Source organism: Rosa chinensis, chromosome 1 (assembly GCF_002994745.2).
Source record: "Rosa chinensis cultivar Old Blush chromosome 1, RchiOBHm-V2, whole genome shotgun sequence".
Taxonomy (NCBI): domain Eukaryota; kingdom Viridiplantae; phylum Streptophyta; class Magnoliopsida; order Rosales; family Rosaceae; genus Rosa; species Rosa chinensis.
In genome coordinates this window covers 6,941,922-7,012,660 of record NC_037088.1, presented here as the reverse complement: position 1 = coordinate 7,012,660, position 70,739 = coordinate 6,941,922, and the positions used below count along the sequence as shown (strand labels likewise).

Below are 70,739 nucleotides of genomic sequence, written 5' to 3'. Positions count from 1 at the left end.
CCAACAAAAACTATTCAATTCAGCAGGATAGTTAGTTAATGAAGCTATAGATTATTACATATAATTAGATAACCTGTCAAACTGAAGAACTTACTGAAACAATATGAGGTTTGAATTTTAGTGAACTTTATGATGAAAATTTAAAATTTTGAATCAAATCAAAGACTGCAGACATAAAACTTTAGATTAGAGGTCACAAATAGATTATAGATAATTTGAAAACAAAACAAAACAAATACATGCAGCAAGTAAAAAAAAATGAACAAAAAGATTAAACTCAAAAAACAAATTGTATCCAAAGAAGTCAAATAAGTACAGCAGCCAAAACACAAATTAAGCATATGCATAACAATCCTCTAAAACATTATCTCAGTTTTTGATAAATTTTGTTAGGTACCCAACTACAGGTTTTACTAAAATGATTTTGTCACCTTCTTTCTACCAGACAATAACAGCAAAAATTGGCTCAAACCTAGCCTCAAACATCTGAATTATCAAAGGGCAAAATTCAATAAAGACAACTGAAACAATTTCGTTATGAAACCCAAAGCATTATATCATATAGTTAAAAATTCTAACTTGAACTGAAAAACTGACAGAAAGCTAAATATCAATTTGTGCTAACAGATTTTGAAGACCTTGCAAATCATGCTCCTACATAATGCTATCAATCAATCAAAAGAAATTAAAAAAATTAGAAAAACATCAAAATCGCATCCAAAATTAGTTAACCATTAATTCAATTGAAAACTACAAACCAAAATTGATCTAGAAAAATCACAAATCGAGCAATGTTCTTACCTGTTTTCAAATTATAATTTGCTTAGACCAAACCTGCTTTCACTAAAACCAAACAGTCCAAGACACAGAACAGATCCTGCATTAGAAAAAAAAATCATCCCTTGCTAAATGATAACAAACATAAATTAGATTAAAAACCAGATCTTTTTTTTATTTCCTTTAGTTCGCTTTTTGTATCCAAGAGTACCAAAAGAGTTTGGCTGTTCAAACTATTCAAAAAGTAGACGAAAGGCTACAAAATCAGAGTAAATTTCAATATAAACAATTGAATAATATGATAATTGACTCCCCTCCTGTATTTGATTCGATTTTGTCCTTACCCTAAACGTTTAATTAAGAAAAGAAAGAGACAACATAAGCTTTTGTTTTTAGACATAGTAAAAGCTCAGAAATTAAGTTCTATCAAGGCAAAGACATTCAATTTGTTGTAATCAATGTTATCAATCAAAATCGTAATATCTACCTTTTCCAAAACAAACAAAGATTGATTTGTCCTGTTGTCTTCTGTATCTTAGTGCTTGGACTTTTACAAACCCTGGAAAATGAAGAAAACGAATTTGGGATCAATCGCTGTCAAGAAGATAATAATATAGCTAAAGTTAAACGAAATCCCTTTGGGTATATGAGCAACAGATGGATAACAATGATATTGACGTTAATCTTACTTAGTTGAAAGCTCACCAAGTTTTCACTGATGCAAGAACCATAGCTGCAGTCCAAGATCAAACGAAAGAATGAGAAATCAAGAGCAACTAATCTTAATATATTAAGATATACCAAGAAGCATGAGCTGGGTGGGAAACTAAAATAAATTTAGTCGTTATAGCAAGTTTTTTCTTACTCTCCTGATATTCTTTGTTGTGTTTCGCCTGCTCTAAACACTTAAATACGCCATTTTCCTTTCTTTTCAAGAAAGTGCAATCAATACACTCTGAATCAAAACCAGAATTTCAATATTTCAATCAAAATCGAAATCACCTGAACTTACCCCCAAAAACTAAGTATCGATCACAACCCTATACCCAAATCCATCATCTTTTCCTTGGCTCAAAACGCAGAGTTATCCAAAACGCAGGTCCTCTTCCTCCTCACAGCAAAACTGAACAATACCCCTACAAAATCGAAACCCAATTCAATTCAAAACCAACCACAGCAAAAACCCCAATCAAAACTGTAAACCAAAAACACAAATCAAACCCAATACATATCCCACATCAGAATAAGACAATCAAGGCAAAAAAAAAAAAAAACTAACGATTAGAAATTTGGGGCTGTAGTCAAAACCCAGATCCCTCTCCCACTTCTTTCTCTGTTTGCCTCTCCGATCAGTCGCGGGATGAAGAGCAACTAACATCGTGCTGAGATGAATTCTTTATCTTTCCTGAATTTCACCTCTCTCTCACTCTATCTCTCTCCCACTAATTCTCTCCATGGCTCTCTGGATCGTTCTTGAACTCTCAGGATTGTGCTACAGAAGACGTACAGCTGTTGGGGTAGAGAGTGAGAGACAGAAAATATCTAGAGCTGTAGCAAAATTGAAAAAAAAAAAAAAAAAAAAAAAAAAAGACAGATTGGAATTTTTGTTAAAACTTGGGGGCAAAACCGTCATTCCACTGTTACATAAACAGTGATGAACAGTGCATCCATCTTTATAAACAGTGATGAACAGGGATGAACAGTGCATCCATCTTTAATATTATGTATAATAATATGTATCTATTCCAAACAAGAGTCCTATTAAGTACAAACATGTTCACCAAATTTTTCATGTCTCTGTTCTCTGCTTTTTTGGGTCTGAATCCCCCCTCAACCAAAATTACTTCTCTCTCTCCTTGAGATATGGTAAAACCGCAAAACTGAAGGTATGAATAGCAATTAATTAGAAAAGTAGAGATTGTTTGCGCCTACAAACAGAGGCTTGTAGGTGTATCTCAGGTTTTCAAAGTCAATATGTTTTGATAGGATAGTAAACTGAAAGGAAAGAAAAAGCAACAATAACAATAGTTTGAAGAAAAAGTATTCGAAATACACGACTTCACCTTTCGTCCTACTAATGTTTGCACAGAAACTATTAAATCTTGTTCTCAATCTACCCAAGGATCAAAAAGCCTAGCTTATATGTGTGCTCAATATCTACGACATATTTTCTTGCTTAAAGAAATTGATCCTAGGAACTCCAAACAGCCATTCTGCAGGTAATGAAGATCGAGGAGCTGATATTAACAGTTTAAAGACTACCCTAGCTCTAGGAATCTCTCATACACAATAGTGTATAGCAGTTTCAGATTATTCACCGGCTGCAGTGTTCATTAGCAAATATATCAAAGTAGACTTGGACGTCTGAGGTTCCTTTTCCAGAACAGCAATCACATCCTTGACAGATGTACTACGAGTACTAGCCACCTTTGTTTGAGGCATCATCATAACTTGGCAATTCCTCCCAAACTTTCCAACAGCACTCCCAGCTGCAGACACCATAGCTTCTACACCGCCCCTTTTCTCCGCTTCTATTGTTCTTCCAACAGTTGATGTAGCCTTGGGGTTTACATCTTTACCTCGACGCTTCTCTCGGGATAGCTGATCCGCCTTAAGTTTCCATTTCGCCAATATGTCATGTCCTCCAAGAGCAGCAAGGGCAGCAACATTTGCTGCTGCTGTACTTCTCCTCATTTTGTCTTCTCCATCGTCATGTTTATCCTTAACACCGTCAAATCCGTTACTGCTAACCTTAGCTTCATTAAGCTTCTGAGCCTTTTCCAGCAACTCTTCCCTAGCTTTCTTGTTGAGAATCATAATTTCTTGCTTCACATCAGATGTAGAAACAGTGTAGTGTCTCGATTTTTCGCAATCAACCCGCTGATTCGACTGTCTAATCAAATTGCATATGATCCCCCTCATTCTCTCCACCACACACATTGACAAGCATCTCTCCACATCTTTGTCTACACCAATTCTCAAACCACACCTCCCCATGATTCCCTCCAACTTTTTCTGCAAGGGAATCTTCTGCAAAACCAGCCCTTCTTGGTTTTCTTGAAGCACAAGTTTTCGAGATGCTTGCCGTTTCTTGGGCACCGAAAGCAACAGCATGCGCTCTTGCTCTTCCACAAGATCGACTCCACTGACCGAAACGACGTCGCGGAGTTGCTCAATGCCTTCTTGATCTGTGTCGATCTCATCATCAGCTACCTTTTGCTTCTTACTTGGTGGTGGAGAAGCACTACGCTTGTTAGGGTTTTTGACAGGAGGAAACAGAGGGTTTGGGAAGAATGGTGAAAACCCCATTGATGAAGATTGCCCAAGATTTCTATAGGAAATTTGGTTTCTTGAGACTCGTTAAATGGAATGTAATAGAGCTGATCTTGCGAATATATAATTCGAACGAGAAAAGTTTGATGAGCACAAGCAGAAAACTCACCCAAAGCACAGAGGCAAAGCCAAAAACAAGTCTCAAGTCCGAATAGAACTAGAGAAAGGTTTTATTTACAGGTTGAAAAGGCTGGAGGTCTATTTATTTTCAAGGAAAGAACAAAAAATGTCAGAATAGAGTAGGTAATGATAAAAAACTCCACCATATTTTCATATTTCCACTTTTGCCTTTTTACCCGTATTTATTCTTTTAACTTTGATATTTTTACTTTTACCACCTTATTTTTACCGTTACTGTAAATATCTACACTATTAGAAAAGTTTTAAATACACATCCCTAATTACTTAATATACACTCCATACTTAATACACCACCCATTTAATTTCTTATTCTAATAATTTACTAAATACACAACCTACATAACCTTAATCTCAAAAATCATGAAATATCCTACTTTTTGACTATATTAAGGTTACTATTTAATATGATTAGTATATTCTAATATATTGACATTTATTACTTGTGTTAGTTATTGAGAAATTCATAAAAGATTTATTATTGTTCCCTTTAAATATATAGATGCATATAAATAGGCTTTGTGTTATTTGAGCTCTCATCCACCAAACACCATATTAATCAAGTATAAAATTATGAGTTGCACATTCAACCAAAACTATACCCGTAGTTTTTCTATTGCGGCGGAATTAAATAGTTGTCATTAGAGGGCCCAAACAAATTAACAATTACAAAGTTTTTTCATCTGTGATATTTTACATTAGAAAATAAATTGATTAATCATAACTCTTAGAACAAAAAAGGAAATTAACTAAAAAATGGGAGTTAGTTACAATTGTAATCATAACTCTATTTTTCCTTAAATAATTTCCTGTCTGATTAAGGATATCTCTATTTGTGTTTGGCCCAAACTCTAGGTTACTTGACCTAGTGGTAATAGGGTTTAATTAGAAGAATCTAGAGATTATCTTTCCTTGTATGATTCTAACTCTATGCATTGTAATCCTCTATATAAAGAGGCCCCTATTATCAATGAGAATACACAGCGATTATCTCTCAATTTCTGATTTCCTAAAACACGTTATCAGCACAAAGCCCTAACCCTGAAACAAATAGCCAAACCTTGAAGCTTTTTCTGTCTCCACATCACACCTTGAAGTACTCAATCCCAGGAGCCTAGAACCGCTGCCGGCGTCACCAGAACAGGCCGGAACAGTGCCGAACCGGCCTCCAGAAGATAAAAACAACCTCTGCTCAGTTCGCATTCTTCCACACCACCTTCCACTGTTATATTTGGTCAGAACCGGCTCCCTGACTCCAAAATCCTCCACCAGAAACGCAACTTCCAGAACCGGCCGGAAAGTGGCCGGACCGGCATGCAGAAGTGCCGGACCTCCTTGAACCGCCACTGTCCTTTGTTCCAGCCTGCGCAGCTTCAGTCCAGCCCAAACCTCGTCCAGACGAGCCCAACTCCAGAAACGACGCGGCCTAGAGAAGAAAAGAAAAAGGTGGCGAGCCCAGAAGGTAGAGAAGAAAAGAAAGAAAGAAGGAGGCGGGCCCAGGAGGAGAAAGAAGAAAGAGAAAGAAAAGAAAAGGAAGTGGGCCTGCAGCCCAGCCGGAGGAGAAAGAAAGAAAGAAACAAAAGAAGAGGGCCTGCAGCCCAGCCGAAGAAGAAGAAAAAAAAAAAGGGGGAAAGAAAAAAAAGAGGAAGCCTACATTCAAGGTATTTTCTTTTATTTAATTCCTTTTGCTTCCGTAATTTCAATTTCTTTTCTTTTTCTCGAGGACTTGCAACCTCCCTTCTTCTACCCCCCTTTCTTCATTATAAGGGAGACCAAATTAAGCCGAACTGCGGGGGTTCGTGCTCACTCCAAGCTTAGAGCTTGTTGAGATCTCCAAACTTAGAGTTTGTAGAGAATTTATGATCGACCACTTACATCATTGTTTCGATCTAATCCAATATCTCTTGGAATCGAATTTCTTGGAAGCGACTACGCTCGGAAATTCCTAATTTCTTGGAAGCGATTACGCTCAGAAATTTCATATGTTTTCGTGGTAGCCTATTTCGCTCCGAAACTAACCCTAATTTCTTGTTCTCTTTCAGGATGAGTAACCTGAACAGATTGGACTTTGCTCCATTGGGAATAACTGGCTCTGGATATCACAGGTGGGTTCGTGATATCCACCAGCATCTCAAGGCTGTAGGAATCTTAGATATGATTTTTGAGCCTAGCCAGGACGTGATAACTGTTGAGCAAGCTCAAGCTTTGGAAGCAAATAGAGCAGCCTTAGAGGAAAATAAGGCGAAAGCCATCATCCTAATGACTCATCATATGGATGATTCGCTCCAGTACGAGTATATGAATGAAGAAGACCCCAGAGGGCTGTGGGTCTCACTCGAAGAAAGATTTGGCAAAGTCTGTGACTCCTTGCTTCCTGACCTAGAAGTGAGATGGCATAGCCTCCGCTTCTGTGATTTCAAGTCAGTTCTTGACTATAACTCGGAAGCACTTCGCATTAAATCCTTAATGGAATTCTGTGGTAAAGAGATCACAGATGCTATGTTGATTGAGAAGACTCTCTCTACCTTCCCCGTCTCTGCATTGATGGTTGCTAAGAACTATCGAATCAATGTTAATGCAAGACGGATCACAAGGTTTCATGAGCTCATTGGAGCTATGAATGTCGCTGAAAAGCATGACAATATCCTTGTGAAGAACTATAATTCGAGATCCGTGGAAACAGAGCATATTCCGGAATCCAATTATAGTCTCACCTCTAAGAGAGGGCGCCAAGAGCGAAACCCTAATTTTAGGGATACTTCTGGACATTCTGGTCCATATAATCGCTCTACTTGGGAAGGTAACTGCCAAAAGAGGCGAACATGGAACCGAAGAGGTAAACGTGGAAAGAGAGAGGGAGGCAACGCCTCTGGCCATGTTGGTGGCGCTACCAACACTAAGAGCTATCTAAATGACGCTTTCAAAGCGCCTCAATCAATGGAGTTCGAGCAAAGAGATGTATGTTCTCGATGTGGAGTGTCTGAGCCTTGGGCACACATTTGTAGAGCTCGTGAAGAATTTGTCACCGCCTACAAAGCATATTGTGAAGCAAGAGAAGCTCACTATGTGTAACAAGAAGATCAAGAAGATGATCTAGAGTAAAGGGTTGAAGACTACAAATCTGGCTGGGATCAATAGATCGCCAATTCTGTTTAAGTCTTTATTTTTCCAAGAGATGTAATAGGCAATTGCCATGTACTTTGTAGTAAATGCCAATGGTTTAGTCTTTCTTCAAAGTAGGCTCACCCAAAGTAAGTGTGATGTCTAGGAAGGTTCTGAGATTAGTGGTACTTAAGCGAGCCTTGCTCCACCGACATCTCTCTACTCACCTGGTCACATTTATTTTGGAATTACCGAAAGAAGTTAGACGACTACCATTATTTTGCATTAGCTAGCATTTGGATTAGATTCTCCTAATGGTTAAGAGACAATGATGTACTTTGTTGGCTTATGAATAAAATTTCGAGTTCTTTTCATTATGACTCAATTTTGATTATGAGCATATGACTTTGTGACTACGATGGCTGGGTCATCAGTATTAATTCAAGGACATGGAATAGCCCAAGTTCCACTTGCCAAATGGCACCTTGATTACAGCTGTCACAGAAACTCTCTACGCTCTTAGGGCAAATCGTACCCTATGAATAGCCAACGAATTCCATGCGAAAATGCATGTAGAGAACGGAAATGAGTTCCTTTACAATACCTTTAATGATTGAGAACAAAGACGCATCTTAGAGAAGTTTATGTGTCTCTCTAGTGGACTCTATGTCACTATTCGAGCTATTAATCCAATAAAAGTTATGAGAGAAGATCTCTTGGATTTAGACACATATTGGCTTTGTCATGACAGGATAGATCATCCTAGTCATGATTTGATGATCCATCTACAAAGACTTCACATGGACATCCTTTCTCTCGAGCGAAATGTAGCATGAATCAAAAGTTGATTCCTGGACTAAGTGTGACCGACGCTGCTGCCTAGGGCACTACCTCCGTCCACCACCAGCCTAGGGCTGGCGCAGTCCCTATCCATGACGCCATGGATGGCGTTCATCATGGTGATGGCGCCCCAGGTGATGCTGCAATCACCAACTTACTTCAAATAGTGTTTTAGAGGCTCAGGCCTAACTAAAATACTCAATGGTTGCTTCTAAGGCCTCTCGCTCGTTTTACAAAGCCCGTTCCTTAGGGAAATTAGGACTGAGACCGTCCTATGCAAAGGATATGACAATACTCATTCTGTTCTTACAAATAATCCGTAGGGATTTTGTGGATTGATTCAACCAACTTGCGAACGCTTAAATATTTCATGATATTGGTTGACACGCAAACAGTTGGTCACGTGTTTTGCCATTGTCCACCTATAAATGCTACTTACGCTACACTCCTAGCACATATCATATGACAACAGGCTCACTCCCCAGATCATCCTATTCAGTCAATTGGATTTGACTATGCTAGAGAGTTTACATCGAAAGATTTTTGATGGATATTGCAATGGGACTGATGTTGGACATCACATTCCCATGTACACCCAAATGGTCTTGCGGAAATGACTACGATGGTAGTCCAGACATTAGTAATGCGCACCAATCTCCTTATATCCGCTTGTGGTGATGCAATATCGCATGCAGCTATGTTACTTCGTCTATGACCCACCGCCACTCAATGTACCTCTGCGTTACAGCTAGTGACTGGGTACAAATATCGTACTTACTTATATTTGAGTGTGCCATTTATGTGCCAATTGCGCCGCCACAGCGCTCTATGATGGGTCCTTACAGACGAATGGGCAACTACGTTGGATTTGAGACTCCAACAATCGTCCGCCACTTAATGCCCTTGCACGTCGATCTCATTACCGCTAGCTTTGCGGGTTGTCACTTTGATGAGATACTCTTCCCGTCGTTCGGGGGAGATAAGAACACAGATGTTCAACAGGAACGACAGGAATTGTCGTAGTCTGTCCCCACTATGTCTCTTCTTGATCCCTATTAAAGTGATGAGATCACACAAATATGCTGCAAACAAACCTGCAAGGAAGGTCGTCCATACGAGAGGATGTAGCGCCACCCCACACGGAGGTGGGTATGGCGCCAACGCCAAAGAGAGTGGCACTCTGGCGTTATAGGATGCGTGGAAAGCCCGTGGGTTCGAAGGATACTTTGGCACATTCCAATCCTTTGATCATCAAGACTCAAAATCCATCTCATGAGTATCTTCCGGGTTATGGTTATCGTTGGGGGACGCCTCAACGTCAAAACCTATTCCTGAGAATATAGAGCTCTATGAAAATTACACTAGTGTACATGAGACGTGGGATAGAAACTCTATCATAATTGATGATGTAGTTGCGTATTTCATTGCGCAGGAGTTTGTTGAGTCAGATGATATCGAACCACGCTCCGTTGATGAATGAATACCAACGTAGAGAGATTTGGCCTAAATGGAAAAATGCGATCCAGGTTAAGATGGATTCTCTAACGAAGAGGAAGGTTTTCGAGCTAGAGATGCCAACACCTCCTAACATAAAACCTGTTGACTAATGAGGTCTTCGTTAGAAAGCGTAGTGAGAAAAAGAGATGGTAATCTCGCCTTATGGCGCAAGGCTTCTCACAAAACGCCTTGGATTCGACTATGATGAGACATTATCTCGTAATGGATGTCATTGCACTCCACTACCCTGTCAGTTTGGTAGTTTCCGAATAACTGAACATACAGCTTACAAATGTGGTCACTACGTATCTCTATAGGGATCTAGATATGGAATATACATGAAGGTTCATGGTGAACTTCATTTACCCAAGTCAAGTGGCTCTAGACCATGGAGCGCGTTTACAAAGAGGTTGAAACGCTCACTAAAGTGACTACTTGATTGGGAAGGGATATGCCCACGCGTTTCTATGACAAGTTTCGGATTCTATCGCGGTTCATATTGGACATGATCTTCATTAGAAGCCCTTAAAGAGTTAAGGGAAACTGCTGAACACTTGAAATCCGTAGTTTGAGATGAAGGATTTTGGGAGAACACGATTATGTCTCGGTTTAGAGCTTGAGCATCGTGTCGATAGATGCTTAGGCATTTTGACAAGGTCAAGCCTTCAAGCACCCCTATGATCGTCCATAGTCTTGATCCTGAAAAGGATCCTCTTCGTTGAAAGGATGATGACGAAGATGTGCTAAAGGCAGAAGTGCCTTACTTAGTACAATAGGCGCATTATTGTACTTATCCCAATGCACAAGACCGGACATCTCATATGTTGTGAACTTGTTAACTAGATATAGCTCTGCGCCAACGCGACGCCATTGGATTGGTGTAAAAGATATCTTTCGATATTTGAGATGTACGATTGATACGAGCTTGTTTTATCCCTACAAAGAGATAATGGATTCAGACCCATCACACACCAGGTACGCCGCCAACACTGGCCTGCGTCCACTATCCCCATCCCAAGACGACATGTGTTTTGGAAGGTTTTGCTGATGTTGGGTATCTCTCTGACCCACACAAAGGTCACTCCCAAACTGGTTAAGTGTTCACAATGGGAAAAGACCATGATATCTTGAAGGTCTACAGAATAGACCGTCACTATATCTTCGAACAATGCAGAGATCATTGCTCTTCATGAAGTGGTTCGTGAGTGAATATGGATTGGATTCATAATTATGCATGTTCGAACAATTGTGGCTTGAAGTCTACCACAGATGAGCCTACGAGCATTTAGGATAATGATGCTTGTTTTGAACAAATGAGGCAAGGCTACATCAAAAGCGATAACACCAAGCATAATCAGCAACAACAGACTCTCCTCGAGATCAAAGTGAATTAGGTTCAATCTGAGGACAGTGAGGCAGACTTGTTTACTAAGTCATTGCCCAAATCCGCGTTGAAGAAACATGTGGCAAGAACTGACTTGCTGAAATTATCTGAACTCCCATGATCGTAGTCATCAGGGGGAGGCGCAGACATCAGGGGGAGATGTCTACATGTTCACCTCGAAACGTGAAGGGTGTGTTGTGCTCTTTTTCCCCTTCGACCGAGGTTATTTTTGTCCCACTGGGTTTTTGTTACTCGGCAAGGTTTTTAACGAGGCAACAAGAGAAGCACCGCGTTTGGACAACACAAGGGGGAGTGTTTAAGGATATCTCTATTTGTGTTTGGCCCAAACTCTAGGTTACTTGACCTAGTGGTAATAGGGTTTAATTAGAAGAATCTAGAGATTATCTTTCCTTGTATGATTCTAACTCTATGCATTGTAATCCTTTATATAAAGAGGGCCCCTATTATCAATGAGAATACACAGCGATTATCTCTCAATTTCTGATTTCCTAAAACACTGTCATGATTAATCACAATTTTTCCTTAAATTGATTAATCATAACTCTAACCTCATCTAATTACAATTTATTTAAGGAAAAATTAAATTAGATAGTTTCTAACTTTATTCTTGTATTAAATTGGGAGGCCATGTATAGAAATTTGTTGTATTTATCTAACTATTTATACATAAATAGAATAATAATATAAGGAAAATATGACTATTTTTTTCTTATTCTAATGAATAAATGTCTGTTTTGGTCATTTAACCTACCTACAAAATCTAATTTGAAATATAAAATAATAGGGATGTGTATTAAGTGATTAGGGGTGTGTATTTAAAATTTCTCATACTATTATTAAGAGAAGAGAGTTTGTCAGCCAAAACAGAAATTTTTCACCAAAATATTCCTTAAATATTAACAAAACATTTGAACTGAAATATTTGAGAAAGACAAAATGGTCAATCCACAAATAAAATAAAAACAAAAGAAATTTAACAAAAAAAATTAAAAACAAAATATGTGCATCAATTTTCTCCACATTCTATGGAATAACTTCCCACGTAATTATCCACACTCATAGGGTGTGTTTGGAGTCTAGTATGTATGTATGTATAGAGGCCCGATCACGGACGGATGTCCGACGTCGACGCAGTAGCAGCTTTCAGGCCACGATGGCGGGGCAGGGCTTGTCGGACGGAGGTCGGAGGCATCCCAGACGGCTTCTGGGCAGCGATCGAGGTCGGAGGAGGTCGGGATTGCAGGTTTCTGGGCAGCGCTGCAAACAGGTCGCCAGCGACTCCACCCGACGGCAGACTGACTTCGCAGACCCCTGGCCTTCGTTCGGCAAGCTGAGCCACGCCGTCAACGCTTGATCGAGGCCGGAGGAGCGACGTCTGCACTTTTTCTGGGTTGCGGATATATATATATATATATATGTATATATATATATATGTATATATATATATACAGATCCTATTTAGGGTGATGCCTCACTCTGAAATTTAAAAGCGAGGTTAGGGTTTAGGATCACTTTTCGGTCGCATATCCACATCTCAACCGTTAAGTTTTTATGTACTAATGTATAGATCATCTCTGCAAAATTTCAGTCAAATTGATGGTCGTTAAGGTATTGATGACTACCTTAAAAATAGTACGGTTATATACACACACACACACACATATATATATATATATATGTATATATATACACACACACACACATATATATACATACATATATATATATACACATACATATATATATATATATATGCATATACAGATCCTATCCAGAGCAATGCCTCACTCTGAAATTTCCAAGCGAGGTTAGGGTTTAAGGTCACTTTTCGGTCGCATATCCGCATCTCGACCGTTCAGTTTTTATGTACTAATGTATAGATCATCTCTGCAAAATTTCAATCAAATTGATGGACGAACTGAATCTGTCCAACATGAATCATACTAGCTTTAAGGCAGTTATCAATATCTTAAGATCATCAATTTGGCTGAAAATTTGTATAGATGATCTATACATTAGTACCTAAAAACTGAACGGTTGAGATGTGGATATGCGACCGAAAAGTGACCGTACTAGCTTAAATCAATGGACGAACTGAATATGTCCAACATGAACCGTACTAGCTTTAAGGCAGTTATCAATATCTTAAGATCATCAATTTGGCTGAAAATTTGTATAGATGATCTATACATTAGTACCTAAAAATTGAACGGTTGAGATGTGGATATGCAACCGAAAAGTGACCGTACTAGCTTAAATCAATGGACGAACTGAATCTGTCCAACATGAACTGTACTAGCTTTAAGACAGTTATCAATATCTTAAGATCATCAATTTGGTTGAAAATTTTTATAGATGATCTATACATTAGTACCTAAAAACTGAACGATCGAGATGTGGATATGCGACCGAAAAGTGACCATAAACTCTAACTTCGCACTTTAATTTCGAAGCGGAGCTCCACTTTGGACAGGATCTGTATATATGTGTGTGTAGGCCGGATCAGAGATGAATGTCCGCACAAACGCAAAAGTGTGGAAGTCCCTCATCTGGCCTCGATCAAGCGGCGATGGTGGACCTGCGTTTGCCGGACGAATGCCAGGGGCATCCTGGACCAGTTTGTAGTCGAGAAGACTCGCCAGCTTCCACTTTGCAGTTGACCTTGATCGAGCTACCACTTTGCAATCGACCACGCTGCCCAGACCTTTGACCTCGATCTCCTTGGCCTTTTTCATCATTGCAAACTGGTCTGGGATGCCCCTGGTCCAGCATACCTAACTCATGTTTGAAATGGTTGAGAAAAGTTCAGAGAGATAGAGGGGGCTTTAGTAAGGAAAGAGACTTTGAGTCTCATGTAGAATAAGTAAGGTATCTATAAATAACCTTTGAAATTTAAAACGGAAAGCAAATCAAACGAAATTTAGAAGTCACACACAAAATAAGTAACTCTTGGACTTACATTTTGATCACATGCAAGTAGTACCTAAACTTTTTATTTCATCCTAAATAGTAACAATGACAAACCTCCATCTATTTGCTCATTTTGTTGCCAAAAGTTGGGATAATCTGTTTCTCTAGAGTCACTTTAACAAATTATCAGTCAAAAATTTTGGGTACTATTTTTAGACCTATTTTTAAAATACATATATATAGGGCATGTTTGTTTCACAAGACTGTTATGCCCCACCTTAATTTCTAGGGTTAATTACATTTAAGTGCATATTTGAATGTTTTTTTAGCCATAAGGCCACCAACTAATTTTTTTTCTCATAAGGCCACTAGATTAAAAAGGATGTTATATTTTGAATATAAAAACCAACATATTTACATAAATGCCACTAGAGTAAAAGGTCAACAATCATTCTCTCTCTCTCTCCTCTCTGGTGAGGTCTCTGGTCCACTTAGGCCAACTTCCGGCGACCACAAAAGCTATTGTCACTAACACTAAAAGTTACTGTCGCTAGCAACAAAAACTACTTTGATAAGAATTCCGGCAACCTGCAGCAAGGTCATAAAAACTACTATCACTAGCAACAAAAGCTACGTTGGTGAGATTTCCGGTGAGGTCACAAAAGTTACTGTCACCGGTAACAAAAACTACTGTCACTAACAAAAGCTTCGTCTCCAAAACCAAAAGCTACTATCCATAAGCTACTATCCATACCAACAAAAGCTATTGTCATCAATATCAAAAGCTACTCTCACCATCAACAAACACTGCTGTCACCAACACCAGAAAGTTACTCTCACCAGTAACAAAAACTACTCTCACCATCATCAAAAGTTACTCTTAATAACGCCAAAAGCAATAAACAAGAAGAACAAAAGCTACTCCTAGAGACTGAGAATACTATTCTCATTTACTAACAAAGCTATGAAAATGTAAATGATACAACTAAAATAAAAAAGCTATTGCAATCGGAAAAAGAAAACAAATTCAATAAAAAGTATGCATGGTCCAACAATGACATAATTATGTAAAAAGCTACTTTCATAGTTGTAAAACGCCACTACTATAGTTGTGAAAATCTACTATAATAGTTGTAGAAAGCTACTATCAATGTTGTAATGCTACTGTCATTTTTCAGATGACCACCGTTGATGTTTCTTATTGTCAAGCTCTACCACAATATACTAACCATAGGCATTATTTTGCCACCTTCAGCAACAGACTTCATTTCAACCTTTTTTTGGTTGGTCAGATGATCTCATGGTCAATGGAGACTTCACTACCCAAATTCACATGATTTTCGGAATCTACTACTGCAAATGCAAACGGGAAGAATTCTGCAAAAATAAACATACAACAAAACAAGCAATCTTTATCAACTATGTGACGTCCCGAACCCGAATTCACCGGGTTACTAGTCATTTGGACGGTAAACAACTTTTACTTTCACTTTTACTGTCGTTTCAATGTTTTTAGGGGGCCCTAAAAGTTGACTTTTTGTTCGGGTCAAAATTTGAGAAAATTTCCTTCATGAAAGTTGTAGAGGACGTTAAACCGAGCGCGTGCATATGTGGTGCGTAAAAATTGGACTTAGTATGTGAGAGTTATGGCCAAAAATGTAGAATTTACTGTTCATGGTAAGTTGTATATATATATGGAAATTACTGTTGGTAGATTTCCATTTTTGGAAAATCTACCTAGCGCCCGGTAACTTTCTCTTCTCTCTCCCCGACCCTTCCTCCCTTTCGGCCCGATCTCTTCCCCCTCCGATTTCTTCCTCCTCCGGCCGACCCAGAACGTAATCCGACCACCCCCAAGCTCGGTTTCTTCCCTTTATCACGTCTGTGGAGGTATATTACGGTGATTTGGCCGGAGAAGCTCGATTTGGAGCGGAGGAAGCTACGGTGGCAGTTAGCCATTTTTGCCGATTTCCGGCGATTCCGGCCACCTTTGGTCACCATTTTGCCGTCGAAGGTTTGGTTTTCCACGGAGATCATTTTGCCCCTAGCCTCGAATCAAGATTTGAAGTGTAGAGGCAGAATTGAAAATCTAGGGTTCTTGATTTTCTGGGTTTTCTTCACCGGTTGATTTCGACTGTTTAAAGGTAAAATTGGGATGTGTTGTAGTTGAGAAAATTGATCAGTGTGTTGTGTAGGTGCTGCTGTCAAAATATGGTGGCCATCGGAGGTGGTTGCCGCCTGCGCGTGGATCCCACGCGCCGCCACTGTGGGTGGCGCGTGGAGGCGTGTTGGGCTGTGTTTTAATTCCAGTTTTTAGCCCATTAAATCCTATAAATACTGTAGAGCTTATATATGAAATTTGGTGAATTTTGGAGAAGCTTGGAATTAATTATGAATTTTTGAAGTTTAGGGTTTCGATTATCGAATTACGAGAATCCGGCAGTCGGATATCTCTCGGTTCTGCCTTGGAACCTTTAAATTAACGAAATGGTATTAGTGGTATAATTTGGGTTGCATCCGAGGAGAAGTGGAGATGTAATTAAGAGGATTTGATTTTGAGAATCGTATTTAATTGTTGAATAGTTATTCACGGAATATAATTGTGTACAGGGCGATGTACCGAGCTATTGCTCGACGAAGGAACTCGTATGCATGGTCGCCTAAATAGTACTGTGAGTGGACATTTGTTTTTAAATTAATTCCGCATGCAGTATTATTATTATTTTCTTCCAATTGAGATTTAATTATGTTTTGAATATTTGAGATTTAGTTTATCGAGATTTATTTATGGATTACGAGATTAGTATTGAAATTCCTTCCCGAGGGCTTTTAGTAGATTTTTGAGATAGTCATTCATGAGTTATTGAGTTGGGAAATGATTTTCGGGAAGTGACTGATTCGGAAAAATATTATGAGAATTATTGTTTTCGAATATCAGTTTTTATGAAGATATACGAGTGCGATGGATTTAGCAAATATTTGAGTGTGATTGATTATCGAGATTTATTGGGTTTTGAATTCCGCACTTATCAGACTTGGGTTAGATGGAGCTTTCTTTCCGAAAGCAATTATTGAATTATAGAGTATGTGATTATGCTTTCGAGGATTTATTGAGATATCGAGGATTGAGTTAGCAAGTTATTATGGAGTTATGCTTTCGGTGAATTATTATTGATTTATTGAGGTAATATCGAGTTTCTTTCCGAAAGCAAGTGATTGAAAGAGGTTATTTTCAGTTCTTGAGGAGGCTATTCAGTTTATTAAGGAGGCCAGTTTTGGCGCATGCGTATCTTACCTAGTTGGCAGTCCCTTCTAGGTAATGGTCTGGTTGGCAGTCCCTTCCAGACTACAGCTCGGTTGGCAGTCCCATCCGATGCGTCACCTGGTTGGCAGTCCCTTCCAGATGACATGAGGTAGTTGGTTGGCAGTCCCGTCTACTACTTGTGGTTAGTCGGCAGTCCCGTCTACCACATGTGGCTAGTTGGCAGTCCCATCTATCCACCGCCTCCTATTCCGGTTGGCAGTCCCTTCCGATGCGTCATCTGGGTGGCAGTCCCTCCTAGATGGCATGAGATGACTAGGCAGCAGTCCTTTCTAGTCATCAAACGAGCCTCATGAAAATGATGTTTTTATAAGGATTGAGGATGAGATTTTAAGAGACTTCAAGATGTTCTTGTTACGTGATTGAGATTTCAGTAAAGAGGATGATTAAGAGTGTGTTCAAGATTGTTACTGCATGCGAGGTTTTAGAGAATAACTTGGGAAAGCATTAAGTTTTACTTATTCATTTGAAATTACTTATTTTTCGTCCACTCACTCTAACGGATTTTAAATGTTTTCCCCTGGGCCCTTCGGTTTTAAATGCCCAGTTTGCAGGCCAGTTTAGCTTGAGGTCGAGCGTACTTGGGGTTGAGGTATAGCTGTCATAGCTTCCGCATTATAAAAGTATTGGTCGTTTATCTTGTATTCTACCTTCTTGTACGCCTGAGAAATAGATTGCTCTGATATCTCTTGAGATTAATATTCTTAAGTTTCAGAATTGTTTTGTGATATGAGAGATGTTGTGATATAGGGAGCAGGGTGGCTCAAGGAGAATAAGGATGGATGATTTAGAAGTGTAATTGTTTGTTTACAGGTTTTGGGTTGTCCATTTTTAAGGGAAGTTCTGTCAAATTATTGGTAGAATTTCTTCTAAGGTGGGCCCCGCAGGGCCTTTTCGGATTTCAGGGGGAAATCCGGGGCGGGTCCTGTCAAACTAGATAATCATAAACAAGCAATCTAAAATATACCAAGATAAATACATAAAGCTACTATGTCACATGTAGAAAGCTACCATACCAGTAGTAAAAAACTACTGACATTAATACTAATTGCAATAAAACCAACAGATTATCTATGTTGATAGTGTAACACAAATCTCAAACAAGGAATGCTAGAGATACAAAATCACAACAAAAAGAAAACTGAATTTCATACAAAATCCTGATTTTCCAATTTGATAAGCTATTGACAAAAGACAACTCAAAGTCAATCAAAATGCAAACGAAAAAGCTACTGACATCAACTTTAAAAGATACTATCATAGGCATAAAAAATTACTATCATTTTATTGCAAAGCCATTATAATAGTTATAGAAAGCTACTAATTTGTAGTCAATCAAAATGTAAACTAAAAAGCTATTGACATCAGCTTGAAAAGATATTAACATATCCATAGAAAGCTACTAACACTGTGTTGAAAAGCAAGCCACCCAAAACAGAGCTAGTGAGCAATTCTTACCGAGCAGTCAAGCACACTTGACTCATCTCATTCGACATCAATAGTTCGACCAGAGATATAATTGATATCTTAAAGTGCCAAAGTTCATGAGTACGTAAATCAGCTCAAACCAAAAGCATTTCACAATATTAAATTACCGCATTTAACTATAGCATTGTGCAGAAGCTATTACGTACCAAATTCCAACATGTACAGACAAACCTCAAGTGCTAATGCAACACCTACCAAATTTCTTTGAATTAACCCTAATTCCTAAAACATATAAAGAAACATCAAGGAAGTTCAACAAATTCATCTATAGAAACCAACTAATTCAATAATCAATTCAAAACTCTCAAGGATTTCATACTAGAAAAAAAGAAAAAGTAAAAAATAAATAAACATGAAAGTAGAAAAGTTACTAACATCAATTTGAAAATAAGTAACATAGGCATGAAGAAAAATTACTATAGTAATAGATGCATTTTGTCTATACACAGCTAAAATCAAATTCAGTAGTGGAAACGAAGCAGCATCAAATCAAAACAAGCTAAATTCAATTCTGTAATTGCACTAAGCTCCCTAATCACCTAACCAATCGGATTAGGTATTAATGAAAATTGAATCTTGTTCACCATGAGATCAATTTTGCATTTCAATTAAAGTATATAAAAGAAACGAATTTCATGGTATAGATCAAAGAGTGAAGAAGTTTACTGTTATGTTTACTCACACATGCTTTCATGCCAATCACGATGGTCATGTCTCATCTTTGCTATATATCACTACATTCCCTACTCAATTATCCCCTGTCATACGAATTACTACTTCTTTAAAACACATTAAGATTTTATGTTTTTTATTGGATAAGTTCGTCGATGTGCAGACTTGGTGAATACATATCAACTATGTAGATATCAAGTATTTGCATCATTCAGAATTTCAAATAATGACTAGATTGCTCATTAATCTTTCATAGTTACAGGAAGATCATGGGAATTATTAAAGCAATTTGCAAAGATCGACGTCCTTGTAATGTCACCACTCAAGTGGGTTTACCCAAGTTGGAGTTCCACTAAGCTAAAACATGTTAGGCACTCTTTTTGTGTTTGTATATAACCGTGCCTTATGTATCTTATAGGCTTGTTTAATGTAATACACATTTGTTGCGCTCACATAATTAGGTTGACAATGCGGACTTTCTGAAGGAACTGCAATAAGCGAGAGTGATCGCATGAAGTGGAAGTATCCGAATAGTCCTTTCTCATATGAATAAGATGTAATCCAGCTTCTATGTTTGTCCTAGTTTATGCTAGTAGTAAAAATCTTTTCTCCTACGGTTCATTGCTCTTTTCTTTTGTTGTATGTGGAGAAGTTTAGGCCTTATGTCCCCTTCTCCCTACAATTTGTATTCTCTTTTTATCAATGGTAATTTTCTTATGGAGCCTACTTGTATTCTCATTTTGATGATTTCTACAACTTATCTATGGACGAACGGATGTCTGTGTATATAGAAACAAATCACTTTGAGGCTCAAAACTGATGTAAAGAATGACAAACAAGCCACTTGAAAAAACAAAACTGATGTCACAGAAATATAGAGACATCGGTTCTACCTAAAACGCCTATATCTAATATAGATAAAGAAATCGAAAACTTGACGGAAATGGTGTCATAACAAGAAATGAAATCAGTTTTTTACAAATCAATTGATGTCTAGACTAATTTTATACATCAAAATCTAGTAAGAAACTGATCTGTATAATTATCTTAGACATCGGCTAAAAATCGATGTCTGGATTTTCCGGATCTTTCTCATCACCTACTAAGACATTGGTTGGAAATGTTTTTCTCATCGATTTTTGGCTGATGTCTGAGGGCATAATTCTAGTAGTGTTAGCCCAACAAATTACTTAACCATTGACCCAAACATTTCCCTTGACCCGATAAGCTTCTTGTAACTTATGATAACATCTTTGCATAATCTCACAATCTACGTGTGCATGTATTCTCGATTTTCTTATTTAACTTTATTTCTTAACAATGGGTGAAATTTAGGATGCCATGTCATTTACAAATAATATTTCAGCTATTTAGGCTGACGATTCAAAAGAATTATAGTAACAATGTTATTAGACAGAATTTCAATTTGTCTTATTTTATACTCAGGTTAGGGTTTTAGCCACACTGAATTAGGGCATGGTAGGGCGCGAGGGGTGGAGGAGGGGGGCCGACCAGTTCCACCGCTTCCGTGAAGAAGCCCGGCGTAGGCTCATGTGGTTGAGGTTCAGAGCCCTCCGCGAGGAAAATTAGGTTGCGTTCACTGTTGTGTCCACGTGGTCTCTCGGATGCTATACTGTCTTCAAGTTTCAAAGCTCTGCTCCAAAATTTTCACATCTGGTGACTGCCGTGGAAAAGATAGCTGGGATCCAGCCACCATCTCCAGAGGGAAAGGATGCTCTGCCATCTCCAGAGAAACCATCTAAGGCAAAGGATGCTCCACCAAAGGCAAAGGCATTAGAGGCAGCAACTAAGACAAATAAGGAATGATGACACAAGGTATCCACAAGTCTCGTGTAGAAATGATTAGTTGCTGATGTATTTTGTTTCTTGAATCAAAACTATGGTGTATTTATTATGGTTGTATAGGAGAAACAGAATTTGAATGGAACTAGGTAATTCCTGCAGAATTCAAAGTTAGACAAAGAAAAATGCAAGGAGGCAACAATAATGATAGCATCGGCAATTTCAATATAAGTGCGTTGTGGGTTTTTCTTCTTTCTTTCTTCCTTTTGAAGAGATATGCTCTGTCTTTGCCCTTTAGGTATAGGCAGGATTGTTTAATGTGTTAATGTTGGGATGAATACCATTGATGGAATGAATTGGTTCTGGAATTAATGGATGTGTTCTCGGAATTAAAAAAAAAAAAAACATCTTATTTGACGTTTACTTATCAACCATTTCTCTATCTTTCAAAAATACTTTTTATTTACTCAATGTATTGTTCTAACTCTAGCAATTTTCGATTAAACTTGCCCGCCATTTTCCTGTCTATTTACAAGTTTAGAAAATCCAATTCTAATATGAACTTGTCAACATTTTTATTTGAAGTTTCTCTTGTTATTAATCTATTATACTTTCATCTCCTTTTATTTATATTTAAAAACTTATTTTCTTGCAACAGAACTTAGCTGATTTCAAACTCTTTTCATTATCCAATTTAAGTCTTTTACTCTAAACACAATACCCAAGCTACCATTTACTTGTTTTCATCAAATTGAACGAAGAGAAAGGAGAGCCTCGTTCAATTAATCTCCTACACGTTGCCACCATGTATATGGCGACGTTTCCAAAAGAACTTTCCAAGCCTTCAAAAGAAACCATCCCAGCTAGAACAATCACTCACCTCATCTTCTCAAATTCTCTCATATCCCTGAGCACATCATCCTGTTTGCACATCTAAAAACATCTAGCTCGAAACCTGTGATTAAAAATTTTCTTTATCAAAGTTGTTCATTTTCATCTCTTCTATCTAGCCTTCAAATTTCAGCCCGATCAGAGGTGTATTGAGACTTTTGCATTAATCGAAGTGGGAGCTACTTAGAAACGAGTCTGCTCTGAATTTTAGATTGTATTCTTCCTCTTGCTCTACCCAGATTCCCTAAACTTCCTTTGAAATTAATTTCAATAATTAGTAAGATCATTGTACAATCAAGTTCATATATTTTCCACTCAATTTTTAGGTCAAATACGTTTACACAATTGCCTACTCATTGAGAAATTTATGTTTCACTTTGCATATCCGAATTCAAGTAAGCTTCTTGGCATACAATTGGACTTGACCAAATATAATTCCATCATCTCTCCTCTAGTTGAATTCCTTGGGGAAAACTCACCTCTTTGTTGGCTTTTCAGTGAGTATCACACTCTCTTCTAACAGTGTATTTGTTTGGGTTATTGTTAGAAATTTATGCAGTTCAAAAGCATATCATTACTATTGGTCTCTTGGCTGCTTTGAACTTTGATTTCATATTCACTCAATTACCCTAGGATTTATTAGACCATGCTATTTCTTGAACCTTAAATTCATACCTAGCTCAGGAATTCATTTGTTGTAAATTCATTAGTCAAGTCAGCGTATTGGATTGCAAGGTTGGATGTCATGCAGAATACTCTCACGTCTACCTCAAATGGAACCCATACAAAGAGCTTTGGAGGAGCATATGGAAGGCTAGAGTACCTGGGAAGGTTAGCATTTGTGTTTGGAGAGCATGAAATAACCTACTCCCCACCAGAGAAAGACTACCTACTAAAGGTTTTAATGGAGACAGAAGATGCCTACTTTGTGATCATCAGTTAGAAGATGTGGCACAACTTTTCTGTAAGTGTCATATAGCTTGGACAATCCTTTTAGAAGCACCATTTCATTTGCAAGCTACTCAACTGCCATCTATCAACTTCAAAGAATGGTTGTTGGAAAAGGCACTAACTTTGAATTCAGAGCTCTTTGCACGACTAATGATGATAATCTGGCCTTGTGGAAGAACAGAAACAACCTGTTACAAGCACACACACTACAAACATCTCAGGATGTGCTATTAAGCAGTTTTACATGGCTTGATGAATTTCAGAAAGCTCGAGGCAGTGTGAAGCAACCTCATAGACAAATGAGACCAAGATGGAAACCTGCAGAAGATGGGTCCTTAAAACTGAATGTTGATGCAACCTTTGTACCCCAACAAACTAAGAGCAGTATTGGGGGAGTTCTGAGGGATGCCTCAGGGTGTTTTCTTGCTGCATTTGCTAGTCCAGTAGAGCATGCTACATCTCCGAAAAATTGTGAGCTTTTAGCCATTCGAGCTGGACTTGATTTCCTAGTTTCCCATTGAGTATAACATGCTGTTATCGAAAGTGACAACACGATGGCCATTGTTGAGACCCTCTGCCTAGACCATAGTATGTTGGCTAATGGGGAATTAATTGATGACATACAGCGTGCCATGAAAAGAATCTCAAGAATTCAAATTTGTTAGAGCAAGTTCACCTGTTGGGTCACTAGGTCACCTATTATTCACTGCTTTTTAGTGTACATTTTCATTCTCTGGGTCACGAAATACACTGTGCAGGTCACCATGGTGACCCAAAACATTGTACAGGGTGACCCAGGGCACGAAATACACTGTGCCCGTGACCCAGAGGGTGAAATTAACACTAAAAAGTAGTGAATAGTAGGTGACCTGGTGACCCAACGGGTGAACTTGCTCTTACCATCCCCGGTCTAATAATATGGTAGCACATAGACTGGCTGGTATAGGCTTTGAGGCTGAACATAGTTCAGTATGAGTAGAGCAGGTCCCTGAGTGTATTCGTGATGTATTCAATCACGATTGTAAATACATCAATTGAGGTCTTCACCGATGAAAGTTCTTTGCTGATTCAAAAAAAAAAAAAGGTGCTATCTAACCCACAGTCTGATAAGTTAGTAATAAAATAAACAATATTTTTGGCAATAAATAGTTAAATTTTTTTTTTGGAATCAATCTATCAATTATTGTCATTACTCAAGTGAGAATAACCATTACATACCCCTCCGCTGTCATTAGCCAATCGTGAGACAGACATGTACCACGATAGTACATAGTGTAGACCATTCATTATACAATCAATGCTCACTTAATTAAGTGAGCCTATATGTTAGAACTAGCAAATAAGCACAGGAAAAACTACAACTAATTAGCACTCATTAAAAATAACAAGCATAGTTCCCAAAAGTAGGGGATTATTAGAGAAAATAGTTAATATATATATATTTTTTGAATAAAGGGAAATAGTATATTCATCACAAGCCATAATAGACTGTTACATATCTTTCCGCTGTCATTTAAGGACATAGACAGACAAGAAAATAGTGGTAGTACTCACAAGTGGTTCATAGAAATAGACATACTCATTTTACATTCAAATATGTAGAGATCCTACTTTGGTACTACGTCGGTGGCGCTAGAGATAGCAAGAGTGCACACAAGTGCCTAGGTTCCTAATATAAGGAAATTTATTGTAATTAGACAAAATTAAAAACATAGGGATGAGCTTAGAGCAAAAAACCCTAGCCCAAAATTTTTTTGTCCAAAGAAGCTCCAATAGCGGGCTTACTCAAAAGCCCAACAGGCCTGGATTGGCCCAAACCAAACCTCCATCTCCAACCACGTGCAGGAAGCACAGTAGTCCTTAGCCGCCACAGTGTCCACGCCCGCTCCGCCAGGATTCCCACAGTCACGACGCAAACACCGCCACGAAACCCCATTGCCACTGATCGTGTCACCATGAAACCGCGACGACCCAGCACCCCTCGATCCTACGCCGCCACCGAAGTCAAAACCTCAACATCTGCAACACTGTCGATTTGCAACCGAGACCCACCATAACTGCACCGCACTCATCTCAGAGATTTCCATCAGACCTGGAGCCAAAACCACCTGCAAAACTTCAAGCAACACCCACACCAGAATCTCCGGAACGCTAGCATCAAGTCCCGTCCGGCAGCAGACCACACGTCATTGGCAAGGCCAAAAGGCCAACGGCCAGCCCAAATGCCATAGCCGCCGCAGGACAAGAGCAGTCTCTTAGTAGAAGCCACCGCAGACCTTTAGGGCTTCTTCTTCGAGAGACCTTTCTTTTATATATATCCACGGTCTCTAATAGTTAATAATTTAAACACATATAATGAAATTAAAAGCGTAAAAATACGAATGAAAATTGGAAAAGTCATGAAATTAAAAAATTAATATTGAACTCTACCGCTCGTTTGACGTGTGTGTTTCTTTCCTTTTAATTTTCTCAGTAACAAAGGAAAATGTACATCGGACCAAAGATATATAGTATTCAATTCAATTCTCCCAAGTCTCTCAGATTTCCTGTGAAGACTGAAACAGTAATGCCATAAACGAACCCAACAGCCATGACCAACCCCTACCACCTCCACGCGCCGCTGCGCTCCGCCCCTCAATCCTCCTCTCAAACCTTCACGGCGAAGCTCCTCCTCCTCCTCACTCTCCTCCCTCTCTCTCTCGCCGCCTTGGCTTTCATCCTCCAATGGCGCGGCGGCATCCCCGACCCCACCACTCGCTGGTCCCCTCCTGGATCCAACCACCTCTTCCCCGGCATGGAGGCCTCTCCTCTCTCCTCCGCCGTCGTCCGATCCTCCTCCTCCTCTGATTGCGTCAATCTCGGCCGCAGCAACTCCCCGTCGTTTCCTTACTATCAGAATTGGAAGTTTGATTCCGCCGCCGATTTGAAACCTAAGGTTCGTCTTTATTATTTGAAATTTCAGATTCATGTGGTGTTAGAAATTCCTCAGAGTTTGGTGAACGCTGTGATCTGTCTCTGAAGTTTACGCATCTCAAATTCATGCTAGTGTTTCATTGATCGTCCGATTGATGCTAGTGATTTCAGTTCATGGATGATCTGGTTTGTTATTGTTTTGTATTTTTCTTGATTGATCGAACAATTTGTTGTGGCTATTAGGTGTGATTTGTTGGCGCATTGATTAGGAATTTACTATTTCTGCGAAAGTAGGAGCTAGCAAGCATCACTATAGGCCTTAATTTAGAGATGTGCTTTCGATTTTTGGATTGAATATGGGCACAAGCAATTGCTAAGTTGCTTTAGTGAGATGGTTAGTTGCTTTTTCAACAGGCAAATACTTAGAGATCAGCCACAGCTAGAAATTGAGTGACACAGAAATGAATAGTGAAACCTACGACAGAAGTGAATTTTGTTTCACCATTGTAGCTACAACTGCTTGTGATATGGGTACTCAGACTTTGCTCTCCACGGGAGATTACGTATGATGCTAATCTCTGTATTATCATCTCAATTACAAAGCATTTCTATTCACATGCTGTAAAATGTGAAGTAACTCCATCTGTTTTCTGGCAACCTCAACTTAACCTTGCTCTCCAAATAGACACGGTGACATTTGCTTTAGATTTTTGAAAGAAGGGATCTCCTTTATTTAAAACCTATGCATGCCTGCTCTAATAATTCAATATGTCAACTGGGCAAGTCAGGTGGTTCTACAGTGGTAGAATTAGCCTAAACCAGTTAATACTAATGGAAAGTAATGGTGAATTAGCTACATCCATTTAATGAGTTTTATGTGGTTATGACTGATAAAGTAACGTATTAACTCGAGCAATTTGGGTATTGGAATAGGCGAACACAATACCATTGCTTCACAGGCACATGTATATAGACTATGAGTGAATCCTTGGCTAGTAGAACTTGATTATGTGAGTTGGCTATTTTGAGATCACATTCTACTTTATTAACTAGTGTGATTATAAGGATTTAATGTGATGTCTTGTTTCCGTTGTATAACACTTTTGATGATGTTTCGTGTAACCCAATTGTTCAGATGATGAATGATAGTTGTTGGGTTTGAGTACTGGATTTTAATATGATCACTTGTTCGACAGAAAGACATTTCAGTGGAATGACCCTGTCCTTCTCTCAATGACTCAGTGTCATTATGTTATTATTATTATTTCTATTGAAAAACAAACTTTAATGAATTGTTTGTGTTTTTTTGCTTCTGACTTTGCAGATAGTAATTACTACAAGTACGTCGGCAGGCTTAGATCAGATTTTACCATGGATGTTTTATCACAAGGTTATTGGAGTTTCCACCTTTTTTCTTTTTGTGGAAGGAAAGGCTGCGTCTCCTGAAGTATCCAAAGTTCTGGAGTCTATACCTGTGAGTCAAAATATGCTTTGGTCTGCTTATGTTCAGCTTAGTTGATTTATTCTTCTTTTGGTTCTCTTTTCCCCCACTTCAAATGCATTTCTATTATATCTAGTCATTTTCTTTGGGTAAAATCTTTTGAGGACAAACTTTTTGGTAATTTCTCAGGGAGTAAAATTGATATACAGAACAAAGGAGCTCGAGGAGCAACAAGCTAGAAGGTGAGTTGCCACTTTTTTGCTAGGACCACTCTTATGCTAACTGCTAATGTAGTTTTCTTTTATAATTGCTATATTCCTGGCTGCTTAGGCTCTTTCCTTAGCTCGTGATCAATGAATAATCATCTTTAAATGCTTCCACATTGTTCTACATTTATCTCTTATAGTTGTTTCTTGGATATATCTTTACTGATTTACTTGTTCTTATGCTTCTTGTTTTTGGTACCATCAGTCGGATTTGGAATGAGACATGGCTGTCAAGTTTCTTTTACAAACCATGCAATTATGAGCTATTTGTGAAGCAATCTCTCAATATGGAGATGGCTATTGTTATGGCAAGGGTATGAAAGATGTTATCTCATATAATTTTTCCCCTCTTGTTATTCTTACTTTCTGATACGAGCTTGTGTTGATTTTTTTTCTTTGTCTTCTTGGAATTTTCTCTTGCATACAAAAACAATAGGATGCTGGAATGGACTGGATTATTCATCTTGATACTGATGAGTTACTACACCCAGCTGGTGCCAAGGAGTATTCTTTGAGGCAGTTGCTGCTTGATGTGCCTGGGAATGTGGACATGGTTATTTTTTCAAACTATGTAAGTGAATTTGTAGCGGTACTTTTAAACATTGTGGTAGGCAGGTGGTTAAACTTAATTGCACATGCTAGTTTTGTACTTTTACATGTCTCTTGTTTCAACCCTGATGCTTGTTATTCGGTAAATGTAATTAACGTTGATATTTTGTTGAGTAGGAGAGCAGTGTTGAACGAGATGATATTAAGGAACCTTTTACCGAGGTAAATTTCTCTATTGTCCATTATTCTTGCTTTTTACGTGGTTCAGTAGATTCGTTTTAATTTTGTTCTAGTCTTATAGATAGCAGTAAATTATTATACTTGTCATGTCATGCTGCCTGTCTGATTGGAGACATCTTTTATTATGTGTACTGTTATTGTTAATCAGCGATGAGCTTGTATCCTCGTCTTAGTCGTAGGTTTAAGTTGAAATGCTGAAAGACAGAATTCTATTGTTGCTTAATCGAAATCTGCAACAATAAATTTTATAGACAGGATTATCTTTTCTATACCCTACTAAGTGGATTAAACCAGCCATTCAATGCAAGTTTTTACTGAAGAACAGAACTATATCCAATTTGCAAGACACACCCACCTTGGTCTAGCCCTTTTCCACAATCTAGACATAGACTTTGAAGTGGTTAGTCAAAAACTTCAAATATGGGCTTTTAGTTTGGCAAGAAGTAGGTGTGGGATTAGGAGAAGGAAGAGGTCACAAGGATTGTGCTGCATAAAGATTTGGTAATTATGAGCAGTAAGTATCGTCCTTATTTATTATTGTGGCATCCACAGTGAGAAAGGTTGCTAGACATTTGTCCTTGTTGATACCTAAAAAGTTACATGTTCTCTTTTTATTATAGTTTATTTGCACTTAATTAGAAATGCATATATGGTTCCTGACCTGTTTTCTTCTTGTATTTCTGACACTAATAGGTATCCATGTTCAAGAAGAATTACGATCATGTACCGAAAGATACATACTTTGGAATGTACAAAGAATCAACTCGTGGCAACCCAAACTACTTTCTGACTTATGGAAATGGGAAATCAGCTGCTCGAATCCAAGATCATCTCCGTCCTAATGGCGCACACAGATGGCACAATTATATGAAAACCCCAAAGTACAGTAATTTTGTATTGAAAGGAGCACTGCTTTTTTTATTTTATTGATTGTAGTAATCATTTTTCTTGCAATTCCTTTTAGTGAGGTCAAATTGGAAGAGGCTGCTGTTCTGCACTACACATATGCCAAATTTTCAGACTTAACGTCACGACGTGATCGGTGTGGCTGCAAGCCTACAAGGGAAGATGTCAAAAGATGCTTCATGTTGGAATTTGATAGAGCTGTGAGTTCAATGCATTATTTAGTCCTTTGTTTATCCCTTTAGCGTTTTACAGCCTTATCAAGTACATGAAATGGCCAATTAAGCTTATAATCTTCTAGATGAATCAATTAGTTGGTCCATGTGGAGCAAAGACTGCCAAGTTGTATCATATGAAAGGTGAAAGGTGTTGAGGTGTTCTTCAAAGGCCTATATATAGAGAAAGGGAGAATTCACAAGAAATAGTGATACAATTATTATACCTCAAGCCTAGGGAATAGTTTGGTGACCAAGAATGAGATGCTGCTGCAATTCGTGTTAGATTAATGATAATCTAAAAAGTTTTAAAATGTTTTACTTCTCGTAAGTGGTCAATTATTATTGAAAGCAGTCAGTGGGGGTACTAGGGATTCAGTGGTGAAAATTGTGCATAATTATGGACAAATATAAAATTCTTGAAAATATGATTATATGCTTATTGGTAGAGCTATTATTTGCCATATTAAAAGAAGAATATGGTTCATTATATACATCTCCATGCATCAACTGACTGTATGTAGCAGAGAACGTCTTGTAAAACCAGTAAGGGGATTTGACTTGTATTCTAAGAATTCCAGTATACAAACTAGCTTTTGTCCCTTTTTAAAATTTCTTTTGGTAACACCATAACAGATACTATGTGCCAGCTGTTAGTCTCTTCCCCCCTCCCTTTCTATATTCAACTAAGCATTTAGCATTGCAGGCATTCATAATTGCTTCAACTGCAACTGAGGAGGAAATGCTCAAATGGTAAGTTAGTTTATTTTTTAATTGCTAACATTAATTTTGTTGCTTACTCTTATGAGAAACCGATTGACAGTAGCTTACTTTTTTCGTTTCTCTTGAATCCTTTTGCTGCTAATTGACTTCTGTTCTCTGATCCTGTTCTAGGTACCATGAACACATTGTATGGGATGACAAAGATATAAGAATAAAACTTTTGAGGAAAGGCATCTTGACTCGAATATATGCTCCAATGGTAAGCGTTTTTTTCCAATTCTCTTAGCCCCACAGGAGGAATATTTAACGAGATAAAGACTCGAGTTATCAGAGCAGGAAAATGTTTTTATCTGCTGACATTATATATAGAAGAGGAAACATTTGAATTTTACTACTGTAGTTATATTTTTGCATTATGTGATACGTGGTAATTTTATTTTCATATATTGTGAAAGATGAAGTAAAAAAAATCACATAACTACACATTAACATTCTCATTTGTCTCATAATGTTTGTAGACGTCTTTCTTTTTCTTTTGGCAGTTGTTTTATTGTTATCGTGTTTTTAACTTCTCATTGTCCTCATTGTCAGTTTTCCACCTTCAACATCTCTTGTTATTTATGTTTTCCTTACCGTTTCCCGTCATTTTCCACCTCATTAAATCTCATCGTTCTCTCCCCATCTCTCTCTTTTGAATCTCACCAACGATCTTTCATACTATAGTGGAAAGTGCTTTATCTATAAATTAAAAAGAATACAAAGAAAGAATTATGAAAGTATGTTTTAGCCTTTTGTTTGTTTCTGATAATAAACTCATGAAGTTACTACTTTTAAGAGTCAAAAGGTTTGAAACTGCAGTGTCTTCAAAACACACATTTAATTGGTTTTAATGATTGATGGATACATGTATCTATTTTATATTGAAGTTTATGTCTTTTGTACACCTCAGGCCATAATCCAAGGACTAAAGGAGTCGGGAGTCTTCAGCTCTGTTATTGCATCTGCCTCAACTACACTCTCAAAAGAAAAGTTCTTGGCAACAATTGATAGTAGTAACTCCTCTAGAGCTACTGCCTCTATATCCCACCCGTCGAGGAAGATTAGTAGAAGCAGTGAGAGTATGGCTACTGCCAGGAAGACCTTGGATGTTGAAGTTGCTGAATTCCAAGAACTGGCCGTTCCACCATTATCCCCTCCAGCAATGGATGATAACCAGCTCAGCTTTGAAGTGTAATAGATCTCACAACTTGATTGCTTATTCTGAATGTGAACAAGTTAAATGACATGAAGAATCAGGAGAGAAAAGTAAGAGAGTAAACAGGCTAGTTGTTGGAGGTTCATTCGGGTTGGTTCTTCCCGATCATTATCCAAGCGTGGTGAACAATTGATTAGGATTTCTGGGCAAGCCTCTTTATACTAGGCTAGTTGGGGTTCAACGAGAAATCTTGCATTGTTGTGTATAGATAGAAACCTGTGATGAGTCATTTATTTTTGGAATTGTTCTGTAGTATAGAAAGCTGTCTATTAGGATACTAAACTACTGTGTATACATTTTGGATCTGTTATTATTATATGCTGTCTCTGAAAATATTAGATAGCTTGTTGTCGTTCATGATTCGTAAAGTATGGCTATCAGCTCATTATCATTTACTAAGATGACATTTCATTATGCAAACAGTCGAGCTCATCTCCTTCGGATTTCTCAGGTACCTAATTCTTCCCTCTCCTTCAATCGCTTTTGATTCCGCATTCAATTTCACTTTAATCTTCAACATGCATGCTTCTGTTGCGTTTTGGATCTTGATATGAATGATGAAATAGATTTTGGTATATAGCTTGGGAAATAGTTAGGGTTTAGGTTGAGAATTTGGATGAGTATTTGCCCTAGTTTATTTGAATACGCAATATATATGTAATATGTGTATGAATGATTGAATGGTTAAACGCCAGGAAGAAAAAGAAAAGAGGAGGGAAAATTCGGTGTCGTAGAAATGCGTTGTGCAACATTGAACCTGGTTGGAGGTGCTTCTATGCGACATCAATTGGCAGGAAAACCTGAGTCTCCGATCATGTAAATAATCCCCAAACTGCTGTTTGTGTGGAATGTCGACAGCACAAGATTTTGTAAACGGAAGCTTCTCTAATTGAGAACAGCAAAGCTGGCAGATTAGAAGTTTTTCCTTACAATGATTTATCCATTTCCTTATCAAATACCTGTCTCACAAGATCTCCTTTGGACGCCTGATGCTTGCTTCATTCAGTACAATGTAAAAGAAAATCCAAATACCCAATCCAGTGATCAAAGATGGAAAGCTAGATGCTCGAAACTCGACTCTATCTTTTTGACAAGTTGCCCATCCTTTTATGGAGTATGTGGAGAAACTGTAATGCATTCTATGAAGGAATCAGTCCCAATCTAGCTCAGGTCTAGTGGCATCTGCTTTAGCATGGTATGAGGAGTACTTACAGGCCAATTCGACTGCAAGTCCTGTTTGAGGTCGACAGAAGGTGACGAAGAAGTGGAATCCTCTTGTTGGGGATGCTTTGAAACTGAATGTCGACAGAGCTTTCTTACCTAATGTTCCATACGCAATGCTCTTGTTGGAGTTATCCGTAATGCGCAAGGTCACTTCCTTGCTGCCTTCGGGCATAGGGTGGATTTTGTAAGCTCATCTCTTCAAGCCGAGCTGCTGGCTCTCAAGCAAGGTTTGCAGCTCTTGCAAACTTTGGAAGTAACTAGTGCTGTGGTTGAGAGCGACTGCCAAGTAGCAGTGACGGCTATCCACAGTGAACTTGATGATTTATCTCAGCTCAGTGCTCTAGTTGCGGAAGTGAAAGATTTGCTATCTGCTAGTGCAGGTATCAGTATTAGGTTTGTGTCTCAGCAGGCCAATACAGTAGCTCATAGGTTAGCTAGTCATGGTTTAGAGTCTAATGTCAATCGTGAATGGTTTGTAAATGCTCTAAACTTATTACTAGATGCCCTCATGTAAGATCTGAATCGTATTCATTAATATAATTCCCTTTTCCTCAAAAAAATAAAATAAAAATAGAGACGTAATTTGATCAAGTTGAATGCCTTACCTATTAGTGCAAAATGTGAAAAAACTGCGGTACTCAAAAGACATAAAATCTGGACAATCGAAGTATGTTGATATATAATCTACTTTCTTTCTTTTTTTTTTTTTTTTTTCCCTTCTTCTTCTTAACACAAAAATGGTGGCTGAGTGAAATACCGTTATGGAGCTAAGGAATGTTTTTCACAAGCTGGGGTTCAAACCAAAACCAATTACCAGGAGAAGCCCTGTAGTGTTCTCCCCACTTGTAGCCTAGCATGCTTCCACTAAACCAACCTCATTGGGTCATATGTGATCCACTTTTTGATCACAAGCGATCATTTTTCTAAGATTTTCTTCAATATGAATATAGATGTCTCCCCACTTGTAGCCTAGCATGTTTCCACTAAACCAACCTCATTAGATTATATATGATTCACTCTTTGATCACAAGCGATCATTTGACTAAGATTTCTTTAAATTTTACAGTAGATGCTCCAGTTTTTCTCAGCTATTTTTGTCTCAATTAATTAAGTTCCGTGTTCTATCAGAGATTTTTAATAAAAATATCAGATAGTTTATTTTGAAATGCTGACGTAAGCTCCAGAGACTTGTGAAAAACACAAAGGAATGGTGATCCATATTTATCCATCCACTGGGGAGCTAAAAGCTCAAAAAGCTCAGAGCTACCATCATGGCAAAGCTTCTCATCTCCAACACCACCTCTCTCCCCCTCTCTCCACCCTCCTCCTCCTCACGTGCTTCATTCAACCCTCCTCACGTGCCGCCGGCTCGGTTATTCCTCTCCGGGAAATCCAGCAACAGAGGCGTCACCACGGTGGTGACTCGAGCGGGTCCCACCACGAGCCAGTACGTGTTCGCATTCGTTTTGCCGCTCTCACTTATCGCCTTCACTGTCTTCACCTCCATCAGAATCGCTGACAAGCTCGACAGAGACTATCTCGAGGAGGTTTGTCCCTTTTCTTCAACTGGGTTTTCGATTTTATATGAGTTTAACAAAGCATAAGATTGTTCAGTTCATGTAGGGTTTTGGGTTTTCTAGTTGAACTTGAAAGGTTGTTAGTTCCAATCAGGGTCGAGATAGTTTTTTTTGTTCATTTACTAGATTTGAAGCACAAACTAGTTTTGTTTGGCATTTGGTTTGCTATGAAGCCATGGTAACTGTTTATTACGATACATAGAATGGCATGTTTTTGGAAAACGTGCTGCAATTATCATCATTCGTGACTGTTTTTGGTGGTGTTTTTTTGTTTTACTGGTTTTTGTTATTGTTTTCGTATTTATTTTCAAGTAAATCATAATGTATGTGCTTCTGAATCAGGTTGCAATTAACCAAGCTATTAGGGAAACTGATGAGGATGATGAAGTTGACATGTCTCTAGAAGAAAAAGCTGCCGTTCCACGAACTCGTAATCGTCCCAAAAGGGAAGTCTAGATTTTTCTTGTTGCCATATAGTGTTGTCTTTAGATCAGCTGCTGGCGTTCATTGTGATTTTGTGAATTCAAAATGGGAATAGAGGAACCTTGTAGACCTTTAGCTCCTGGCCAGTTACCTTATTTTGACAATTTTGTAGCATTGAGTTCAGTTGCACCTTCTTTCTGAAAAGACGAATATTGTCAGAATACCCCCGACGGCATGTATTGTGTCTATGTTTGTATGTAAAAAAGAGAACTATGGAATGAAGATACATCAGTTTTATGATTTGCACAAGATAAAATGTTTTCAATGTGCATTTTCATTGTTGTTTTTTAAATTCTGAACTGATAGATTGAAGTTCACAATTCTGAGACATGAAAAGCAGAAATGAAGGGGACTAAATCCAACCAGAAAGAGAAAGTATTACCTACTCCACCATCGATCTCAAGATGCAGAGTACAAAGTAGAAAGGTTGATAAAAGAATCCTGCTCAGTAGTTGCTTAACATGCGGCGCATTGGCCCAAGCTATTATTGATTACATGAAATTAGCATTCCCAAATTGCACTCATAAAATCATCCTTCATTGAAAGGAATCAAGAGCTTAGACTAATATCCAAACAACAAATAACTTCTAATTTTGGTAGTTAGGCCAAACAGGTCAATTAAAGTGATACGAAGGTATATGAAGAATCAAACTAGTATGATAAAGTACAGGAGTTGAAATTAAACATAATTCGCCTCCAATGAAGCAATCCTCTTTGTTATAGCTTCTCGCTTAGCTTCCAGTGAAGCAAGCTTTGCCTCATGGTCATCATATCCAATCCTCAATTCGTTGTCGTCTTTGTATAATTCATCTTTTCCAGCAGCATTCCATCTTGTCTGAAACTCATACTGCATACCCATCGCCTCTTCGGAATTTATATTCTCATTATTATCAGCACGCACTTTCTTCTTACCTTTGTCCTCTTTTAAAATTTTCATTCGCGAGTCATAAAAACCAGACAAAGACAAATCCAAGTTTAAGTAATTTCTCTTCCCTAGTAGATTTTGAGATGGACATGGACATGGACATGGAGATGAAGATGGAGTCCTAGTAGTATCTTTGATTACCGGCGGGCTTGTGCTAGAAGATGAAGCATGACTGGAGGTAGGCTTTGCCTTGTATCTGCGGATAATGCGCTTGATTTCTGTAGGATCTTTAGGCCAAGTCTCTGCAGCTGGTTGAGCAGTAGTACTCTTGTCAGCTGGTTGGAACAGAATCACAGCGACATCAATACCACAAAGTATGGATAGCTCCTCCCCCTTCTTAAATATATTCATCTTTCGATCTCGATACATCTTCTTGCGAGCCCTCCTTTGATCAGGTAACAGTTCCATGTTTCTACTACTAGGAGAAGGAAGAAGAGCCATATATCGATCGATCTTATTCCTAGCACTATGAATACATATACCAAAGAAGGAACTTTATCTTCAAGCGAGCTTGCTCTGACCTTATAGGTTTCGAGTAGTAAGTAGTTCCTGCTCCCAGTTACCTCTTTCTGGAATCTAAACATTGGCTTCCTCTGATTTATAGTGTAACAATGGATGACCGTTTTAGGAAATTTTGACTTAGATTCCCGACTAAAAAGGGAAACGAGAATATTAAATTAGAATAATATGTTTCCTATTGCATGTTTGAAACCTCAATTAGAAAAAGGAAACTTTTTGGGAAATTTTGATTTAGATCCCCGACTAAAAAGGGAAACGAGAATAGAAAATTAGAATAATATGTTTCCTCTTGCATGTTGGAAACCTCAATTAGAAAAAGGAAGTCTCCACCAGCATAAGAACTCGCGTCTTTTTCCTTTCATAACAGTAGGAAATTCCTACTTTCAGAAGGACTCCATTCCTTTCTAACTCTCTGAAAAAGCAGATTAATGCCTCCAGTTCCTGATAATTTATTTACTTCAACCATGTGAGAACTTTATTTAAATCAATATATGCTATAATTTTGGGTAATGGACTGTCATTTATTGAATATGCTTGGTCAGTGTGAAATACAAGTAATTCAAGCTGTCTTTCAGAATAGCTAGAGCCGAATTGTGGCCAAAAGTTCTCACTGATAAAACGATTTACAGAACATAAGAGAGAATGATTGTGGAATGATCACAAATTCAACCAATGCAGGAGTTGGCAAAGAGCAAACACCAGTATGACAAAAGAACGTTAAGTTGGAAAACTAGTAAACTACACATCCCTTTAAAGGCTACACACCCATACTTTGTTCCTTAAAACTCCGTCACATTGCGCCATGAACTTGATTCCTTCATAATTGAATCTCTATGCCAACAAGAATCATCATTGAGAACATCAAACTGTTTGGCACAAAACATAAGAGTTCTTGAAGAAGCACAATATGCTTTAGTTGCTCAGCAAATAACTGGATCATTTGTACACTTAAAGAGATAGCAAGCCAATCTTCAATGACACAGGGCCTAGCTGCATCAACAAATGAGACAAATCATATATAATTCATCATCTATTAAGAAACTATACTATTGTACGTACAAACAACAACCTGTGGGACTTACCGGCGAGCTAGGGGACAGTTCAGTAAATGGAGGGTAGGTGTGTTAAGGATGTGAGGTATTTTGACATTTAATTTCTGGAAATGGACAGCCTACCAAGATTCAGATGACTTACATCAGATGCACCGACACAAACATATTAGATAACTTGAAGAACTGCACATGCATTCTGCTGTAACAAACTTCAAAAAGTTCCAGCGACCCAACTTTTTAAATTTGAATTATTACTATTACAATTAATGTTAGTACTTGTTAGATCACCTATTGATATTGCTTTTAATTCCTATTCTGATGTACTGTATATAGGTTGCCTAAGTCAACTCTACTGTATATATCTACTAGCCTCAGAGTATTGTTAGACAAACTTACTCTTGTACTCTCACTATTTTATTATAAAACACCGACTCCTAAGAGAAAAGAATGTATGAGAAATTATGAATCTCAAGAAAACTAGCATTATTATTTTCATTACAATATAGCTTCTATATATGAAAATAATAGATCTTCTATAGGGTAAAATTTCAAAACTAAGGCATAAACAGAAAAGTCAAATATCTTCTGGATCTATCACAACACCGTATTATCATCAGTGGTGCAGCATATTAGGCACTTCCAATTAACTACGGCATAAATTACAAAAGAAAGATTGACCTCATTCATTTGTTCCAATCAATATGGGAAACGGATCTCAAGCACAAGATTATGAAAGCAGGTCCATTGTTCTCACCACCTTGTACTTGTATTTGTTGTCCAACATCTGCAAACGACATACATGATTTATGAACACATAATAAACAGCTCACCAAATCCTGGCCAAAAAAAATTAAGTTTACTTAAAGCTTCAATTGCCAGGCCATACAGCAAGGATTTAAAGTTTTCAGATCCTTTAGCATAACAAAGTTCTAAAATTTGGATGATGACATGGAAATATGGAACTCACTTGCGTGTGGCAGACATATATGAATTTCAGAAAAGGAGAATGGTCGATTGGATATGGGGCTTTAGACAAAATGTGCCAACTCTATGTAACGAATATCACTGGGGTGCATGTTGTAGTTTCTCTTCACTTTGATGCTGAACAAAGGAAAAAAAGAAGAAGAAACTTTCAGGTTTCTTTTGAGATTTATACAGATAGCAATGGGAGCAAGCATATTCATGCAACTTCATTTGCTTGTAGAACTTCAGAATGTTCCTATTTAGAGATATCCAGTTATGCATTTCATTTTTATTTATCCAATCTCAGATTTAATATGGTAAAACCTATAGTAATCTGTTCAATCAGTACCTGGCTTCATAATTTCAACCTGACAGCAGTTTACAACCCTTTGCTTTCAGCTTGGATTCTAAACCAAAAAACTTCAACCCTGACACTACCAGATCTGCTGTCTTCTTCTTCATGTGTTCAATTAATATATCATCATACACAATCATGTTGGCTTCTGTTATAAGTTTGCGCTCTTTCAAATTTGAAAATACCTTCCTTGCCTCCTCTATTGTGCCATGCTTACACATGCCAGAGATTATAGCAGAGTATATAACATGATCTGGTGGACAACCCTGCTGCATCATCTCATTCAGTACATCAATCACCTTCTCAGCATTATTGGATCTACACGCATGGAGAATGGTAAGAGAATACTTGAATGTCATGGGCCCACTTGTCACACTGGCTAAGCAGTCCCGGACTAGCAGCATAACTGCATCAATCTCTCCAACATTGAAAAGCCCTTTAGCAAGAGAGCGATAGGCAGCAATAGAAGGAACACAAGACATTTCAATTATCTTATTATGACAGGCACAAGCTTCATGGAGATCCCCTTCTTCAATATAACACATAATCGCAGAGCTATAAGTGGACGAGTCCGGCTGGAAATCAAAACTCTTCATCTCATCAAAGAGGGATAATGCCTTCTTCACTTTCCCAAATTTGTGGAGGCTGGCAATAAGGATATTATAGATCGCAACACTAGAATAATTTTTAACTTTCAAGTCTTCAAACACTTCCAAAGCCATCATGACTCCATCCTCCTTTTCAGCAACAATGGAAAAGAATTTCAAAAGATCATCAATAACAGGACAACCGCATTTCTCCATCTGTGCAAGCAACTCGCAAAAGTTATCCATTTTTCTCATCTCAGCATAAGACACCAGAATGGGATTCACCGTCGCAAAATCCGGCCCAAGACCCTCTTGAACTGCAACTCGGAAAAGCTTATAAGCCTTATCAACCCGTTTAACATCACATAAACCCTTGATCAGAGAATTATATATCCCCAAATCTGCTCTATACCCTGATCCCACCAAATCCTTCAACAAATCACACGCTGCCCCAACCATCCTGTCTTCCACAAACCCCTCAACCAGCACCCCATAAATCGCTCTATCAATCAAAAAACCCTTCTCCTTCATCTCCCTAAACAACTCATACCCCTTCTCCACCCTCCCTCCTTTACACAACCCGGTAACCAGAGTCACATACGCCATAGCATCCGCCTCAACTCTATCCCTCCTCATTTCCTCCCAAACCTTCAAACAACCATCCAAATCACCCTCCGAAACCATCACCTTTATCATTGCGGTGTAAGCAAACACGTCCGGCTTACACAAACTCACCCTCATTCTATCCAAAAGTCCCAACATTTCATCAACTCTCCCACATTTACACATCCCCTTTATCAGAATCATAAAAGTCACACTCTCCTCCACCAACCCATCACCCCGAAAATCTCCGTAAACCGACAATGCCAAATCCAAATGACCCGTTTTGACCAATGCATCCATTACCCTATTGTACAAATAAACCCTGGGTTTAACCCCAAACTTCTTCATCTTCTCATAGACATGATAAACCCTGAGACCTCTATTGGCATCAGAGTGCATTCTGATCAGAATCTCAAACTGTTTCTCGGTGGGAGGTTTCCCCTGAGACTCCATCAAGTCGGGGACTTGGTCGGCCGACCTGAACCGGTGGGCCCGGTTCAGGCAATAGGTCAAGGCATTGTAGGAAGCGAAGGTGTGCTTGAAGCCCTTTTGCTTACCTGCCCAGTGGAAGAGCTTGGAGGCCGAAACGGGGTCGTTTTGGACCTTGAGGACCTCGGCGACCAGGTCGGGCGTGACGCGGCGGAGCTTCTGGAGCTCCGAGACGACCGGCGGGCCCCAGCGGTTGCGGTTCTTGCGGAAGGCGTCGAGGATGAAGCGGGCGATGGGGGAGAGGAAGGAGAGGGAGACGGCGGGGTTGGGGTGGAGGAGGTGGACGGCGGAGATTGGTGGGGGTCCCACTTGGAGAGATCGAAGGGCTGGGATTGAGTTGGGGTGGGGTTGGGTTTTGGGGGGAGAGGCGGCTGCCGCGGACGGTGGGGCGGTTCCGGGAGGGGTTGCGGTGGCCGTAGAATAAGGAGAACTTGGGAGGAGGGGGCATTCTGATGGCTACTCCGTCACTCTGGAGAAGTACCTTCTCATTTTGGAGGCCATTAATATAGTTTACATGATTTGGAGGGGTCAATCATCAAATTTTGTGACAATTTATATATAAAAAGGGGGATTTTATATACAACCATGGAAAAGCTTGGAGGGGCCATGGCCATCTCAAGCAACAATAAGGCTCCCCCGTTGCCTCCAGACATAAGTAGCAGGAGGATAAGGCTCCACCATATGTAACTCAATATCGATCACCATCTGTGACTCAATATCGATTACCATCTGCGATCTGTCACCATCTGTGATCAGTCACCATTTGTGACTCAATATCGGTCACCATCTGTGACTCAATATCGATCACCATTTGTGATCCGTCACCATCTGTGATCCGTCACCATCTGTGATCAGTCACCATCTGTGACTCAATATCGATCACCATTTGTGATCAGTCACCATTTGTGATCAGTCACCATCTGTGATCAGTCACCATCTGTGACTCAATATCGATCACCATTTGTGATCAGTCACCATTTGTGATCAGTCACCATCTGTGACTCAATATCGATCACCATCTGCGATCCGTCACCATCTGTGACTCAATATTGATCACCATCTGTGATCTGTACTTCCCTTGAAAAAGACTGCTCCTAGCCTCGAAATCTCCCTTACCAACTTCGACAAAAGAGTAACATCCGCAACATTAACAAACTCCACAACAGGTGGAACGGGCAGCTCAACATTCAATGTCTCAACCTCATTCTCAAATATCTCTTCAACAAGAGGAGGAATCTTGCCCCTACCTCGAGCTCTACTCCTGCCTCTGGGTCTACCTTGATCCCTAGTTTTACCTCCTTGTGAATCCATCACCTAAGGAGCATAGCACCTTGTCCTTAATACTTGTACAACTCTCAACCACAAGGACAAGTCATAGTTATGACTAAATCAACCACACTACGTCAGAAGATACAATTCTGTCCCCTACGTAAATAAGAGTTAAATCTAAAGGTCCTCATTCCTCAAAAGACTATAACTCCTAAAAGCTACCTTAAGCTCTTACACTTTGTTCACTGAGCCAACACTACCCTGAAGACTCACATTCCAACGCTCACTGCATACACAATGGTATTGATATAGTCGAAGAGCATCTGATGGGGATCCACTGCAGACGGGCCATCACTCGAGGAGTATTGATTGTCACCAAATATGTATCTTACGCTCTGATACTAAACTGTCACACCCCTGATTTTTAACACAATTAAAAATCGATATATAACCTCATAGTTATACATGCGTGATCGTTCAGCCATCAATACAAAATACCTGGAATCTTTTTTCCATTAAACCAAGTACATACTGATGCCCTGAACCCACAATTCTAATATTGACCCGCTCCACAGAGTCATATATTACATAAGCTTACGAATTAAATTGTCAACAACAAAATAAAACGTAAATGCTCCTCAGAGTTTACTACAACGGAAGTCCTTATCAACGGTAAAGTTACAAAAATGACTTCCTACCGTAAAGCTGCAAAGGCGCTACCTCAGCTTCAACCCCGATTATCCTAACCTGCAGGATTAATCCCTACACCGTTTGAATAGTGTACCGGGTTGCCACACAACAAACCCGGTAAGATTTGTAAGATTTTGCAAGCCCGTATAAGTAACTCAAAACAAAACGCTGCACAACGCACTCTAAAAGCGAGGAAAACCTTTCAACTCTAAAATAAGGAAAACATACCATGTTTTCAAAAACAATACTCTTTTCCCAAAAGAAAACAACGCAACTTACACCGTGACAAAATCATATAAATGGTTAACCTAACAATTCAAATATGATAAATCGGTCCAACCTGGATAAAACAACAATTTGGTCCAACCTGGACAAAACAACAAATCGGTCCAACCTGGACAAAATATGTACCCAGGAGTCGTAAGTAACCTACTTAGATCCATGAGGTACGATGACAGACAGACTAGAGCTCTAACTGAATCATAACCTGTCACCCGGCCAAGGTTCAATCTTACGATATAACATTGTCATGAGGATGCAACCTGCAACCCCGGATCCTTAGGCCAACTTGACCCTCAGATCAAAACATTAAACGAGTCGCACTGGACCCCAAATGTTAAATCAAATCAAAAGGAGAAATCACAACCTGTGACTCTCAAATCCTCAGACCATCGGTCTTCAGATCAAAACGTTAAATCAAACCAAAAGGAGAAATCACAACCTTTGACTCTCAAATCCTCAAACACTTTTCAAAACAATAGAAATACCATTTCCCACTAAAACATATATATTTCACGTAAATATATATATATACATAGTCATCCTCTCAGGAATGCCTAATAATACAAACTATAGTTTGCAGTTAATAAATAACTCTAAAAACAATAAGGGTATTCCGTTAATTAATGAACCTTATGAGATTACTCACCTCAAAACTTCCGCTGCGTCTTCACACCACTAGACCTCTTACAGACCGCCCTCTGTCAAACACCTAAGGAAGTACAGCCTTGATTCAGTCACTGAAACACAATGAATAACGTTCGAAACTCTAAATCGAACCAAAATTCCCAAAATGACGCCAATTGAGGCGAAACCACATCCGAGACCACCCAATGCCTCCGTAATACTTCTACGATCGATATGTCCAAACCACAAGTCGATCGAACGCTCGGATCCTCACGGATAGAATAAATTCATCGATATGAAACGGTAAAAATCATAACAAATCCATTCGAACTCCAAAATTTACATATTATATATCGAAACGCTCGTATCAACGAGTAGAACATATATAATACTAGAAACAGTCCCCTAGATGGCCAGAACGCCGCCACAGGCGGTGGTACACCGCCGCCGTCCAAAACTCATTATTTCCCAAAACTCCCAACATAAAAAAAATGTTCATCTAAGCATGCTTGTGAATTTTCATAACTAGCTTGAAGTCAGAAAACAAGCATAAAGGTTTGAAAACTACCTCATAAGTTTTGAATTTTTGCTCAATCCGAGTTGAACTGATTTCCACGTAAATCAATCCAAACAACCACCACAGATCGATCTAAAAAGCTTCCACGAACCCAAAGAAGGAAACTTGAAGCCGTGCCGTCACTGGAACAAGGATTTCCGGTCGGGTCCAAAATCCTCAAACTTTGCCTCTTTGCAGCACAGTCGTGAAGGAGAATCGCTGCTAGAGGACACCAGAGGGAGGAGCATACGGCCGAGACGAGCTGATCTAGAAGATTTCACCGCTGGAGACCGCCTAAAAAGTCAGGTCTGGTCGGCCGGGTCCGGGTCGGGTCAGACGAAAAACTCAGATTGTGAAGGTCGACCGAGAGAGAAAAGAGAGAGAATGAGAGTTTCCGGAAATGAAAACTTGGAAATTATGAAAATAATTTCGGAAAATTCCTATTTATACCAAAATGGAAACTTCTTCCGAAAGCAATAACTTCCCCATACGAACTCCGATTGATGCGTTCCACATGTCCACGAACTTGTATTGATGCGCTCTACAACTTTCGTGAAGGAAGTTTTCGAAGAATCTCAACGTATCCAAAGTCAACCTTGAAACCCCCCCTAAATCCACTTTTTCAAATAAAAATTCGTCCGAACCACTTCCGCTCCTTCTACGAGCCATGAAACCGTCAAATAACCATAAAGTTAATTCCGGAAAACTCTCGGAAAATAATTACGAATTTCTGGAGTATCACAGATGTATAAAGACAGCCGTTTATTACAAACTCGTTCAACCTTTAGTTTGATTGGGGAATCCCAAAAAGTTAATATGCTAATGAAGGTGACATATTTGGTCAAGAGGAAAAAACCTTATAAATCATAGCCACTCATGGTTATTTTGGCTGATTGATCTTACTAATAAATGATCTGGCATGTACACTTGTACAATGTACATAATGAAACTATTTTACGAGAACTTTTGTGAAAATCTTCACTTCTCTTCAATAAGTTTTATTTTTTCAGAATTTATCGTAATTGATTAATTAACATATTGATTAACCGTATTCTGAAACACCAAGAAAAATCATTGGCTTATCAGATCATCCGTGAAAATGGCTCGACAAAAGAAAAACAAATCCAGAAAGTCGATTTGAAAGTGTTACCCCTATAACACAGAGCTCATGATCAACAATGGAGATGGGTATTGTTCAAGATAAAACCTATGATCAACGTTGTTACAAATTCTTATGATGTATTAACTCCATGCTGAAGCATAAAACCAATAACACCGGACACAGTAGCAATTTGAAACCCAGAAAGCAAACCAACTTCGCAAGTCGCTGACTTCACCTGAGAACAATATACATGAAAACACCTCATCTTATTTGGGGGGAACAACATCAATGAACCAACACATTTTTTCTAAGAGAGACTGACATTTTCTAAAACAGAACGTTTCAATTTATCTCACGAAACACCACACAAGCAAACCACTTGTGCTATGCTATCAACAGAAAGCTGGTCTAGAAGAGAGATGAGAGCATATGTCTGCAAAGCTGTGAGCACACATAAGCAAATCACTTGGTGTAATGCTACAAGCAGAAAGCTGGTCTTCAAAAGAGTAGAAAACTGGTACATAACAAGAACACATGAAATCAGTCGATTTCAAGTTATGAGCTTATCCAGTCAACATTATGCACACCCGCGTCTCAGTACTTCATGGAGAACAGGAAACTGGTCCTGGTAATAATATTACTATTATTCAGTAAAAGAAATTACTAGTTATACAAGGATGCATGGTGCAAAAAAGTTGAGGCATCCTCTAAAATTAAAGCCCTCAAACTACAGCTGATGTAGCAATAACATTACCAATCTGGAAGATTGGACTATTGCCTTATCATGAGACAACAGAGATGACATGCTATAGTATTTAGATGATGTTCACACATCCCGTTCTATTGTCTCCATCCATAGATGTTTTCAAAATCCATTATCATCAGTTAGCAGTTCAAAAACATTTGTCAAAACTGAACCCTTGTTCTCTATCACTGGCTACTCAAAGCCAAAACCGAGTCAGCTGAGCCTCTTTCTATTGTTTGCCCTCCTCCAGTATCCACCTGTTTGACAATCACTCCCTTGAAATCTTGAGCTTTGGGATCCTGCTATATATTGGTGAGACCGTTCCCTCTTCTGGCCACTGTGATTCGTAGTTCCCCATCTGCCACCTTTTATCCTAAAATCCAAATTATTTCTCTGGTTAATACGGCTGTCACACTGTTTCCAACCTCCACAATCTTTCCATCCTCGATCTTTTGTTAAAGCTTCATTATATTGACTAGGACCACACTCCCAAGGATTTTCACCATGATCCAAATTCTTTGTCTCTGGCTGGTTGGAGCCCCAAGACTTATTTAAGGGATCACCCCATCTATTATTAACTTTCACATGGGTAAAACCCTGACAGTCCCGTGCCCAAGGATTGCCACCATCATCCCAATTCTTTGAGAGACTGTTTTTTGCCATCTGGTTCCATCTCCATGATTTATCCCTATCTTCCCATGCAGTATTTTCCATTCTTTCATTGCTCTGAGTAATGAGGCGTTCCCAGGAGTTGACTTCACCGCTAACCAAATCTGTATGATTATTCCCCTGGTTCCAGCCCTCTGCTTCATTTTTCAAATCCCCACTACTTTGCATATTGTCACATTCCCAAGGATTTGTAGGATTATCTGGAAGACAGTTATGTCCATCTAAAGGAATAATAGCTGAATGTTCTTTCCTCTTTTTCTGCCCCAACTTGTCATTTCCTTCTCCATCTCCATCATCAGGAGCAAAGTACTCACGATCCACTTCCTTCACGATATCAGGATCGATGAAAGGGTTCCAATCTATTTCATCAATATAAATATCTGAATCAGGTAGAGAGATGTCACAGTGGAGGCCGTTGATGTCTGCCCAAAAGCGCTTTTTCGCATTTTGAAATGCCTCCTCACCAGCTGAATCGTCCCAATTGAGTACATTACTACTGCCATACATATAATTCTTGGCATCTACCACCTTCCACCATGGTATGGACCCGATCAAAGTGCAGTATTCTTTTTCCCATTGAGGTACACCATCCCGCCAAAACTCTAAAATAATAAAAAGTTTAGAAAAAATAAAAGAAAGAAGTAAGAACCCAAATCCAACACTATTGCAGTATTGCTGCCAGAAGTCTCCAGCATAACAATAGTTGAGGAGATCATACAAGATAATAGGAGTTTCTGAACTAGAATACAATGACTTTTCTCAATACAGATGAATTTCTAAGACATAAAGGAGTTAGTGCCAAGGTGCTAAGAGACTTATAAGGTCTAAGGCTTTTAGGGACTACAATGCACGAGTTACAGTAAAAGAAAACAAAGACTTGTCTTCTTTGCAATAATATACTAAAAATTTAACAGGGGTATCACAGATTGATGTCATGACACTAATAGTTGTTTCTTCAGATAACCCAATATTTTAAACATCAAATAAATGCCATTCCAAATTACATACCACACATTTATAAATAAATAAAAAACCAAGCATCCTCTTCTACAGAATTTTAAGTTTAGGAGCCCAAGGCATGCAAAGTTGGATTCAATTTCAATAGGAAATGCACTATGAGGACAAAAAACATGCACATGAAACCCAAAGAGATGGTGTTCTAACTTATAACAGGTCACAGGCACTTAGGGTGTTAATACCCACCACGCATTTTCAATGATTTTCTAGCAAGATTCAATATTTTCTGGGGAAGCAAAAATCTTCATCACTGTTACATTATCCAAATTGAGATGAACAATAGAATGAGAGAGAGAGAAAATTACCTGAAGGGGGAGGAGGTTGAGGGTGAAAAGGAAGAGGGAATGGGCTTGGAAGCTTTTCTTGACGGAAGAACCTGCGATTGGGACGATGTCCCCATTTACCCATTTGATCAAATCATAGACTGACTGGCTTTCAGAACAAATAATCCAAGATCTTGATAAGGTCAAAGAACAAAGCTTTACTTTCTTTTCTGTGTCTCTGAGAGAGAGAGAGAGAGAGAGAGAGGGAGGGGCGGCAGACTGGGTTAAATCTTTGAACCTTTTTGTCTTCCCAATGTAAATTCTTCTTGCTGTTTTGGGCTTTGGCCCTAAGAGTTCAAACCTCAAAAATGCTCATTTTAACACTTCAATGCAAGTTAAGGAGAGTTTCTCCGATAAAATTAATTTTTTATTTTATTTATTTTATGGGATCTTTTAGGCCAACATTTTACAAGGGAACCTGTCACGTATATGACCCAGTTAAAATTAGTTTCCAACACATAACATAGTACTAACAAACACAGCACGCACCAAAACAAGGAATAAGAGATGAGCAAAATTCTCAAAAACAAATGCCTCATGGCCCTAAAATTATCTATTACCGTGAATTGTTTACATTATTAATGAAAAAATATAAACTAAACTAAAAACTTAATGAGCCTCCTCATCCATTTAGAGAGCAGAACCCGATGTTTAGTAGCTTAAATAATCTTGGGCTTGTGTTTCTTTCTTGAGGCATGCTGCAACCCTGTAGCTCCCATTTTGCCTCCTGTAGGGGATGATTCTTCCCCACAACAAGCAGCTGATGAGTGGTACGAGATGATTTCTTCCCATATGCTCTCCATGCCTGGATTTCTTGGACTTTCTTCCATTCTTTTAGCTGATTGGCCTTCACATTTGGACAACAATTGAGTAAAATGCAGCAGAACAAGTAGGATTTGTGTATTTCGGTAGAGAAGAATCATTGATCATGAAATGTTTCCACAAATCAGAGCATTGAACTTCTTATGGGAAGACAAGCAGAACATTAAGTAATTGACTATTCTAAACTTCTAACTTGGTTACAGTTGGTATTAAGGTGTGAATGTGAAGTGAGAGAGTAATCTAGGAGTGAAGAAGAATACTTAACCGGTAAATTATCCTTTTGGATTTTGGTTTGGTCTCTTTTCTATTTTGTTTTGAATTGATTTTGCTATTTGGATCTTTTATGTAATGACTAATGAATAGAGATGGCAAATGGGCTGCTAGGCATGAGCACAACACGGGCCCGACAAGTTAAAAAGCAGCCCGGCATGGCCCAAGCCCGTTAATGGCTCGGTACAACCCAAGCATGTTATTCTAACACACGGGCTCGACACGTTAAAAAGCGGCCTGGCATGGCCCAAGCCCGTTAGTGGCTCGGCACGACCCGAGCACGTTATTCTAACGGGTTGGGCTGGTCCAAGGAATATTGGTCCATTAGTCTGGCTCGGCCTGAGACCATTATGGGCCTAACACAGCCCAAGCACGACATATTGTGGCTTGCCCGTTATAAACACAAAATGAAACAAAATTTCATTTTGTTTTTAAAAATATTAAAAAATTACAATGATAAGATTTGAATAGACATTTTTGTTCAAAATCTCATGACAATTCCACCAATTCTAACTCATTAATGTTGTCAAAGTAGTGAAATAAAACATTATATCCTTCTTCTTTTTTTAATGGAAATTGATATCATTAGAATTAATAGCAAAAAAAAAAAAGCCAAAGAATATAAAGCCTCAAATAAGAAACCCGGCAAGAAATTGATACAACCTATCTAAGCAGTTGCAAACAATTAAGTTCTAAAAAGCACTTGCATTATGCAAGCCTACACAAGAAAGGATCACCTCGTCTTCCAAGGAAAGGAAATCATTCAACTATCCCTTACCTGCCAATGACGCAATTGTGGTACAAATAAGCAACTAGAAACGTCTTAGAAAACTTTTAGAAAGTCTCCTAACTCACACAGGCTTGAAACCCTAGAAATATTATATTCAAACAACCACAAGCTCCTTTCCTTTCGGATAAGAGCTTGTTCCATCACTTGCATTATTCAGCTCAGCCAATAGATTCTTCTTTGCTTTCTTCTTGTTCTCAACAATATCTGCATGCTACAAAGCCTTCTTCTTGTTAGCATTACCATAACGAAGCTTGTTCTTACTCCTCATAGGTCTTCCCCCCTTCTTATTTGCAGCGCCATTAGTCTCTTGGGGCATTGGAACCAATCCTATATCAACCAGCTCCATATTCTTCTTACCCACAGCTAGGCTTAATTTAAGCTTCTCTGGAGAAATGGTAACCTCAGGCTCACCCTAGATTTCTGTTTCCCAGTCACAGTTTCAACCATGGTGTCTGTGCTCTCAAGTTCTCTGATAGTAACAGTGCGGAGTGGCTTTTGAACAAGGTAAGTCAGGTTGTGCAACAGAGTTTTCAGCATAAGTTTTCAGCATAACATTAGATACCTGTGTTCTAAAGACTAGGGTTTGGCAGTTGACCAAAACCCTAGGTTGAAATAACGCATTGACCCTGTGCAGCTAGTAGAGCCTGACCTAGAAGCCATTGATCTCTGAGTTGGGTTGCACACCAGCCCCCAACTGCACCGCCTTGGTTCCCCCAATATTGTGCGCTCCACCATCACATCATCTTCATCCAGTGTCGGGCTTATAGCATGGCAGTCTTACGTGGGTAACAAAACCATATACCCCGCAACGACAAAAAAGTTTGTCATAGCGAAACTTGCACAAAAACTCTACAGTGTTCTCCACCCAATACCAACGCTGAAAATACAAAGGACGAGAGAATGAAATCTCAACCCAGATACGATACTCACCCATCTGTTTTCCCAGCTTGTCAATCTCTTGGAAATCACCCAAGGTAAATCCAATCATCATCATGATTTTCTCAGAAAGAAAGGCAGGAGGTATGCCCTGCAGCTTGATTCAGTAGGATGCCTTTACCAACGACATAATCTCCACAGGAACAACCCTATCATACTCAACCAACACCACAGGGGCACAGTTGAAGCCCCATGGCGCCCCCTTCCAAATCCTTATCCTATCCGCCGGGTCGGAGAAAGTAAAGTGTACTTACTGGCCCTCCGCCTCCTCCACCTGCAGTGTACCATTCACCCTCCAAGCTGAACTAAACATACCCAAGAAAGATCGAACTTTGAACTCCTTAGTAGCGATAAGTTTTCCAAATATGAAAACATCGGATTGCCTCAAAATTTTTCCTTGTGTCGGACGTAGATCCACTTGCCTGTTCCCCTCGGTGATTGCAAGAGAGGAGGCAAGACGGGCAACCATGGCATCAACAAAACTCATTATGGAGCAGTTGATATATATTTGCACAGAAAGCCCTAACCTTAACCCTAGGAACAAGAGAGAAAGGCTGCTGCTGTCTTGACTTTTTTTGTTATCAAACTTCAAAACATGTTTTATAAAACATTATATCCTTATTTTGACATAAGTATTTTTTCTAAATATTAAATATAGGACTAAATACTTGTTACTCCTAATACTTTTGCATGAAAAACAGTTTAGTCCCTGACCTTTAAAATTAAACAGGATAGTCCCTAATCTCTTATTTCACACACTTAATGTCCATTCCGTTTGACTGATCCGTTTGTTGGCTAATGTGGCAAACGTTCTGACACGATTCAACTCCACATAAACCAATTGGACAGTAAAATGTCGAAATGCCCCAACTCGAATTCAACCCTGTTTTGCACGACCCCGTAAACCATTTCCTCCCAAAAAACCCTAAAAATTCAAAATCAGTCCTAAACCACTGCTGCATCTTAATCCCGATAATCAACTACCATAATCTCATACCTTGTATCTTGAATCAATCATCATCGAGTATGATAGTGAAAATCTGAATCGAATCGAAGATTTTTGGCGGCCAATAGATAGAGGTGGCGATGGCTGGGATGGCAGACGATGATTTGTGGGTTCCTCGAGCTGCAGAAGGCTGCAAGGATGAAATCCCACAATATTGTGAGTTCCAATTATGTTTTGAACCACATAATTTCGATTCGAACTAGTTTACTTCTATTTTCAAGTTTTTGATTGTTTCTAGTTCTACGGTTTGGTAAATTTTTTGGGCTTTTAAACTTTTCAGGGTTTCAGGGTTTTTCTCTGAGCTTTTGATAAACGATTTGGTATTAGTTTTAGGGTTTGTCGATTATGGTTTCGAGTTATAGGGTTTGCCGATTTTAAAATTGGGGTTTATTTTTTTATTGGTTTCTGGGTTTCGGGTTTAGGTTTTTGGGTTTGAAAATTGTTTTTGTAACCATGGTTATTGAAATAGGTTGGTTGGATTTAAGAAATGGGGTTTATATCTTTATTGGTTGCGGTGTATGTGGTTTAGAGATTTAAAGTATGAAAATTGAGTTTGTACGGAGGAGTTTAGATGCAGAATGAATAACTATGGTTTCAATATGGTTGGTTGGATTTTAATATTGTGAGCGCGTTGTCAATGTTGAAAGTTGATTGTTGTTTGGCTTTTAATAATGCATTCACAGTGGAATTGTTTGTTGTGGTCCTAAGTTGTTTGCTAGTGATCATTATATGGCTGTAAAGGGGTCTGTTTGGCAGTTTCCTCTTTATGGGCAAGTATAATAAGTAGTTGGAATCCTAAGTTGGTGGGTTGCATGCTTTAGAAGTTTATTGTTTACTGGTTCTAACCATGGTCAACTAATAATTATCATTTACTTTTTGTGCAGCACACCCAGATTATTTCACCATGAAAGTGGTTCATGGAGGGTGCATAAGGAACAAAGACTGTGGGAAAGAAGATTGATTTCTACGATAACGTAGATAAAGACAGGATGTCCTTGGTAGAAGTGGATAACATGGTTATGCAGCTTAATCCAGGCTATGCAGAGCAACGAATTGACTACTGGTATAGGGTGGGTGATGACCAGAATGCGTTGACCAAACTGGAAATAGACCGTGATGTGATGACAATGTGTAAAGTTGTACCCCAATTTAGGATTATTACATATACTTTGACCCCATGGAGGTTAAAGCAGTTTTTGAGGAAGACGATGACGACATCTACATGTATGAATATTTACAAGATTTTTTGTTCAATCAAGGTGGTAGCAGTAGCGTGGTGATAGAGGAACCTCCCTGATGAGCCTAGGAAGCAGCCAACTTGTGTCTTCAAGGAGTTGACTGATGAGCCTATACCAACTGGAAGCAAGGGAATAATTATTAGAGAGATTGAGGATATGTGTGCTACTCAAGGAAGTTGTGCTGGTGGAGGAGATGCAAAAGAGAAGGGGAAAAGTAAACTGTTGGAAGAAGATTCAGGTTTTAAACAGTTGTTGTTGGACCATCCTGATTTTGGTGTAGGTTGTAGTTCAAGTGGGGTAGTTGGGAGTGGTGTAGGCACTAGTGGTTCAAGGCTTAATAGTGGTGTGCTAGATGAAGACTATGAGAAACATGAGGAGGGTGTGCAGGCTAGTGGTGTGCAAGGATTAGACTATGAGAAAGAGATAGACTTGATGGACTATCTTCAAACATTCAGGGTCCACGGATTTGAGTTGAGTGAGGATGGGGAGACAAGTGATGATGGTGATTATGATCCGGAGTTCGATGATGAAGAATAAGAGCATTATGGTACTGATGAGGATGACTGGTTGGAGGAAGCCGATTTGGATGCGACTACAATGGCAAAGGTTCAGGGGTAGGAACTAGCAATTTAGGGTCAACTGCACCTGATATGGGGGGTGATGATGATGATGAGGATATGTTTAAGGATCATGAATAAGATGAAGAGAGGATGCAATATGCAATTAATTCAGATGGGGAATTAGAAGATGTTGGTATAGAATTCAACGCCAACATAGATATGAAGCAACCAAATTTCTGTTAAAGATGTAGTTTGCAAATGTCCAAATTTTGAGAGATGCATTGAGGGAGAAGGCAATCCAAGGAGGGTAGGAGTATTTTTTTCATCAAGAATGATAAGACGGGGTTGAGGGTTGTTTGCAAGGAAGACAACTGTCCATTTGAGTTGTTTGCTTCCAAGATGCAACATGAAGACACATTAATGATAAAGAAGTATAATCCCATGCATAAGTGGACAAGGAAGTTTAACAATGCCATGGTAAGGCAGAGATACTTAACAGCCAAGTTCAAAGATCAAATTGCCCTAAATGAAGACATAAGACCCGATATATATTCTGAAGTTATTTTTCCTCTTAAGTGTTGTTTATGTTTCACATTTTTAACTGATTCTTCTTGTTTGATTGTGTAGAGAATTTAGCTAAGACGATGTCGGCAAGCATTAGGGCTAGAGTTTCAAAGAGTATGACCTATAGAGCAAAGAGAGCTGCCTTGTTAAAGGTTGAAGGATCAATTAAGGGGCAATATGCAAGGCTGGCTGATTATGGAAGAGAACTTCAAAGGGCTGATCCAGCAACCACAGTTGACCTGAAATGTGACTTCAACAACTCAGGAAAGGCACCTGTTTTCAAGAGGCTATACATTGGTTGTTTCTCAAGCCCATCATTCGTTCTACAAAGCCTGCTCTTTAGCAAAATTAGGATCGATACCATCCTATGCAAAGAACATTAAAGAAAATATACCATTCTTGCAAAGAATCCAAGGTGTTTCTCTGAAGAATGGTTTCAAGGCTGGCTGTAGATCATTGATTGGATTGGATGGAGCTCATTTGAAGACTTGTTTTGGTGGCCAACTCCTAACTACTGTAGGTATTGATGCTAATAACACTTCATGGGTAGTGGCTTATGCAATGGTTGAGCTGGAGATAAAGGACTCTTGAATATGGTTTTTGGAGTTGTTGTGCAAGGATTTGAGCTGTGAGAATAATGGTAGAGGCTGGATATTCATAAGTGATAGGCAAAAAGGTTTGAACCTACATTAGAAGAGGTTGTTCCATCCGCATAGATCAGGTTTTGTGCAAGGCATTTGTGGACTAACTTCACCAAGAAGTTTCCTGGAAAAGTCAAGAACGATCAGATGTGGAAGTGTGCAAAGGCAACAACTTTGCCTTATTTTGAGAAGGAGATGGAGGAGCTGAAGTCCCTTGATGAGGATGCTTATAAATGGTTGAAAGGTAAATCATTTACAGTACTTTTTCACTACATGGTTCTCACTTTTTCACTACATGGTTCTCACTTTTAATGTATGAATTTTTTATTTTGTTTTGCAGAGCCCGAGAGGCCCCCGAAACATTGGTCCAGGGCATATTTCCCTGCTGGTTATGATTGTGACATGCTTATAAACAATGGTTGTGAGAGTTTCAATGGATTGATCCGAGAAGCAAGGTGTAAGCCACCTGTGACTATGTTGGAAGAGATAAGGCTGAAGCTAATGAGGAGGATTCATAAGAGAAGGGATAAAATGGAGGCATACCATGGAAATTTATGCCCCAAAATAAGGAACATCATTGAGAAGAATAAAGTGAAGGCAGCAGAGGACTACATCCCAACATTCAATGGTGCCGGCCAAGCTGAGATTGAGAATATTGAAGGCACCAAGAATGTTGTCGACATTGATTTGAGGACATGCAATTTCCAAAGATGGGACCTAACTAGAATCCCATGCAAGCATGCCATTTGTGCAATTAATGGCATGAGGCAGGAACCAGATGACTTTGTTGCACCTTGCTATCTCAAGAAGACATATATGAGTATTTACAGCAACCCTTATAGCCTGTTAATAACATGGACATGTGGTACGAGGGTGAAGGTCTAAGTATCCTACCTCCACAATATACAAGGCAGGCCGGTAGGCCAAAGACGAAAAGGATTAAGGATGCTTCAGTATTGGGAGAGCTTCCCCCCTAAATGGAGCAGCCAGTATTGGGAGAGCTTCCCCCCTAAATGGGGTCCGACCCGGCTCGAGAGGGATTAGTCCTTACCTACGGGTGGGGGATACCTTGGTTTAACCAAAAAAGACGAAAAGGATTAAGGATGCTTCAGAGGTGGTCATCAATGGTGCTGGCAAAATTGGAAGGATACAAAGATCCCTTAAGTGTGGCAATTGTGGTCAAGAAGGTCACAATATGAAAACCTGCCAGAGGCATTTGCCAAGTAAGGGAAAGAAGACTACTGCTGCTAGTGATAAGAAGAGGAGGCTTAACACTAATGGAGGAGAAAGTTCCCAAAATATGGTAAGATTTAAGATTCTGCTTTGTAAAGTGTTTTGACATTTTTGCTGATCAAATTTATGTCATTTAATATGATTATTGCTTGTTGTAGTCAAAGAAAGGGAAGAAAGCACCGATGACTGCAAATGAGCTAAGGCAAAAAGCCAAGGAGAGGGTTGAGTATCAAAGGGTAATACTCCACTTTATTGTGTAATTGTTTTGTATATCTTTGCTGTAATGGGCTATCTTGACTCATATGCCTCTAAATGAATGTGTGTCCAGAAAAAATGGCTAACTTGAGGGCAGCAAGGCTTGATGCAAACAAACCTGCAAGAGGAAGGCCTCCAAAGTCTAGTACTACAAGTACAGGACCAAGGCCTGTACAAGCTACATCAACCAGCATAAGTTCAAGGCCTGTACAGCCTTCTAGGGCATCAAGAGATAAGGCTGCAACACCAACAAGGTCTTCACAAAGGATCAACAACAATTCAGGTAAAGAAAGTGGAAATTAGTTGTTGAAATGGAAATTTAGATAGCCTACCCATGCCAACAAATGAATTAGACATCCTCTTGTTTGGGGCAACCTTGTGTTGTGTCACTTGGTTGCTATCTTTTGATAAGATGATTAGAGATATGTTAGTTTTCTGAACAATGATTGAGGATGTAATGCTCTAATTTTGTTTTGTTTTTTTTTTGGGTAAATTAGAGTGTTGTTTTAGGGCTAGATAATGTTGCAAGCACTGTATTTTTGGGATCATTATGAATGAAGGAAGTTACTAGTTTTGTATGTATTTTTGGGATCATTTTTATGGCAGCAATATCTTGCTTCATACTATCCAGATTTATCTTTCCCTTGTAACCTTGGTTTGTTCTAGGGCTGGCACCATATATGTTCTCCTATATTTATCTAGTTCAAATTTTTTTTTAAACCAACCATAAAATGACACGTGGCAGCCTCAAAATTCAACAACTTGGGGTGTTGAAGGCGGGAGTTTGGGATGGAGGAGGGTGAAATTAAGCCAAGGTTAATTTGGACATTTTGAACTGATGAGGCAGGCGTCTAGCTGAGCTGGCAGCGCAGGATTTGCCACGTTGGCAACTTAACAGACTTTTTTGACGGAGATTGGATGAAATAGACCTTAAATGTGAAAAATGAGAGATTATGGACTATCTTGTTTAATTTTAAAGGTCAGGGACTATACTGTTTTTCATGCAAAAGTATGAGGAGTAATGAGTATTTAGTCCTTAAATATATATTTATTAATAAAAACTAATCTCACAATAATACAACTATTGAATGAAGACAAAAAATATGATACTACATTTTTATATTATTAATAAAGATTAATCTCATAATAATATACTAAAAGACTATACTTTTGAGTTATTTTTTGAGCTAATTTTATTTTACCTCCCTAATCTTTATATGTTAAATCAGTTATGACCCTGCACTTTTAATTTCATCATATATAACCATGTGCTCTCTAATTTAATCAATCATGTCTAATAATTTAATCATGTCTAATAATTTAATCAATCATGTCTAATAATTTAATCAATCATGTCTAATCATTAGGTTTTTTGTCAAGTATTTTGTAAATTGAAGATGTGGATCTAATAAGCTCTTATGTATGATGATGATTCATTAATGTGGCATGCAAAATTATATTGTATGTGACTACAATTTCAAAATATATCACACAATAGTGGTAAGAAAGCCAAGGGTTAGATAATATTGATTGAAATTAGTAAGTACAGGAGCACCGTGATGATCAGGGCCGCTCACCTGCAGGACACTCTTTAAGGGACAAAACGGGACAAATCAGCCACAACCGTTGGATGTTAAATGAATAAATCCAACGGATCTGTTTCATCCTAATTCTTATCCCAACTCCCACTGTTCATCTCTTCTCCTCTCACGGCTCTCTAAGCCATGCCCAGATTTGTTCATCTTCTTCTCCTCTCATATCTAAGCCATGCCCAGATTGTTTTCAACTTTTCATCTTCTGCTCCTCTCATATCTTTATCTGCCTTTCCATTTTTTTTACCCATTTCTTAGGTAAAGTCTCCCAACTATATTTGAAAATGATGAAATGGGTACGACCTGTGAGAGTTTATGCAGATGGGATATATGATCTCTTTCACTTCGGAAATGCCTGTTCTCTCGAGCAAGCCAAGAAATCGTAACTCTCTTTCTCTGTTTCTGTGTATTAGTTCGATTTTTTTGTTGATAATTTGAAGTGGGTTTTCATTATTTTTGGCTAAATTCGTTGTTTTCTTTCTTGAAAGTCAAGCAATTTCCTTTCTTGGTTTTGGTTATTGTCAATTTGTAGTTAGCTGCTGGATGTTGAGGTCTTGAATGCGATATTGAATTGAATTTGTCTTGGAATATGAATTTTGGGTCAAAAAGTTTCATCATTTTCAAATATAGTTGGGAGACTTTACCTAAGAAATGGGTAAAAAAAAATGGAAAGGCAGATAAAGATATGAGAGAAGCAGAAGATGAAAAGTTGAAAACAATCTGGGCATGGCTTAGATATGAGAGGAGAAGAAGATGAACAAATCTGGGCATGGCTTAGAGAGCCGTGAGAGGAGAGGAAGATGAACAGTGGGAGTTGGGATAAGAATTAGGATGAAACAGATCCGTTGGATTTATTCATTTAACATCCAACGGTTATGGCTGATTTGTCCCGTTTTGTCCCTTAAAGAGTGTCCCGCAGGTGAGCGGCCCTGCCGTGATGATATTAATAGTGCAAGGGCACAAATAATTTAGAATCTAAAGATCAGGTGGTAAAAGGAAATTTACCCAAAAATTTCTTACAAACAGCTGTAAACTTTCACACGTCATTGATTTTGAGTTTGAGTAACAAAGGCCTTTCCAAGTGTGTTATTGATTTTGAGGGAGTCTGTAGATAATTTTGGAGCTTCTGGAAATTGAAAGAGGAAGAAACGCAGTATTAAAACAAAACAATTGAGGTACAAAGCTGTGTTTTGTTTGTGTTTGTGTTTTACAACTGGGTATTTGGTGCATAATAGCCATCGCGTTTCTCATTCCTCTAACTGGGTTCTGTTAAAGGTTGGAGGTACAGAGGTGGGTTGCTTCTGATCGTTGATATATAGTTATCATTTGGGTTACCTCTGCAGAAGCTACATAGGTTAGCCAGTTCTTCGTTTCTCTGTTTAAGCTTGGCTTCAATAATTGTTTAGCTTTTTTGGGTGACATTTGATTTGAATGAATGCTTATTGTTTAAGGGCTCATTTGTCTTACTCACACATGGTATCTGCTGTGGCATGAAATAGGTTTTAAGAATTTGTGTTTGAAATGACGGTCGGTATTGGCCAGAAATAAACCCGCAAATGAAATAAAATAAAAGTTGGAGCAACATTGAGAAAGAGGCAGCAAGGAGGCGACAGAAAAAGAGAGAGAGGGTATCTGAGTGAGACACCCAGTAAGATGCTATAACCCTTTCTGCCATTCTGTTCAATTTTGGGTTTGTGTGAATTAATTTTGAGTTTTCAGGGTCCAATGGCTACTAACAATGTTCCAGTGGGTTTGGACAAGGAACCGGTACATACCCTTTTCTTCATTGCTTTTACTTTGCAAATGTGTGAATGTTAAAAGGAATTCAGGTGTGCCAAAGATTGGATTTTGGGCAAGTTTTGGGATTTTGTGATTGAAACTCTTAATGGGTATTTGGAACATGTGTTTTCTGTGAATTTGGGTGCAATCAACTTTGGCATATTGTCTAATTGGTCAGTTATGAGTGTTTGATCTTAATGAAACAAAGGTATTTCTTGAAAGTTTAGTAGGCAACAAGATGGTTCATTTTTACTCTTAGAGATGGATTGGTACTCTTTTGCCTACTCATGCTTTTTAAATAATTGTACGCAGATTTTTTGGTATGGCAGAGAAGGAGATCGATGGAGTACTGGGTTGAGTTGTTTAAAAAGTAAGTTTTCTGCATTGTATTTTAGATGAGCAATGGGGTTTTTGCAGGGTAGTATTTGAATCCAATTTCTTTTCAATCTCAGCTCCAATAGTTTGAGCAATTATTTCCAGTTTCTTTTCAATCTCACCTCCAACAGTTTGAGCAATTAGTTCCAATTTCTTTTCAATCTCACCTCCAACAGTTTGAGCAATTAGTTCGGGTGCTTTGCCATTCACATTGTCTTCTATTCATTCTTTTTTTTTTCTTTGGCTTTTCACACCTGCTTTTTTTCTATTTCCATTAGATCTCATACTTTATTTGATGAGCATATCTGATCATTCTACAAGTCAGTGTGCTTCAATAATACTTCTGCACCCACACTTCTAGCTGGTTCCGATAATAATAATACTGGCTTTTGTTCTGTGCAGAGAGAAAACCCCTCATGATTTTTATAATTTGGATAATCATATGCATCAGTTTAAGCCTTTAAGGGAAGCAGCGCAAGGTAAGCATCTCAATCTCAACATATGGTCCGATTAGTATATTCTCTATTGACTTTTAAGAGAACAAGATTTAATCTCACAATTCCTTTTGCCAATAGGTGCAGCATTGGAGCCAAAAAGGTGAAAGCTGAATGTCAACAGTTCAGGGAATATTGTAGGGCAGGAAATGGAGAAGGGTATGTAATCCATTGATAAATATCTTTCACTATAAATAATCGCAGGTGGGCTTCATATCCTATAACTAAAGCATATAACCAGAGAAAGATATTTTACAGCAAACAAGCTTACTGAAACTATACCTGGATGGTTCTTCAAACGAATCAAGACAGTGTATGAAATACAAAACTGCAGCATCTATTTTGTTTTACTCATAAGATTACTATTCTGTTATGATTAATTAGTTGAAATTTGGTATGCAGGGATTTCTCTTACAACAACTGCACTTGGGAAAGCTCAAGCTCACTTCCTACTGAATGTGATAGAGGGAGTGTGTGAGTATGAAATATACTATACATATATTTCTCTTAAATCTTAGTCAATCACTTTGTAGAGTGTGATAAAGACTGCATTGCAGAAAAGCATGAACTACAAAACTGCAGCATCGATTTCTTATAAGATTACTGTTTTGTTATGATTAATTATTTGAAATTTTGTATGGAGAGATTTCTCTTACAACAACACCACTTGGAAAAGCTCAAGCTCATTTATGTGAGTATGATATATGCTATACATATGTTTCTCTTAAATCTTAGCCAATCACTTTGTAGTGTGTGATAAAGACTGCCTTGGTGCTTTATTGCAGAAAAGCATGAACTGGAAAAATGATTTTGGGAGTTGTGAACATTTGGTGCTTTGATTAAATAGATAGTTCTTAACTTACTCAAATTTTAAAATGATGGAGCTGATGTTTTGACGCCAAACTGTTTTTTCCTCTACTTTTATAATAGCATATTTTTGGATGATTTAAGAATTCTCTCTGATTATCCCTATAATTTATATGATTGAACTTTGTGCATTGATTTGACTGGTTTAATCAATGGCAGTGTTGGACGATGGGAATCAGAGCCAGGAGAACAGTTTCATTTATGTGAGTTTTGATTTTCGATTGTACTGTTTCTTAGGTTTTTCGTTTTCATAAGTGTTTCTTTCTGATTCTACATTTTGTAGTCAGTTTCTGTTCATCTGTGGTGTTACATTATTTAGCTGTTGAGATCTTTAGCTATCACTTCGGAATGAAACTGCTGTGTGATTGCTTATAGTTTTGGAAGGATTTGAACTATTTAGACATGCCAAATGTTAGTGTAAATGAGTAAAGTAATGACAAAAAGAGACAGCTAAAGAAAGTATTGAAGAAGGTTATTGGACGTTTGTGGCTGCATAAGGTTGTTATGATGTTTGATTTGTATAATTGGTGTTTACTGTGCAGGGACCTCCAAGGGAAAGGACAGCGCAATCAGAGACCAAGGTTCAGTGCTATGAACCTGCAATCATGAAATACTTGGGATATTACCCTGCATTGACACCTGATGAGGTTAGTTTGTTGTGTACATTTGGAGTTGGGGTTGTGGATTGGTGTAGTGAACGTGTAGTAAGCTATTATAGTCTTTGCTAACTTCTAAAATGGATGAGTTCATTTGATGATATTAAGGTTATGAAATTGATTTAGTTCTCATTTTGTGCCTGATTTGATATATACATACTCTGGAGTTTGGATGGTAGAATAGATGGAACTCAGAATATCCCAACTATTGGGAAATTCATGGTTTAAATCTTTATTTCAGGTCAAGGAGCGGGTAGCACCAGCAAGGAAGGCACAAAAATCATGGGCAAATAGTAGCTTCAAGCAAAGACACCTATTTCTTCGGATTATTCTCAAGTATATAATAGAACACCAAGACCTAATAAGTGAGTTCAGTTAGAAAGAAGACAATTGATAATTTTCTTGAATGCAGCTATACTACCCGTAGCAAAGCGCTGGCTCTCTAACTAGTTGAATATGAAAGATGAACTCTAGGCAATCCCCAATTTATACAGTTAATTTGACTGTGAGGCTTCTCTATCCTAATTCCAATTCACTTCTTATCTTTCCTCCATTTCTTCTTACTGATTCATTCTCAACCCTATTCATGTTGGTAAACAAACAAGAATCTTCATTTACCTTCCAATGAAAATACCGACAAAACAAGTATTACAAGAATACCACTCCGAGACCCGATATAGTTTTAATAAATAAATATATATATATATATATATATATTTCTTTCCCTTTTGTTCCTGAAAATATGAGAATGTATTAGTCACCACCATTCTTCTGTTTTGGGCCCTTGAACAGCTGTGCAAGGCCACTTTGTTTCCCCTTTGTTTTCTTCCCCCACATTCTCTCGTCTCTTGCACATTGTGACTCCCCACATCCCTCAATAATTATTGCCTCACATTCTCTCTCTGTCTAGTGGTGTGTGTGGATTATGGAAGCATTCTATACCTATCTCCTCTTGCATATTATTTGATGGACCAAGTGATCGAATAACGTCAACGTAGTTGCCACTTGCCAGTGGTACAATCTCTTTAACCAGGAGGTCCCATATGGTTCACTAATTGTCACTACACAACACTGTGACTGACTAAAAATTACTCATTCCCTTCAAAAAAGGATGGATCCAGGTTTCAAGTCAACAAGGAAAAGGATATATCCCAGCTCTATTTCTCAGCAAATAGCCTCTGGATCTTGACCATTCAATGGAGTAAATATAGAACAAACCTAGAATACAAACAAGGGAAAACAAAATGTATAGAACAGAAAACGCAAATCGTTTTCATGGTTACTCTTATACAATGATCAAAAGTATTTATCCTTTGTAGTCTTCTAAATATCAACATCTACAAGCAAAGTCTCATTATCCATAGTGGAGTAGTGGACTGCTTACTGCTGTTGCATGGTATAAGAAGTGATTCAGTTAAATCTGAGGATAGTTCAGTAATTTGATTCCAACGGACATTTGAACATGTCTGTTACAGTAGAGAAATTTGGAGGTTGCACAGAAGGATGAGAGGCCCCCATCAAAAGTGTATTTCCTCATACTTCATTATGAGTCTCCTCCTCCATGAACACAGAGTTGCTCTACTTTTCAGTACAATTGCTTTCTTTGGCCCACATATTGCACAGAAGAATTCCCATTATGTGAAAGAGGGAAGATGTGGGCTGTTCATAGTTCAATTGACAAACAAACATACCCCTTTAGATTTTTTATCAGCTTGGAAATTTAACAATCCTCTTTAGTCTTTGTAATTTAGTTCCCCAATATACATCTGCTTCTCTTCCTCCATTTCTGATGGACTTCCCTAACACCTTTTTCAATACTATATGATATTATAAGGTTGAGTGAATTCCAAGTGATCTTCTTGAACTTTATAAAAGTACCCTCCACAGAGATGAAAGTTCATGTTGCTGTGATTCTTTATTGATATCTGAAAATCACTTGATTTCAGAAGATGGGTGAGATACTATTTTAGATCTTATACACAAAATCTGCGCATATAATTTAGCATTTTGATTCTATTTCAAGCCATGATCTACAAGCTTATTAACTTAATTTATTTAATCTTTTCTTGCTGTTTGTGCATATGGATAAATGCTTCTTTGCAAATGGGATTCTGAAACCAGCTTCATATTTCCTCGTAGTATGATGTGATCTATTGGTTCTTCAATGGCAAAGAAGAGCTGGTTCAGTATAGTTAAAAGCTTCTTTGTTTCAGACACACAGACAAAGCAAAATAATGTAAGCACTTTGCTTGTTCTGCTATTTTGTTCTGTTTCAATTGTTTGAGTCCCATCCCTCATTTGCTCAACTATCTGTAGAAGGAGAAGAGAAGAAGATGGGTTTTCGGAAGGCTTAAGATTAAAAGGTTACCCTCAATAACAGCACCAGCACCAGCACCACCATCACCATTAAAGGAAAGGACACTCAATGAGGCAGAGGAAGAACAAAGCAAGCATGCTCTGAATGTGGCTATTGCGAGCACTGCTGCTGCAGAAGCTGCTGTTGCAGCTGCTCATGCTGCTGCTGAGGTCGTGTGGCTCACTGGTCTTAAAGCTCGAAATCAGGCCACTGAATTGGAACATCAATGTGAGAAGGAAACACAAGAACTTGCTGCTGTTAAAATTCAAACCGCCTTCCGCGGTTACCTTGTGAGTTTGTACATGCTTTTCTCTATATTTCGCATCATAACAGAATTTAATTTTTCTAGTAACTGTATGCAGAGTTTGAGTTAATACAAAAGGTAACAAGAAACTTTGAGTTTGGAGAAGTAATGTTTAGGATGTGTAAGTTTATGATTATCTGAAAATAGTAGTATTTTGTGGTTTTTGATTTCCTAGTTACTCATTCACCATTTACATAACTAGATCAAGTATAATAATTCTATTTCTATTACATTATATTAACTAGATGAATTTTTGGAAATGTCCTGCTGTCAAATAGTCTTGCATATTATGTTGTCTGGTTGTGAATCTGAAGTGAACTATCATTAGTAACCAATTCATAGTCAGGCATTGTAGATTATTTTATCGTATGGTGCTAAGATCAGTTGATGAAACGTACCACTGCTGCATGGTTTCTGATGAATATTTGTTGGAGGACATTGCAGGCAAGGAAAGCTTTGAGGGCACTAAGGGGAATAGTGAAGCTCCAAGCTATTATTCGAGGACAAACTGTGAGACGACAAGCAATGACTACACTCAAGTGCTTGCAGTCTATAATAAACATCCAATCGCACGTATGTGCCAGGAGATTCCAAACCAAAGAAGGAGATACTTATAACTATGATGAATATAATGATCAGTTCCAAAATTTGAGGGACAAGATAATAAGGGTATGTTTGGCCAACTGATATCTCAAAAATAAATTTAATCAGTGCCTTTTGCAACGTGACTTTCTTTGCTTCAATGTGACATAGATATTCTGTACAAATGTTTAGATGGACTCAAACAGCCAAAGAAGGTGGGATGACAGACTTGTTTCAAAGGAAGAGGCAGAGGCCTTGTTTATGAGCAAGAAAGAGGCTATGCTTAAGAGAGAAAGAATAAAGGAATATTGGTATAGCCATAGGGTAAGTTCCTCTACTATATTGATCTGTTCTTTTTTTTCTTGTCAAAGCTATCTTCTTCTAAAGGTGTATGTATTTTTGTTTTCTTAGAAATCAGCAGAATCAGAAAGAAAAAAGGTAAATGGAAGATGGAGATACTGGTTGGACCAATGGGTTGATACCCAAATTTCTAAAAGCAAAGAACTTGAAGACTTGGACACAGTTTTGGCTTCGAATAGAAAAGAGGAGTTTGGAGGTGGAAAACAAGTTGGGCTTAGAAACCTGCAAAGACAGAATAGTCATCTGATTAATGAAGGAATGGATTCTCCAAGAAAGTCATCCTTACACCACAGGAAGCAGTGTTCATTGGGAGATGAAAATTCCTTTACAAGATCTCCTATTGTTCCTACTTACATGGCCGCAACAAAATCTGCTAAATTGAAAGCGAGGTCTTTAAGCTCCCCTAAATTAAGGCCATGGAGTTTGGATACTTGCTCTGAGAGCTATTCACCATGCAAGAACAACAACATCTCTCTTATATCTTCCATCAACAGTGAAGTGCCACTAAGTTCCAGAAGGATTGGCAAGTCCGGTGGTATCCAGCAACGATCTCCGAGCATGAAGGGCCTTCCAAGTCCAGTAAAATCTAGCCAGACGATGAAGGATCGTAGCATTAATTCAGAGTGCTCTGTATCATATTGGGATAGACAGAGTACTTTCAGATGATGATTTCGATTGTACTAGATGAAGATATACAGTTCGGATGGCCGGTGTCTTGGGTTGGAGTGCAGAACTGATTTGTAATTACAACCAAGTGGAGTGGTGAAGAGCCTTTTAACTAACTTCCCAAGTTCATTTCTGCATACCACTTTCCTCTTCAAGTTTCCTTTATCACGTTGTTTAAGCCGACTTCTCAACAATCTTCTGCAAATGCACATAGAACTAGACCACTAGTATTTTAAGTCTTGAATACATAAACCACAAATCTCTCCACATCGCATAATAGGGAATACAACACGTTCAGGTTTACTTATAGTCCAAGAATTCCTGGAGGCTCCAGGGTAACCCAGCCGGCCAGCCTTAGGGACGGATACATATACTAACAAAAGCCCAACCCTAGCATATGTAGCCCTGAACCGAAGCAAGGATCCCCAGCCCAATAAGCCCCAGCCTAAGAACTTTGAAACCCTAGCCCAAACCAAAGCCCTATCTGTCGCCTCTCAAAATGGGTCAGCCACTGGCTTCGACGTCACCGCAACACTAAAATGAGGCCAAGGTCCGGACTCGAATCCTGCAGACCACAGACCACGGACCATAAGTTGAGATGCAGCCGCCGGAAATCCGCAGCCATACACGGTCAGAACGCCAGACCTCCAACTTTGGAATCCGGACACCTCGCCACCAGAAGGCAATCTCTACCCGGAGCACTTTCACAGGTCTACCCGGAAATTTTTTAACACACCCCTAACTACTTAATATACATTCTTTATTAATCACATTCTTATTATTTTATATTTTAAATTAGATTTTACAAGGGTATGGCAAACACTAAGGTACCCAAGACGACCCCTCATATTAAGCTAGTATTGATGATTAAGTCATTAAATAAGTGAATCACTTTGAATCTAATTTTGATTTTAGTTTTGGACTATATGTTTTGGATTTTAATTATTGAATTTTAAATTTAGATAATTTAACACAATTTCAATTCTTGAGATTGAATTTTTACTATGAATTTTTTCATAAATAGCATGTTAATATTATATAGGTGAAAACCGTCTAACCGACCAAACCAAACCATCTTTAATTGGATTGGATTGGGTCGGATTGAGTTTTTTTTTTTTTTATGACCGGTTTTCCAAAATGCCTAAACCGCTCACTTTGGTATAGAGATGGTTTGGAGTCAAAACCGATCCAACCCAATCGGTATGCAGCCCTAAACTCCAAGCATCTCAGACCACCCAACACCAGCCGGCATCTGGACCCTCTGCAATTGGATCGGGATCGATCGTCTCATCACGCTATCTATCTCAGCCAATCTTCGATCTGTACCATCCGACCATTGAAACCGGCCGGCTGACCATAGATTGCCAACAAACGCCGCTCCGATCCAGCAAAAGCCATCTCCGATCCCAGCCTGCTTCCCCGACTCAGCCACCAAACCACCCGTCTGACCTCACCCAAAAAAAAATATATAAGAAAAATATGACAATTTTTTTCTTCTTCTTCTAATACATTATTGTCTGTTTTGGTCATGTAAATATATGGGGTCGTCTTGGGTACCTTAGTGTTTGTCATACCCTTGTTTTTTTTGTTTTTTTTACTTTTAGTAAATTAATATAGTGGAAACCTACTGAACTGGTCAACAAGTTATCCAATTAAATATCGACATGTGTCATTTTTAAAAATAAAATTTACCATGTTAACAACACACTCTTTCTTGATATGTAACATTGTTAAAAATCATGTAACAAATATTGTCAAAATAATAAATTACACATAGTTGAACTACAATTACGACTTATGACAACAGTTGTTGTGGTTATTGTAATTGAGTGATCAAACATGTAAACATCATATTTGGACAACTTTTATCAAATTTAGAACCTTGATTATCAAGTGGAGAACCTCCTTACAATACTGAGTTGTTACATATCTTTTGGTCTAATTTTAATTTTACCATGTTCACAACACAAATGTTGTCAGAATTGTAAAATGGTTGGTAATTAATCTTGTAAATGGTATAGTTTTTGAAGTAATTACTACAATCAGAACAAAATTTACCGCTTTTACACCAATAGTTGCGAGTTATGGTAAAATATGTAGTCATTGAATAATTATTCCATTAATGATAAAAATTTAAAGATTTACCACTTTGACAACAAATTTGTTGTTGCACTTGTTAAATTGTCCATAAATTAGTACATTAGTTTAGGTTGAGTAATTACTATAAATAGGACAAAAGTTACCGCTTTTACAGCAATTGTTGTGATTGTGGTAAAATGTGTAGTCATTGTAGTAAAAATTTCATTAATGATAAAAACATAAAGATTTACCACTCTGACAACAAATTTGTTGTCATACTTGTTAAATCGTCTATAAATTAGTACATTAGTTTAGGTAGAGTAATTACTACAAATAGAACAAAAATTACCGTTTTTACATCAAGTGTTGTGGGTTGTGATAAAATGTGTAGTCATTGTAGTAATAATTTCACTAATGATAAAAACATAAAGATTCATACATGTTCTATTTTATATAATATTTACCACTTTGAGGACTCATGTAACCACTTTGAGGACACATGTGGTAATTAGAATAAAAAAAATCCGCATTAAAGTAAATAAGGTCTTCGTTAGAGAAAAGTAGGTTCTAATTTGAATAATTAAGTCCTTAAAGTGGTAATTGTAATAAGTTCTCATTAGAGTAAAGTAGATTCTCATTTGAGCAAATAAGTCCTAAAGTAGGTTCTCATTTGACTACATTTAAAACAAATATTATTTATTTTTACACTAATTGTTGTCGTTGTCATAAAATGCATGTAAAAAGAATTATATTTGGTTAAGGAAAGTACTAATGATATAATTTATTGGTAATAAAGATTACTTAATGTTAACGTTAGTGATCCGTGGGATCTCTAGTTAGCTTTAGAGAGAGAGAGAGAGAGAGAGAGTGACACGAGATGTATAGTGGTTCGTCTCCCGCCTTAGAGGGAAACTACGTCCACTTGAATCTGTACTAGTGTGTCGAGCCTTGCGGCCTAACAAGATTACAAAAGATGTAATGGGATGTGGAGTAAGTGGGAAGGAGTCTCCTTTTATAGGTGAAGGAAGCCCCCTCATTTACATTTTCTTAGATGTGAGACTCAAAGTTACTATTCTAGTCCAAAGAAGCATATTGTGGAGGCAACTTGGCAAGGCCGGGAAGGTGGCTTCCCGGCGACGGATTTGCGACTTCCGGATACCGTAGCGTAGCTTGAACATAGGGCTACAAGATGCATGTCTCGGTTGGGCCTCACCATGGCTTGTGGGTGTCCCAAAGAGGGTGTTACTTATGCTTGGTGAGATAACAAACTAGTGTCACTAGTAGAGGTATCTACACTTAACTAATACTAATTTTGCGAACTTAGGTTAGAAGGTTTTTATTTTGTTTTTGAAGGGAGAAGGTTTTTGTTTTTAATAAGGAAAAAAAGTAATTTTCAATTGTGTAATTGTCCATTAATAACAAGCATTAATCAAGCATTAATTCACTAATAATAAAATTAATTAGTAATATAGACTATTTAACTAAAAGTAATCCGGTGAACCTAGGATAGAAGGTTCTTTTAATTTTTTTTGAAAAAGGAAAAATCATAATTGTCAATTGTCAATTGATAATCAAACATTAATTGGCTTTATTGTTTTCACTGTCTTTATTGTTTTCAATTCAATTAGTAGTTCATTCTCAAAAAAAAATTCAATTAGTAGTTTGTGTTACCAAAAAAATTAGAAAGGCTAAGAGCTAAACAAGTTACCAATTTGTTAAATATTTTGAATCATTGGATATATTACTAATCCAATGGTCCAAAGTATTTAACAAAATGAGGATATGGCAAACACCAAGGTATCCAAGAATTCTCCCTTAATATGATAGTATTAAAGGTCAAAGGATGAGAGATTGAGAGATTGAGAGATCAGAGATGTGATATGAAGGGATCAAAAAAATTGTAGCGATTATATACCAAGGTTTTAGGCCTTTGAACCTTGAATTCAATATGATAGTATATCATTTGAGAATAAAGTTATAACTGGAGATTTAGAACTTACTTAGAACAAACCGAACAAATGAATATATATTTATTGTGTATGTGTGTGTGTGTGTATATATAATTTTCTTATGTTTCGAACATACCGGTTGGTTCGGGTTCCGCGGTTTAAGTATAAGAGAAACCAAACTAACCCAGTTCATAAATGATTTGGTTCGGTATTGAACCGATTTTCAATTTTTAAAGTTAAAAAACCTTAACCAAACCATATTTATCTGTCGATTTTGGCTGGTTTGTACCATATTTTGCACACCCCTATTGGAGTTGTCCGGCGGTGGTTGGACGACGACGAAGGCGTGAGGGTGGCCCAATGCCGGTGGTGGGATGGTGGTTTTGGTGGCGGGGAAACATAGTTGTTGCTTTGGGCAGGGAAGGCTGGATATGTTGCTGATTTGGCCTTTTGGGCTTGGAGGTTGCTAGTGGGCTCGTCCTGGGCTAGAGATGGGGGTTGGGTTCACTTCATGGACCTCACCCAAGCTATTGTTTCCTTTAATTTTAATTTTACTGTTTTAGTTTGCCCAGTTGTTTTGCCCATTTTGGGAGCAATAAATCCCTATATTTGTTGTGTAGGAATAGTCGGGCTTTTTGTCTGTGTATGCACTCAAAGTGCATTGTCTGCTCTAGATA

The 70,739-nt window shown here is 38.4% G+C and overlaps 7 protein-coding genes and 1 long non-coding RNA gene across 25 annotated transcripts in view; 3 read left to right on the top strand and 5 right to left on the bottom strand.

The window, feature by feature from the left end:
- The window catches only part of LOC112175910, a 3,499-nt gene extending 1,173 nt beyond the window's left edge, over nt 1–2,326 (bottom strand). For 2 of the 3 annotated variants that reach the window (XR_005805774.1, XR_005805777.1), the window contains exons 1-5: nt 2,057–2,326; nt 1,790–1,913; nt 1,467–1,510; nt 1,265–1,336; nt 802–877 (exon numbers count right to left, since the gene is read on the bottom strand). This is a non-coding gene — a long non-coding RNA (uncharacterized LOC112175910). The remainder of the gene's footprint in view (nt 1–801; nt 878–1,264; nt 1,337–1,466; nt 1,511–1,789; nt 1,914–2,056) is intronic. The other variant, XR_005805779.1, reaches the window with a different exon arrangement.
- Nucleotides 2,327–2,345: 19 nt separating this feature from the next.
- LOC112199351 (transcription initiation factor TFIID subunit 4b-like) lies at nt 2,346–4,511 on the bottom strand. The gene has a single exon (XM_024340384.2). It carries the CDS (start codon nt 4,084–4,086, stop codon nt 3,088–3,090), a length of 999 nt encoding a protein of 332 aa, XP_024196152.1. The 5' UTR covers nt 4,087–4,511; the 3' UTR covers nt 2,346–3,087.
- Nucleotides 4,512–25,609: 21,098 nt separating this feature from the next.
- LOC112196791 (glycosyltransferase-like KOBITO 1) lies at nt 25,610–31,996 on the top strand. The gene is made up of 11 exons (XM_024337235.2): nt 25,610–26,064; nt 27,367–27,516; nt 27,673–27,725; nt 27,955–28,063; nt 28,186–28,320; nt 28,476–28,520; nt 29,232–29,419; nt 29,503–29,644; nt 30,363–30,409; nt 30,551–30,638; nt 31,329–31,996. Exons 1-11 carry the CDS (start codon nt 25,720–25,722, stop codon nt 31,611–31,613), a joined length of 1,587 nt encoding a protein of 528 aa, XP_024193003.1. The 5' UTR covers nt 25,610–25,719; the 3' UTR covers nt 31,614–31,996.
- A 2,081-nt stretch (nt 31,997–34,077) lies between these two features.
- Nucleotides 34,078–35,174, top strand: LOC112196804. Its single transcript, XM_024337254.2, has 2 exons — nt 34,078–34,405; nt 34,778–35,174. The coding sequence occupies exons 1-2, from the start codon at nt 34,130–34,132 to the stop codon at nt 34,889–34,891; spliced, it is 390 nt and encodes a 129-aa protein (XP_024193022.1). The 5' UTR covers nt 34,078–34,129; the 3' UTR covers nt 34,892–35,174.
- A 423-nt stretch (nt 35,175–35,597) lies between these two features.
- On the bottom strand, nt 35,598–36,251 carry LOC112199341. Its single transcript, XM_024340374.1, has one exon. The coding sequence runs from the start codon at nt 36,249–36,251 to the stop codon at nt 35,598–35,600; it is 654 nt and encodes a 217-aa protein (XP_024196142.1).
- A 611-nt stretch (nt 36,252–36,862) lies between these two features.
- On the bottom strand, nt 36,863–40,940 carry LOC112199332 (pentatricopeptide repeat-containing protein At4g20740; the record flags this gene model as incomplete). Its single annotated transcript, XM_024340366.2, is given in 7 exon segments — nt 36,863–37,352; nt 37,445–37,533; nt 38,093–38,198; nt 38,382–38,515; nt 38,727–40,659; nt 40,662–40,739; nt 40,742–40,940. Coding segments are annotated over 3 exon segments (2,196 nt in total), but the record flags the coding sequence as incomplete, so codon positions are not given.
- Nucleotides 40,941–44,975: 4,035 nt separating this feature from the next.
- Nucleotides 44,976–47,955, bottom strand: LOC112196795 (bifunctional endo-1,4-beta-xylanase XylA). The gene is made up of 2 exons (XM_024337247.2): nt 47,671–47,955; nt 44,976–46,950 (listed from the first exon to the last, which is right to left on the bottom strand). The coding sequence occupies exons 1-2, from the start codon at nt 47,771–47,773 to the stop codon at nt 45,893–45,895; spliced, it is 1,161 nt and encodes a 386-aa protein (XP_024193015.1). The 5' UTR covers nt 47,774–47,955; the 3' UTR covers nt 44,976–45,892.
- A 9,788-nt stretch (nt 47,956–57,743) lies between these two features.
- Nucleotides 57,744–66,710, top strand: LOC112181748 (protein IQ-DOMAIN 14). Of its 16 annotated transcripts, none has more exons than XM_040510104.1 (17): nt 57,745–58,514; nt 58,707–58,770; nt 58,871–58,949; nt 59,095–59,243; nt 59,315–59,362; nt 59,687–59,744; nt 60,152–60,228; nt 60,325–60,402; nt 60,502–60,556; nt 60,646–60,934; nt 61,270–61,313; nt 61,653–61,757; nt 63,888–64,002; nt 64,083–64,412; nt 64,871–65,095; nt 65,201–65,332; nt 65,420–66,710. In XM_040510104.1, exons 13-17 carry the CDS (start codon nt 63,931–63,933, stop codon nt 66,032–66,034), a joined length of 1,374 nt encoding a protein of 457 aa, XP_040366038.1. In that variant the 5' UTR covers nt 57,745–58,514; nt 58,707–58,770; nt 58,871–58,949; nt 59,095–59,243; nt 59,315–59,362; nt 59,687–59,744; nt 60,152–60,228; nt 60,325–60,402; nt 60,502–60,556; nt 60,646–60,934; nt 61,270–61,313; nt 61,653–61,757; nt 63,888–63,930; the 3' UTR covers nt 66,035–66,710. The 16 variants fall into 16 exon arrangements, with proteins under 16 accessions (XP_040366028.1, XP_040366038.1, XP_040366034.1 ...); XM_040510100.1 differs by having other exon boundaries at nt 58,622–58,770; XM_040510094.1 differs by having other exon boundaries at nt 57,744–58,770; nt 63,906–64,002.
- The last annotated feature ends 4,029 nt before the right edge of the window (nt 66,711–70,739 follow it).

Coding starts and splice junctions, on each gene's coding strand:
- LOC112199351 (XM_024340384.2), bottom strand. CDS start 4,086: ATGGGGTTTTCACCATTCTTCCCAAACCCTCTGTTTCCTCCTGTCAAA.
- LOC112196795 (XM_024337247.2), bottom strand. CDS start 47,773: ATGGGTAAATGGGGACATCGTCCCAATCGCAGGTTCTTCCGTCAAGAA. Junction 46,951..47,670: donor TCAACCTCCTCCCCCTTCAG/GTAATTTTCTCT, acceptor TTATTATTTTAG/AGTTTTGGCGGGATGGTGTA.
- LOC112196804 (XM_024337254.2), top strand. CDS start 34,130: ATGGCAAAGCTTCTCATCTCCAACACCACCTCTCTCCCCCTCTCTCCA. Junction 34,406..34,777: donor ACAGAGACTATCTCGAGGAG/GTTTGTCCCTTT, acceptor CTTCTGAATCAG/GTTGCAATTAACCAAGCTAT.
- LOC112199341 (XM_024340374.1), bottom strand. CDS start 36,251: ATGGAACTGTTACCTGATCAAAGGAGGGCTCGCAAGAAGATGTATCGA.
- LOC112181748 (XM_040510094.1), top strand. CDS start 63,931: ATGGCAAAGAAGAGCTGGTTCAGTATAGTTAAAAGCTTCTTTGTTTCA. Junction 64,413..64,870: donor CCGCCTTCCGCGGTTACCTT/GTGAGTTTGTAC, acceptor AGGACATTGCAG/GCAAGGAAAGCTTTGAGGGC. Junction 65,096..65,200: donor TGAGGGACAAGATAATAAGG/GTATGTTTGGCC, acceptor ACAAATGTTTAG/ATGGACTCAAACAGCCAAAG.
- LOC112196791 (XM_024337235.2), top strand. CDS start 25,720: ATGACCAACCCCTACCACCTCCACGCGCCGCTGCGCTCCGCCCCTCAA. Junction 26,065..27,366: donor CCGCCGATTTGAAACCTAAG/GTTCGTCTTTAT, acceptor CTGACTTTGCAG/ATAGTAATTACTACAAGTAC. Junction 28,321..28,475: donor TGGTTATTTTTTCAAACTAT/GTAAGTGAATTT, acceptor TTTGTTGAGTAG/GAGAGCAGTGTTGAACGAGA.